The 69,586-nt window shown below is 40.2% G+C and overlaps 6 protein-coding genes across 10 annotated transcripts in view; 5 read left to right on the forward strand and 1 right to left on the reverse strand.

Annotated features, from left to right (window-relative positions):
* Positions 1–3,691: 3,691 nt before the first annotated feature.
* Positions 3,692–11,940, forward strand: pls1 (plastin 1 (I isoform)). Its single transcript, XM_084914890.1, has 15 exons — positions 3,692–3,761; positions 4,501–4,661; positions 4,747–4,876; positions 5,725–5,857; positions 6,284–6,365; positions 7,094–7,259; positions 9,313–9,455; positions 9,534–9,629; positions 9,800–9,995; positions 10,426–10,504; positions 10,881–10,995; positions 11,106–11,239; positions 11,372–11,495; positions 11,574–11,707; positions 11,801–11,940. Exons 1-15 carry the CDS (start codon positions 3,692–3,694, stop codon positions 11,937–11,939), a joined length of 1,902 nt encoding a protein of 633 aa, XP_084771016.1. The 3' UTR covers position 11,940.
* Positions 11,941–13,243: 1,303 nt separating this feature from the next.
* Positions 13,244–32,451, forward strand: atr (ATR checkpoint kinase). 4 transcript variants are annotated; one of them, XM_084914684.1, is made up of 48 exons: positions 13,244–13,437; positions 13,588–13,679; positions 15,457–15,609; positions 15,734–16,641; positions 16,739–16,881; positions 16,993–17,169; positions 17,360–17,526; positions 17,694–17,846; positions 17,933–18,131; positions 18,245–18,501; positions 18,597–18,793; positions 18,957–19,057; positions 19,319–19,490; positions 19,702–19,857; positions 19,960–20,154; positions 20,266–20,361; positions 20,530–20,619; positions 20,853–20,948; positions 21,053–21,183; positions 21,320–21,463; positions 22,385–22,478; positions 22,592–22,717; positions 23,116–23,322; positions 23,642–23,755; positions 23,865–23,980; positions 24,204–24,324; positions 24,410–24,547; positions 24,886–25,054; positions 25,379–25,545; positions 25,732–25,896; positions 26,142–26,233; positions 26,338–26,429; positions 26,520–26,697; positions 26,778–26,963; positions 27,132–27,291; positions 27,482–27,661; positions 27,840–27,982; positions 28,633–28,730; positions 28,869–29,098; positions 29,703–29,837; positions 29,940–30,140; positions 30,243–30,386; positions 30,736–30,886; positions 30,986–31,142; positions 31,336–31,489; positions 31,633–31,784; positions 31,871–31,976; positions 32,134–32,451. In XM_084914684.1, exons 1-48 carry the CDS (start codon positions 13,385–13,387, stop codon positions 32,305–32,307), a joined length of 7,830 nt encoding a protein of 2,609 aa, XP_084770810.1. In that variant the 5' UTR covers positions 13,244–13,384; the 3' UTR covers positions 32,308–32,451. The 4 variants fall into 4 exon arrangements, with proteins under 4 accessions (XP_084770810.1, XP_084770811.1, XP_084770808.1 ...); XM_084914685.1 differs by having other exon boundaries at positions 17,363–17,526; XM_084914682.1 differs by having other exon boundaries at positions 29,703–30,140.
* Positions 32,452–39,355: 6,904 nt separating this feature from the next.
* On the forward strand, positions 39,356–41,819 carry LOC146365788 (serine/threonine-protein kinase ATR-like). Its single transcript, XM_084914082.1, has 8 exons — positions 39,356–39,550; positions 39,653–39,796; positions 40,139–40,289; positions 40,389–40,545; positions 40,739–40,892; positions 41,032–41,183; positions 41,270–41,375; positions 41,533–41,819. Exons 1-8 carry the CDS (start codon positions 39,377–39,379, stop codon positions 41,704–41,706), a joined length of 1,212 nt encoding a protein of 403 aa, XP_084770208.1. The 5' UTR covers positions 39,356–39,376; the 3' UTR covers positions 41,707–41,819.
* Positions 41,820–49,548: 7,729 nt separating this feature from the next.
* LOC146365789 (endophilin-B1-like) lies at positions 49,549–55,882 on the forward strand. Of its 2 annotated transcripts, XM_084914080.1 has the most exons (11): positions 49,549–49,648; positions 49,947–50,267; positions 50,427–50,568; positions 51,577–51,705; positions 51,959–52,092; positions 52,241–52,333; positions 52,447–52,530; positions 52,636–52,659; positions 52,930–53,019; positions 53,160–53,260; positions 54,245–55,882. In XM_084914080.1, the coding sequence occupies exons 2-11, from the start codon at positions 50,211–50,213 to the stop codon at positions 54,813–54,815; spliced, it is 1,425 nt and encodes a 474-aa protein (XP_084770206.1). In that variant the 5' UTR covers positions 49,549–49,648; positions 49,947–50,210; the 3' UTR covers positions 54,816–55,882. The 2 variants fall into 2 exon arrangements, with proteins under 2 accessions (XP_084770206.1, XP_084770205.1); XM_084914079.1 differs by lacking the exon at positions 49,549–49,648 and having other exon boundaries at positions 49,655–50,267.
* A 4,618-nt stretch (positions 55,883–60,500) lies between these two features.
* On the forward strand, positions 60,501–63,447 carry LOC146365790 (uncharacterized). The gene is made up of 2 exons (XM_084914083.1): positions 60,501–61,706; positions 62,630–63,447. Exons 1-2 carry the CDS (start codon positions 61,517–61,519, stop codon positions 63,232–63,234), a joined length of 795 nt encoding a protein of 264 aa, XP_084770209.1. The 5' UTR covers positions 60,501–61,516; the 3' UTR covers positions 63,235–63,447.
* A 1,971-nt stretch (positions 63,448–65,418) lies between these two features.
* Positions 65,419–69,586, reverse strand: part of slc35g2a (solute carrier family 35 member G2a) — a 5,312-nt gene continuing 1,144 nt past the window's right edge. The window contains exon 2 of the mRNA XM_084914081.1: positions 65,419–67,010. Within this exon, the coding sequence (XP_084770207.1) occupies positions 65,627–66,988 (1,362 nt within the window). The 5' untranslated portion in view covers positions 66,989–67,010 and the 3' untranslated portion in view covers positions 65,419–65,626. The remainder of the gene's footprint in view (positions 67,011–69,586) is intronic.

Genomic DNA, 69,586 nt, shown 5'->3' on the forward strand with positions numbered 1-69,586 from the left:
AAAAAAGTGGTGTGGAAAGGAGAACACGGAAGAAAGGAGTGCAGAACTGACCCTCAGCAAGCTGATTTTCAACTCTGGCTTTGCTCAGGATCTTAAGCCCTTCAGCCTGCATGGGACTGGGAGTAAGCTCATTATTTTTGTTCTTTTCTCACATTATAGTTACAATATGCGACAACATTCTCAAGTAGTAGTCTCAAGTGAATTTTACTGTTAAAGAAGTGCAATTATCTCCAACACTAGGCTCATTTGAAATGTGAAGCGAGGAACATGTTTTTAAAAATTTGCAACTGACTGAAAACTTTTGTAAAGCTAAAAAAGCACCTAGTTGAACATGATCATTAAGACTGTTCGAGTCTCACTGTTTGAGAATCTTAAAACGCTTCCCTGTATAAGTTGTGGACATCACTGCAAGGGATCTGAATCCTTTGTCAGTGAAAACAGTTTGGGGCTAAATCAAAAGTGATCCAGAATCAGTGCAGCCTTCACTGAGCTGGGTCGTTTGACCTCTGACTAAATATTGGTGCTTCTTGAGGTCAAAGACACTATTAATCCTGAATGATATTTGGAGCAACATCTGCTGTTATCCAGTTATCTTGGTCAGACAATCATTTTTTAGCGCAGTAAGAGTCAGGGTGCTAAACTGGCCTACATGTATAGTCCAGACTGATAAACCAGTGGAAATATGGGGTAAGCTCAGAAAAACAGAAAAAATGAGCCCAGCTGAAATCATGAAGCAAGTAACAGTGGGAAGATTTGGCTTTCAGAACGCTTACAGTGTTGGTAGCACGATAAACACCTGTCCCAACTTTTTTGAAATCTCCTTTGACAAGACAATCAATTTTCTCAGTTTTAATGTAATATATTTTGCAAATTATTTCATTCTTTTTTTTAAATGTCAGTTTTCCACAATGTCTCGGGATGAAAAAACATTGACTGGACTATAGCAGGTCAAATTTCACAAATTCAGCAGCAATTTATTAATATAAAAAAAAAGGAAGCAGAGATCTACAAAGATAAAGATAACGATAAAGGTGGAATAAAGTTGGAATGAGGAGGAAGTAGCAGTGTTGTTGTGACGTGGACTATTTTAATCTAGGTGATGCAGTTGGCTCCGTGCCTCAGGTTACAAGGCATTGTGTGGCAATGAAGCAAGCTGTGCAAGCCTCATGTTTTAAACATGTCTAACTTAAATGCTAAATGTGATCCTGCCTCCTTAAAAAACAGCTGCAAATACAAAATTCACTCAAGATGATGCACACATGTTTCACATGTTTTACTTTTTAAACATGTGAGTCAGTATAAGTGTATCACAGTTATACTGACTAAAGTTACAATTCAGTTCACTGTGTGGCTTCATGCTTGGTGGCTTTGTAAAATAGCCTTTGGTAATAAATATGCTGATTTGTGCAGCTGTTTCAATGTGACTAAATTAAATGTAATTAACTAAAAATTATATACTATCCTACAACTAATGGCCACTTATTAACCAAAGCATTCAAAAGTTAAATGTTTATTTTTAGTGATGTGAGCCACAATGGTAGCAGTCATAGTTTAGGCATAGCTGCTAAAAAAAAGGCCAGCCAGCAATGTGTGAAAGATAAAATAAAACAGAGCTTCCAAGTTATTAAAAGTACTTGATATCACTCTAATCTGATCAATAAACTGAAGATGAAAAGTCCAAAGTATAAAAGCAACAAGTCATGGTTTTGCAAGGTGTGCGCCACATTATCTCTGTACTAGGATGAGCTGAAATGCTGGGCAACTGCGCCTGCATAAAGCCAAGCTAACTGTTTGCCCAAGCGTCCTTTCTTCGTGCTTCATGCTACATTAAAAGTCTTGTGAATTGAGACTGGTATTCAATTTTATTCAGGTAATTTAAGCATGCTTATCTATCACTAAGCAAACGTCAGAGATGGGCAGTAACGCGTAATCCGATTACTTTTTTCAAGTAACGAGTAAAATAAGGGATTACTATTGCAAAAACGGTAATTAGATTACCGTTACTTTCCCGTAGGAACGCTGTGTTACTGCGTTACTAAAACCGTGATTTTTTTGCGAGAATGTCTCATGACAGTGACGTAAGCAAGTGCGACGTTTGTGACAACAGCTGTGTGCAGATCAACAATGGATCATATATCGAGTGCGGGAGAGAGTATGAGCATGCAGCGTTTAAAGCGTGGAAGTACTGACCTTACTTTGAGTTTGTTTCCATAAAAAGTGACAAAAACATTAGCGTCCGCTGTTCACTGCGTGGGAAGAAAACTTACAACAAAAAACCCCTAAACTTCCAAGCAAGCACCGAGTGCGCAATGACGTAATGGGAAATTCACAGAGAAACTCGCGGATTCTTCCACTGACCGCCGCGGCACACCTGCACCAGGGTAAACCTCCGCCTACCCAACTCCTGCTTTACAGGTGAAAATAGAGCAAAAGGACCGCTAGTCTTTGATTTTATTTATTTTCTGCTGTGTTTTACTTGCATCTATTTGAAAGAGTGAGTGTAAACACACACACACAAAAAAAATTATGTGCTGGAATGTGCAGAAAATAGGTTTAAATATTAAACAAATTTCTTCCAGTCAGAGAATGTTGCATATAATTAAATTTTTGCTTGATGCATAAAGTTAAAAGATTAAAACTAACAAAACAAGTTTTAAAAAGGGACTTTTCCATTTGATTACATTTTATATGATGAATTATGCAGAAAAAGTAGAATTGGGCTGACAGATCTATCGCTTTATCACCTATTCAGGTTGTAAATCGTGTTTTTAAAAAGTAACTAAGTAACTAAGTAATTAATTACTTTTGAAAATAAGTAATCAGTAAAGTAACGGGATTACTTTTTTGGGGAGGTAATCAGTAATTAGTTACTGATTACTTTTTTCAAGTAACTTGACCAACACTGGCAAACGTCAGCTCTAACAGAGCAGTCAGGGTAAAAAATAAAGTAATATTTCTATTGTCAAACTGCAGGCTGTGCATTTGGAAAACATTTATTTATATATGCATGTGTTTACCGTTTTTTCAGCTCCCACTACTCTGGGATGCGTTGTAAGACAGGTGTGCTTTGACTGCAAATCAATGGCCCAGAAGGGGCAAACATTTGAGCTTCCACGACAGAGAATAACAGGATGAGGTGTTAAATGTTAACTGTCAGAAGACGCTTGTCTCAGGGTCCAGGCAGGCCAAAGGTCCATCGTGTGCCTCCACCCATTGACTCCTCCTAAAAGACATAATCAGCTCTCCAGTGCCTCTACGATCCAGCTTCCTCTCTGCTCCGGTTTGAAACCTTGTAGAGCTCTGGAAGACTAGAGAGGCTTACTGCTCGAGACTCGACTGAGAGGGGAAACACAGGTAATGTGAAGGTAATTGTCCTTGACTTGTCTCACTTTGACTTTTTAGTCCCTTAAGCAAAGACTCAGAGATTAATGAGGAATCTTTAACGTATTTTGGATGCTGATATAGTTGTAGTTTGGACAAAGAGAGATGTTAGTTCAAATGAAACCTACTTTTTTAAAATTTAGATTTAAAGTGTATAGTAATTATATGTCTTTGCAGTAATAAAGTGTTACAACTCTCGTGTTAAGTTGTCAGGTTGATCAGACTTTGTGTCCGTTGCTGAAAACTGCCCTTGTTGTGTGTGTTTTGGGGTGGTGGGCGTGTATTTCAGGTGCACAAAGCTGCAGCTACTATGGACAGTCACGTTATACAGATTTCCCGAGATGACTTGGAAGATCTAAAAGAAGCCTTCAACAAAATCGGTCAGTTTCGCACAGAGCCACGAACATGCATACACAAACACACAAACACAACACACACGCAAACTCTAACATGACCCTATAAAGGTACTGACGGTAATTCTGAACAAAGTAAGAGTTTTACTACCATCATAAAATAAAAGACTCTTATGTAAGCCAGTTTTACTGCTTGTATTGTACTTGTTGTTTCACGTGTAATAAACGGTACCAAATTCTATCAGTAACAATCACAGCTGCAGAGTTGCAAAGATCTTAATAATAATGAGTGGTGTAACAAAACAAATATTATCTTCCCATTTCTGCATGGCATAAAAATATCAAGCACAAAGGACAACAGGTCAAAGGCATCAAACAGCAATTTGGAGCAATTTAAAAATTATTTTTAACACCGTTCATCCTGGTCAAAGTTCATCTCCGACACTCATGTTTCTTGGAACCTTGAATGTCTGAACAAAACGCGAGCGAAATCCATCCAGTAGCTCCTTAGTTTTGACATCATCAGTGAAAACAACAAGCACCCATAAAGTGCCACAAATAGTTTTTGCCTCATTTTAGTAACAAACCAGAAGCCCAGGGGCCACTGACATGCAGCCCCAGTGCAATGAAGTTTGTCCACATGAAACAATAAAGTTTAGAATCTATAGAAAAGAAAGTTTACAATAATAAACTTGTAATATGAATCTTTATTCTTAATGAAGGAAATGATTTGCCGTTTTTGTATTTTCTGTGTCTCTGTGTCCAGATATTGATAACAGCGGCTATGTGAGTGAATGGGAGCTTCAGGAGCTGTTCAAAGAGGCAAGCTTCTCCCTTCCAGGCTACAAGGTGCGAGAGATCGTCGAGACCTTCATTGCTGGAGATACAAACAAAGATGGAAAGATCAGCTTTGAGGAATTTGTCTCTGTAAGTTTTGGTACAGCCTGGGAGTAAATACACAAGTTTACACACCCGATTAGACATGAAGTAATGCATCATGTTTTGCTTTCAGATCTACCAAGACCTGAAGAGTAGACAGATCAGCGAGACATTTAAAAAAATTGTGTCACGGAGGGATGGGATTCGTTCTTTTGGAGGAACATCAGGAATCTCTAGCGAGGGAACCCAGCATTCCTACGCTGGTGAGGGACAGCAAGCTGTGTGTGTGTGTGTGCGTGCGTGCGTGCGTGTGTGTGTCCGTGTGTGTTAGTGATGAATTTTATCGCACCGGTGAACGATTTTTGTGTGCATGAGTAGCTCCAGCTTGTAAAGCAAAGATGTTACTAAAAGCAAATACCTCAAATCTTAAATGACACTAACTGCTCTTCTGAAGAATATATTTTATTTTATTTTATTTTATTACTGATGAAATCTCATTTTAGGGCTGTGTGAGCAGGTCTTTAAATCCACTTATAAGATATTCTTAATTGATCCTTAATTTAAAAGAATTTTATAAAACATAATATATCAGTTATTACTGGATAAAAGGGTTTATAAATGTTAGCAACTGGACCTAATTTACTAGGAATTTATTTTCACTATATGGATTATTTAATTTTTATTTATAGCTATTCTGTATCTCAAACCCTTGGTTAGTTAGTTAAATACAGCATATCAAAAAAAAAATAAACAAAAGAGGAAGTCCTTGAAAAAAATTGAATTTTTGGCTGTAATGTAGATTATTAAATGAATTATAATTTAATGTAACAGCATGCTAATGTTTATTTGAGGTGGCACAAAACAACTGTAGGCTTCCCTTCGATTTTCCTAGCTGTTTAATTATTATTTTTTTGTCTATTAAAAATCAGATAATAGTGGAAAAGGCTTCCCTGAGGCCTGTAGAGAGTTAATAGTCCATCTTTGTGATTTAACTGTTCAATCCAACACCATAATTTATTATAATAAACATCATAAACAGTCTACTAATCAGCTGAGCAGCTAATTGTTTACGCTCCTACATTACTTACTGCAGAAATTTATATGTGTTTAGATGAGGAGAAGGTGGCTTTTGTAAATTGGATCAACAAATCTTTGGCAAAAGATCCAGACTGCCAACATCTGCTGCCCATGGACCCCGATGATGAAAGCCTCTTCACCTCTGTCCGTGATGGCATCCTCTTATGGTATTAACACAAGCTCATGCACACAGGCAACCAAGAATAAGCGCCTCTATAAACATTTTTATTTTGCACTTTTATGTTGTAGCAAAGGTTAAAAGAGAAACGGTGTAATCTTGTTTTACTATTGTTTTATAGTGTTTCAGAGCGCCTTCCTGCTCACATTTTCTCATTGGGTTTCTCTTTATTTTACACTTGTCTGCACAAGTATTTTACACTTTCACAAACGAAAGATAGCAAGTAAACTATCAGATGGCAGTCATAAACAGTAAATGCTGGATATAAAAAGGGGGAACTGGGAGCACTAAAGGGTCAGGAATCAAACTTGTGACTACCCAGTGCCCAAATCTGACCCTAAGTTACACTTATCTTAGACTAGATTCAGAATCAATTCACTCTTTTACTTGTTTAAAAAAAAAAAATCTCTTTCAGCAAGATGATCAACCATTCTCAGCCAGACACGATTGATGAAAGAGTCATCAACACTAGGAAACCCTCTACCTTTCATATGAGAGTAAGTAGCAGTTCTGAGTGAGTGGGTAAATACATATGTTCATATCACCAATCCATGTTATTTGCAAAGAAAAAAATAGCTGCACAATTTCTGCCAAATTTTAGCTGAGAGCATCTGTAAAACTATATCATCAGCTTGTTAACTAAATGCGGAATCAGGTTGCCAGATTCTGTGCAGACTAAAAGAGTCTGCTGTTGTTTTTTTATAAGAGGCCAGCTTATGACCTTTGCTGCACCTAAAAAGTAAAAAGAAAGAAGAAGGTAGTAAAGGGAAATTCTCATTTAAGACACGACTACTTTAAAAGACCTGAATGTATTCGGTTAGATTTACTGTAGCTGGCACATGATAAGTCCTCTACTGAACATATGGATGTCAACTGAGATGACGATAGGTAGTAAATGTGTTAATGTGTTATTCTGAATATACTGATTCTCCCGGAATGTTGGACTTTGCAAAAAAGCCTGTAATATATTAACTTTTTACTGCATCGTCCTCTTCTTTTTCTTCTGCTGTGTTATATCTCATGAACACTTCTTCCTGGATGATATTTGTCCATCAGCAGTTCCATTTTCAGCTTCTGCTGATTTCTGCTTAGTTTCTTATTATTTGCAGGGTTCAATCTGTAGTCTTTATTTTCGCTGAGCTTTTAAAACAACAGAAACACTGCTGTATGACATGAGAGTGCTTCAGACTTTGAATTAAAATCTTGATGCAACGTGTGTTTGTAGGAGAATCTGGTCTTGGCCCTGAATTCAGCCTCAGCTATCGGGTGCACGGTGGTGAGCATGGATGCCCATGACTTGATGGCTGGAAAGCCCCACCTGGTTCTGGGATTGCTCTGGCAGGTTATCAAGATTGGCCTCTTCGCTGACATAGAAATCAGCAGGAACGAAGGTCAGCGCACACCTGCATGCAAACACACAACTTCACATTTACAGCGCTCACCCATATGTGATGCAGTTCATGCAGGAGAGGTTTGAAATGTAAATTTAAAAGCCCGAACCATGAAATAATTGCCAGAAAACTTTTTTATTGGAGTGTTTATTGAACCTTTGTTGAAAATAATTTGGGAGTGTTCATGATTACAGGGAGTGCAGAATTATTAGGCAAATGAGTATTTTGTCCACATCATCCTCTTCATGCATGTTGTCTTACTCCAAGCTGTATAGGCTTGAAAGCCTACTACCAATTAAGCATATTAGGTGATGTGCATCTCTGTAATGAGAAGGGGTGTGGTCTAATGACATCAACACCCTATATCAGGTGTGCATAATTATTAGGCAACTTCCTTTCCTTTGGCAAAATGGGTCAAAAGAAGGACTTGACAGGCTCAGAAAAGTCAAAAATAGTGAGATATCTTGCAGAGAGATGCAGCAGTCTCAAAATTGCAAAGCTTCTGAAGCATGATCATCGAACAATCAAGTGTTTCATTCAAAATAGTCAACAGGGTCGCAAGAAGCGTGTGGAAAAACCAAGGCGCAAAATAACTGCCCATGAACTGAGAAAAGTCAAGCGTGCAGCTGCCAAGATGCCACTTGCCACCAGTTTGGCCATATTTCAGAGCTGCAACATCACTGGAGTGCCCAAAAGCACAAGGTGTGCAATACTCAGAGACATGGCCAAGGTAAGAAAGGCTGAAAGACGACCACCACTGAACAAGACACACAAGCTGAAACGTCAAGACTGGGCCAAGAAATATCTCAAGACTGGTTTTTCTAAGGTTTTATGGACTGATGAAATGAGAGTGAGTCTTGATGGGCCAGATGGATGGGCCCGTGGCTGGATTGGTAAAGGGCAGAGAGCTCCAGTCGGCAGCAAGGTGGAGGTGGAGTACTGGTTTGGGCTGGTATCATCAAAGATGAGCTTGTGGGGCCTTTTCGGGTTGAGGATGGAGTCAAGCTCAACTCCCAGTCCTACTGCCAGTTTCTGGAAGACACCTTCTTCAAGCAGTGGTACAGGAAGAAGTCTGCATCCTTCAAGAAAAACATGATTTTCATGCAGGACAATGCTCCATCACACGTGTCCAAGTACTCCACAGCGTGGCTGGCAAGAAAGGGTATAAAAGAAGGAAAACTAATGACATGGCCTCCTTGTTCACCTGAGCTGAACCCCATTGAGAACCTGTGGTCCATCATCAAATGTGAGATTTACAAGGAGGGACAACAGTACACCTCTCTGAACAGTGTCTGGGAGGCTGTGGTTGCTGCTGCACGCAATGTTGATGGTGAACAGATCAAAACACTGACAGAATCCATGGATGGCAGGCTTTTGAGTGTCCTTGCAAAGAAAGGTGGCTATATTGGTCGCTGATTTGTTTTTTTGTTTTGTTTTTGAATGTCAGAAATGTATATTTGTGAATGTGGAGATGTTATATTGGTTTCACTGGTAAAAATAAATAATTGAAATGGGTATATATTTGTTTTTTGTTAAGTTGCCTAATAATTATGCACAGTAATAGTCACCTGCACACACAGATATCCCCCTAAAATAGCTAAAACTAAAAACAAACTAAAAACTACTTCCAAAAACATTCAGCTTTGATATTAATGAGTTTTTTGGGTTCATTGAGAACATGGTTGTTGTTCAATAATAAAATTATTCCTCAAAAATACAACTTGCCTAATAATTCTGCACTCCCTGTATGTTTCTTTTCTCTAAGCATTCTGTAAGCATTTGGTGCTTTATTTTATTTAATTTTTATATGTTATATTATATTATCTGTAATCATACAGCTTCTAGGTACAAAAATATGTTACAAATTTTAGATTTTTTTTTTGTGTTTTTTTTTTCATGACAAATTAGTGAATTCTTTGCTTTGACCAGCATAACCACAACTGTATTACTTTTAATTGAGAGTATCTTGCTGCTTCTAGGTAAAAATGCAGTTTTTGATTAATTTCCTCTTTCTTGCTTTAACAGTTGATTAACTGCTGTTATGTGTTTTCAGGTCTGATTGCCCTTCTAGCAGATGGAGAATCACTGGAGCACCTAATGTCTCTCTCCCCTGACGAGCTGCTGCTCCGCTGGGTCAACTATCATCTACGCAACGCAGGAACGGAAACAATCAGCAACTTCAGCGAAGACATCAAGGTACCGTGCAGAATAAATACACACACACGTGAATACAGAGTCATCAGTGTAACCTCATCTTATACTCTCCCACCGAAGGACTCGCGGGCCTATTTCCACCTGATGGATCAGATCACTTCCTCTGAAGAGGATGAATTCCAAATGAGGATAAAAATTGACATGAGCGGTCTCAATGTGAGCCACAAATTTTTCACATAACAGTGAGAAACTAATAAATAAAGCTAAATGTAAAGATTAACATTTCTGTTTGTCATTTTAACCTGTTTTCTTCACATTCTCATATTTACATAGAGACTATACCATTCTTCTATGCATACATGTCTATGTGTGTGTTTGTTGTGAAGGAGTGGGATTTGGAGAAAAGGGCGGAGCTGATGCTGCAGCAGGCAGCCAGACTGGAATGCAGGCAGTTTGTTACTCCTCATGATGTCACATCTGGAAACAGCAAACTGAACACGGCCTTTGTGGCCAACCTGTTCAACATGCACCCCGGTCTGCAGAAGCTTCTGATGAACGGAGGCGATTTAGAGCACATAGAGAGTGAGATACATCCACCACTACATCTTGGCCTTACAATTACACGACAGAGTCATAAAATGCTGAAATGTACAGTACATAGAGGCATATTAGCCATAAAATGAGCATGGAGAAAACAGACGTAATGCTATGCTAGTTATACATGCCATAGACCAATAATAAGCCAGAGATGATAATAGGTGCTTGAGTTTGTGGCAGATGTCCAGACTATAGATGAAGTCAACTTACAGAGAAAGACAATTTAGAAGCATAGTCCGTATGACCTGCATGTTTATAGGAGGCGGCACGATTGAATCATTCAAAGCCACGCAGGTGATGGTGTCAGTGGTGTGCAGTTGTGGTTAGTTAGCCTGATACATCTGGTGTATGTGCCATAAATCTTATTTAAATGATCTAACATGATAACATGTATGATGTCTTCATATTATTCTAGGGGAGACCAGAGAAGAAAAAACATTTCGCAACTGGATGAACTCTTTGGGTGTTTCTCCACATGTGCACCATCTTTACCAGTATGTCATCAGTTATACATAATCATGTTGACCATATCAGTTATTTAGGGTGAATGGAGCTGTAAATCAAGATTACGGGGCATGTGTCCTCATTTAACATTCTACTGAAGACTCCACAAGAGTAAGATATGGGCTTAGATATCCTAAATTTGAACCCTTTCCTCATGCAGACAGCATTGAAAATAATAAATCCCTTATTTAATTATAAGTGTAATTATTATTATTTATTAGCTTTAAAGCACAGTAAAACATGAACTCCCCCTAAGACTGCTAAAACTAGAGATGAGATGGCATGCTCTAAGTGTTCTCAGAGGTGGTCTTTTTTTTTCTTCTTCTTCTATTGAAATCCATTATCTGTGTCATTGTTTTTATCCAGTGACCTGTGTGACGGCTTGGTGATTCTGCAGCTTTATGATAAGGTCAATGTGTTTGTGAACTGGAAGAAAGTCAACCGCCCTCCTTATCCTGCTCTGGGGGCCAATATGAAGAAGGTACTAGATGCTAACAAGCAGAGCTGTCACAATGACAATGACAGGAAAAGCACAGAAGTGGGAAATATGAGAGATGTAATGTTGTTTTGTTTTTTTTCCCTGTATCCCAGCTGGAAAACTGTAACTATGCTGTGGAGCTGGGCAGGGATGTCGCCCGCTTCTCCCTGGTTGGAATTGGAGGAGTAAATCTAAACGAGGGGAGTCGTGTACACACCTTAGGGCTGGTCTGGCAGCTGATGAGGAGGTATGTGCACGCAGAGCTGCAGCATGTTTTGCTTTCTGTAGTATATTGTTTGGTGAAAACAGACAGTCCATGCTTTGGCGACTGCTGCTCCTTGTATAGTTTCAGTTACCTGTACTTCTTACAATCCCCCAGGTACACAATTCAAGTTTTGTCTGATTTGGGTGATGGAGAGAGGGTGGTAGATCAAATCATCCTGGACTGGGTCAACAAGATGCTGAGCCAGAATAGAAAGGACACACAAATCACCAGCTTCAAGGTGTGTATCTTTGTTTGTGAAATGGTATGCTATCAAAAGACTGTGTGCTTTAAACCCCTTTTTGCCTGTTTTCTGCAGGACAAGCTGATCAGCACCAGCCTGCCAGTGATTGACCTGATTGATGTAATTGCTCCGGGGATGGTCAAGTTCCCCGTGGTGGCAAGAGGAGAAAATGGAGTGCTGAAGAAAGATGATAAAATCAACAATGCCAAGTAAGAAAAAAAACTTTTTAAACTCCCAACCTCTTTGGATTTTTCACTCTTTTCTAATTTCCTTACCACTCTCTCCTTTTGTGCTGCTCCTAGGTATGCAATTTCATTGGCTCGTAAGATTGGCGCTCGTGTCTACGCTCTGCCTGACGATTTGGTGGAGGTCAACCCCAAGATGGTCATGACTGTGTTTGCCTGCCTCATGGGGCATGGTATGAAGAAAGCCAAAAACTGAAGTAGGCACAAACAACACTGAATGAAGATGGAAAAATATATTTGTATTTTACTTTTAAAAAATAATTTTTATTCATTTTCTTTAAGTTTTAACCTCGCCGTGCGTACAAAACAAAAACAGTCTAGCATTCTCTATTATTCGTTTGCAAGAAAAGAAAGCTGTAAATCTTTTTCCATCAATAAAGATGATTTTTTTAATACTTGATTTTATGGAAGATTGTTCTTTAATACTTAACCCATTCTATTTACTTCTTCTGCAATATGAGCCAGAGATCCGGCAGAAGAAAAAGCAGAATTATACACACATCTGTTCTGTCAAATACATTTTATGTCTGTAAATGTTGTGCATTGAATATTGCTATTTAATTAATAAAGAGAATCTATCAAATGTACAAAGTACCTGTGAATGTTTTGTGTATCAAAACACAAGTAAAGAGCAAATTGATTATAACATGTATATTAGTTCAGAAGTGCATGAAATATAATTGAATCAAAAGCCATTAAAAGCAAAAATCTGGCTTTTCTACATAGCTTCTAAAATGAGCATAACTAAAAACTTTAAGGTTAAAAATGCTTGAAATATGGGAGGTGGCAAGATATTTATTTATTTATTACCCATTTTCAAATATGTTTCAGTCTCCCCTTTAGAAAGGGGGAAGCATCTTATACATCTTAAGTGTTTCAAAAAAAGCTGCATGGTGAATAAAGGGACAGAAACACTTGTGTTTCTCTTGTTCTGTTGTAAGTTCTTTACCTTACAATATAAAGTGTTTTGATGTGTCTTTTGTTGTGACTTTGTACTATATAAATGCCATTTAACTGAGTTAAGGAATTCTACTGTAATTTTGAATTTAGCAACTTAATTAAGATATACATTAAATTCTAATCACAAAATACATACAAATGCCTCATGAATAGTAAAGTAACACATTTGTAGGTAGGCGTACACAGTTTCACAAATATATTTTTTACCTTATACTATTTTCTATTATACCCTCTTGTTACATATTATTTACGCACAGTCTCAATTAGATTTTTTATTTCACCTTTTCTCCTTTTTAAAAAAAAAAAAAAAAAAAATCACTGTTGTGTATATTTTTACCCTACCTACATTGTAAGACCTTTATTATGGGCTTGTGCTGCTTTCACTATTAACAATTTTTTTTAAAAACAATTTTTAAATGTTTTTTTTTCTGCCGTAAAACACATACTTTAACGTTACTTTAACGACCAGAGGGAGCATTTACTAGTTTGCGTTTTGTTTGAGCTTATAGACCCTCGCTGCCTTCCGTATCAAAACAGAAACGTCATTTTGGAGCGAAAGTTTTGGAAAGACTTGACAGGCAGAAGGAGACGTGGAGATGTGTACTGGTTAAAATGATTAGACAGAGCCATATATTAATGTATTAAAGAGTTTTATCGAACAGCGACACAAAAAGTTTAAAAATGGAAGGTCTGGAAATGTCTGCGATGATACCGGCTCTTCAGGAGCTAGCTAGGTGAGTACACGGCTAAAGTTGGCTAAGAGCTAAGTAGTTAACAGTACCACTCATTTGGGCTAAAGTGAGTCCTCGTCTTTACTTATTGAAGTCGATAAAAACCTTTGCTTCGTCATGTCTCTGTGAATAACATCGTGCTGATATTTGCAGTGCGAGCGCTGCAGAGTACGACCAGGTGGTACAGAAACCTCGACAGATTCTCTGCCAGTTCATCGACAGGATACTGACAGATGTGGATGTCGGTAAGCCGGGAATATCGACACATACTAGGGGTGGTCACCATAATAAAAGCCTCTGAAAGGACATCAGTAAAAAACAAACAAACAGCTTTTTGGTGCACACTGTCAGACTTATCTGCTGAAACATTCCCTGAAGTTGTTGCTTACCATGACTACTATTCCCTCTTGTTAATATACTTTGCTGATTTCTTTTTCCCTTTTTTTGTATATTTGTCAAACGTGCATGTTTCAGATCATCAGACAAATTTTAAAAATAGACAGAGATGGCCTAAGTAAATGTAACATGCAAATTATAAATTCCTGAAAAAATCCTGTTAAAAATAAATAAATAAATAAAGATTAATGATGATGATGATAAAAATAGGAAAAAAAACGATCTAAACCTGTGTGAAAAAGTAACTGCCCCCTAAACCTAATAACTGGTTGTGCCAACCTTAAAAGGAAGAACTGCAATCAAGTGTTGGTGATAAGTTGCAACAAGTCTTTCACATAACATCAGCCATAATGGAAGTTTTTCAAGCATGAGCGGTCTGTTTAAGGTCATGCCAAAGCATTTAAATTCGATTTAAGCCTGTACTTTGACTAGGCCACTGCAGAACTTTCATTTTGATTTTTATGGGGAGTTTTTATGCACTGAAGACTTCCTGGTGGGTGTGGGATCACTGATCATTATTCGTGGTTCTTTTGTGACTTACTGGATGAGTTGTTGATGCATTCTCTGAGCAATTTTGGTTGGCTGTCCACTTCTGGGAAAGTTTTCCACTGTTAAAAGCGTTCTCCAATTTTGGCTCATGGCTCTCGCTGTGGATCACTGGAGTCTCAAAGCCTTAGAAATGGTTTTGTAACCCTTTCAATACCGATAGATGTCAATGACTTTGTTTCTCAGCAGATTCTTTAGATCTTGACATGATGTGTTGCTTTTTGAGTTCTTTTAACCTTCTTCACCTCAGATAGGTTCTATTTAAGGTGTTTCTTGTTCAAGAAGCCATTATGGCAGTAATAAGGTCTGGGTGTTACTTGTGAAATTAAACTGAGCTTTCAACCAATGTGGTAAATCACAATTAATTCATCATTTAAAAAGGAAGGAATTACTGTTTCAGTGAGTGCAAGGTAGGTTTGGGTAGTTTTTCTTTCTCTTATTAAATGAAATCAAAATTTAAAAACTACACTTTGAATTTACTTGAGTTATCTTTGTCTAATATTAAAATGTTTTTGACGATATGAAATATGAAAATGTCACAAAAAAGTAAGCAGGTGTAAACACTAACAAGCTCATGTGTGCACATCAGACATTATTCCTTCATTCCCTTAATTCCTTTATCTTTACCTTTGTTACATCTAGTACGCAGAGTTTATGATAAACCATATTAGTTTTTTGTCTTCCCCCCACTTGCATGAATCTTGCCCCTTACTCTACACCTGCACCTGTAACTTCCCCTGGAATATGAAGGTGATATAACAGCAGTTCACATTGCTGGCAGGTGTTTGTTCGGCAAACAGAAACCCAAAGAGGGCACATCGGGTGTGACTAGAGATAGGAAAAGTACAACTAATATAAACCTGTGTCTGCTTCTGTGTTCTTGCTGCTGTTGTATAAATTTATGATGGCTCGGCTTCTCAGATTCTTTTGAATAAATCTTGTACCTGGAGTTTAAATCAGAGTGTTTCTTTAAGCTTTTTTATCATTTAGTGACTTTTCAAGTTAATATTGCAAGAATATTTGACTTATCCTCTGTATGTGTACCAGCTCTTTTAACAAAGCAGTTGTCTTTTCTTCCAGTTGCTTTAGGGCTAAGTAAGAAGTCCACCTCAGAGCCAGCCTGTGTGATGCTGCTGGACTTTGTGCAGCACATAGTTAAATCTTCATCTCTGATGTTTGCCAACCCTGCCTGTCAGCCTGCTGAATACCCAGAAACAACACAGAGCTGCACTGGTAGGAAATTCTTCTCAAAATGCTGCCATAAGTGATTTCAGAAATTAGAGAAAATAAAGCTGAACATGTTTTTCCTTTTTAGTTTTGTCCTTTAATATCTTCTCATTCCTTGTCTTGATTTTAGACTTCAGTAAGTGGGTGGCGGTGCGTTTCCTTCGTGTGGCAGCAGCTCCAGGCTGTGATATCATCCATGGACGGGTCTCTGCTGTGTTGTGCTCTTTATTTCACACTCTGAGAGTCCGGGCACCATTTATCTTTAATTGCCTTATTCAGGAACTCATATTTCTGTCCCAGGAACTCAGCCATAACCTGTATGCACATATTTGCACACTTGCAGGACAGGGACATGTTTTGGACATTCACACAAAGAACCAGTGGCCTGTAAACCTCAAGTGCTTCAGTTTATCCCCCCTCTGTGCCTCCTCATACCTCACCCCCTCTGCCCTTGTGCTCTCCTCACCTGCTGCCTTGGAGTCGCTGACTGCCGTAACGATCAACATCATAACTGAGTCTCTGAGGGGAGTCATCTCCCGTCGTGACCTGAGTGTAGCCTGGGAAGCTGCATGCTTCATCCTGTCCAACGGGAACACCAGACTGAGGAAGGCCTCCATGGTGATGCTGAGAACACTGGTGGAGCTCAGAGGATTTCCTGAGATGCAGGGCCACGAATTCTTTGCAGCCTACTTCCAGTTGCTGGAAACACACTCCTACTCTGCCACAGCAAACATAAATGAGAAGCAAGCTTACGAAGGAGAGCTGTTAAGCCTGACCCGCTGTGTGTTTCAGCAATCGTATGTTTCTCACTCACACTTTGAGCCCATCTACCTCTCACAGATGTTCGAGTGTGTTTGCACTCTTGCTGGAGCTGGCGTCAAGTTAGGTGTAGAAGTGACCGAGTCACTTTGCCTGCTGTTTAGCTTCTCGCTATCTGTAGCACCAGTTTATGAGAGCGCCGCGTTGCTTAGGAGGCAGCGGGTCACCGAAGTCTGCGGGACACTAGCATGCACCGTGGGGACAGCAAATCAAGCTGAAGTACAACTCTGTTCTTTGTGTTTCCTTTTAAATTATCCTTTTGATATCCATACAGTGTTTCCGTCTTTACAATATGTGCTATGCTTGTTGTTCGCAGTGTGCAGAAGGGTTTCTCCGAGCTGCCCTGAAGGCTGAGACAGCTTTAGTGCTGCAGGAGTGTAAAGATGGAGCAACACCTGCCAAGAAGTCTTGCAAATCTGCCACCAGTTCAGTCAGTAAAACTCCTAAAACATCCTCAAGGTGAGTGCATCAACATTTACTACTTGGCAATAACCATGAAAATCTCAAACAATTTTTTTTTTAAATGTCTCATATGTCGTATTGAAGTAATGTCTGTGTCTCTATCTTAAGCAAAGTGGACATGCATGTTCGCAGTAAGGTTTGGGCTGCGTTAAACAGTCGGCTGGAGGAGCTGCTGATGCTTTTGGACTCCAGTTCTGCTAAGCCTGAGACCACCCAGAGTCTTTCTGCTCTGCAGGGACTGGCCCTCATTCTTCATCAGGCAGCCCTCTGCTCCTCACCCGTTAGGTAATTCCCAAACATACGCCCATGCTCTTACACAAGCCCTTTTTCTGCCTCTCAGAAAAACTTTTTCTCTAGTTTTTTATTTTAATAGTGTTTAATATTAGAGATTGCTTACTTTCCTGGCTCCAGTTTGACATATGTCATTCACAGTGATTAATAGCATATTATTCACTTCAACATCTCTTTGTTATAGCAGCTTGTCACCTCTCCTTTGGGTTCCCACTGAGACGCTGAGCAGGGCCCTGAAGAGCTGTCAGTCAGTGTTAGAAGGAGGATCTCAGCCTGTGTCAAATCGGAGCTACTTTCAGTCTGCTGTCCAGATCACTGTCAGGGTCCTCGACTCTATACTTTACCTGACAAGTAAGGATCTAAATACAAAAATACCAGATGTTTTTGGTTTAGTTTGTTGTCAAAATAAAAGTTGATGTATTTTCCATATTTGTTTGTGTTTAATTTGAAGATAGAAATCAAGCCAGTTACACATCCTTTATTATAATCATAATCTTCTTCTTTTTCTTTTTTTTTAGTGAGCAGCCAGAATGATGACAGGCTCCAACAACATGTGTGTGCTCTGTTGTCTCTTCCTTGGGTGTGTGAGAACAAGTCTGTCTCAGCCTATAAGACTTCAGGCTTCCCTTCCTGGCTGCTAGCCTTGGCGCAGAGACTCTGTTTCTGCTACTGTGAGTGTTCCTGTCTGCTTCTTTTTCTTTTAATGAAAACCTAAATGACTGCTTTAAAAGTCATTTAAAGACGTCTTTCTTTCCAGCACCTGAGGTCCAGGCCGACTGCGTGTCGCTGCTGGCCTTTTTACATGGCGGTGTATGCGAGGCGTGGCGCGTGTGTGTGTTTTCAAAGGCGCTGCAGAGTCAGGAGGAGGTGGTGAGAGTAGCAGCAGTCAAGGCTTTCCCTCTTCTTCTCCACCATCTGGGAAACATGCACTACAACCTCATTGGCACTACTTTGCTGTATGGAAACTCATACATTACTTAGTACTTGACCACTGATATTTTCTGTCTTTCTTTCATTGATATCATCAGTTACTTTGTTATATTTCATGGCGTATGTTTGATAATTGTAGTTCCAAGCTGGAGGACAGTTCGGAGCAGGTGAAGAAGGAACTTGCCAGGATCATTGGTCAGCTGAGCTGCCTCCAATCAGAGCTCTCCAGCCTTAGTGACATCCACACAGACTCCACTTGTCTTCCCAAAATCCTTTGCCTCTCTTGTAGTCTTGAAACAGATCATGCTGGGAAAGCAGTGCCATCCCTCAAGGCATCTGTTGTTAGACCCTTCCTATCATTGCTCAGACCACAAGCTCCAAGCACCGTGAAACAAGGTACCTTTTTACCATAAGTTTTTCACAACAGCTGATTCTTTCAAGTCAGTTCACAGCTGCTGTTTTCTTAAACATTTTATACATTTCACTGCCAGCTTTCCTAGAAGCTCTTCCCCACCTGTGCCAGCATGTGAATCTCACTGGTGCAGACAGCGATTCCCGAGCCGTACTCTGTACCCTGATTGGTCTAATGGAGGATTCCGATCCTGTGGTTAGAACACGCTTCAGCCAATCAGTGCGTTTCCTGCTAGCAGAGACCACTAGAAACTCTGAGCAGGGCTCTTTGAATGAGGTGAGCAATTCTGGTGTTAAGACTCCAGTTTTTCTAATTTATTATTATAACATAATTATATTTTTGTCAGGGCAAATTTTCACCATATTCCCTCTCAATCAATATAGTTTAATGTTGCATGTTTACTTGTTGTTTTTTGATGTGGTGTGTGTCACCATCACAGCTCCTGGTTGCACGTCTTAAAGAGGCATTCAGCACTGCTAAACTTCACAGAGATGATGACCTGCGTAACACTCTGATCCTCACCACTGGAGAGATCGGCAGGTATATAGACAGCTTTTTTTTTTTATTCCACAAGCTGTATGAGTTATAGTAATTGTTTTTAATGAATAATATGTTATAAGATGGGAGATGAAATTATTGACCTTATATACAGAAATAAAATGTTGTGTTGCTAGTTGTTATTAGTTTGTATTATTTTCATATCCACTTAGATGTAGAAAACAGATGATTCCTTTTGTTAACACAATTAAAAAGACTACTTAATGAAGGAAATTTCTTCATTCCCCTTTCCTCTTCTGTCAGAGCCACTCAGGGTAGTTTGGTGTCGTTCTCTCTGCTGCGTCTGCTCCACTGTCTCCTGTCCAAGTCGTCCCAGGTGTCTGTAGCTGCTTACACTCAAATTCGAGCCCTGGCCACCACTAAAGGCTTGAAACTGCAGACACTCTTCAGTCAGTACAAGAACCCTATCTGCCAGGTATCTAGTCTTTTGTTTAAATTGGACCAAAACCCATCCTATTCACCTGCTTATTATGAGTTGGATGACTTGCTCTATAATACTGTTATTCATAGTATATATGTGGATTTAATGTTTGAAAATTGCATTGGTTTAGTTTTCATTTGGTCTGTTTTAGATACTGTTTTTGTGGAAAATCTACAGTCCATTACTATATCTTCTTTGCCTTTAGTTCCTGGTGGAGTCACTACATTCGCGCCATGCGTCAGCCCTGCGGAGCACACCAGATCAAGGAACCGAGTCAGCCAATCAGAGGGAGCTGGCTCTGGATATTCTTGCTCAAATCGCGCATGCTTTTGACTTTCCAGACCTCCACCGCTTCCTCACCGTATGTACAGTCATGCACACACATCCACACACAGATTACACAGATAGTAAGCATTCTTTATGTGATGTACATTGGTGCTTTCTTGCATGTTTGTTTATGCAGCGGACCCTCCAGGTGTTGCTGCCTTACCTGGCAGCAAAAGCAAGCTCTACAGGCTCTGCTCTCATTCGAACTTTGGCCATTGAGTTGAAGGCAAACAGGAGAGAGATCCTGATCAACAACTTTAAGTACATCTTCAGCCATCTGGTCTGTTCTTGCACAAAGGAGGAGCTGGAGAGGGCCTTTCACTACCTACAAGTATGAACAACTTTACTTGCATTTTACAGCTGAAACATGATTTAGAGTCATGTACCTGAAGAGGTCATCTTAAAAACAAGTTTATTTTTCTTCTCCTTCATGTTCTTTCAGAGTGAGACAGAAATTGAACTGGGATCTCTGCTACGCCAAGACTTCCAGGGTCTTCATAATGAGCTGCTGCTGCGTCTTGGAGAGCACTACCAACAGGTTGACACACATATGTGGAAACAGATTTTCTAAACATTAAATCTATTTCAAAATATGTGGCTTTGAGGAAATTATTCTGCACAAGGCCTCCTCTTGAATAAAACTCTCACAAATGATCTAAAACACAGATTCTAGTTTCTGTTCTCGTAAGTGTTTATTTCTTTGCAGGTATTCAATGGCTTGGCGATCCTGGCCTCCTTTGCATCCAGTGATGATCCGTACCAGGGACCCCGAGACATCACCACCTCAGAACTTATGGTACTTGGCATCCTCTGCATTTCATGTCAGTGTTTTAGTTTCTTGACTTTTGACATTTGACTAGACAAAAATACTTTATGAAACAATTTAGGCTTCAGAATCTGTGAGATATGTTTTATGTAATTAATTTAAAACAAAAATGTAATTTTTCTATGCAAAAAAAATTTAAGAGATAATAAGCAACTAATCATCTGCTAATTATCCATTAATGAATGTCTTGTTTTTATCTTTAGGCTGACTACTTACAGCCAAAGCTGCTGGGGATTCTTGCCTTTTTCAACATGCAGCTGCTTAGCTCCAGTGCAGGAGAAAAAGACCGCAAGAAACTGGTAATTGATCCTCTAAAATACCAGAATTTTAAATCTGATTGGTTAATTGTCCAATAAAGATCTGCTTGGCTCAAAGTGAACATGTCTGCCTGTTCTTCGTGCAGGTTTTGACAAGTGTGATGGCTCTGATGCGACTGATGGGCTCCAAACACATCAGCTCTGTCAGAGTGAAGATGATGACGACATTACGCACTGGCCTGCGATACAGAGAGGACTTCCCTCTCCTCTGCTGCCAGTCAGTACTTGTATACTTGCACATAAAGTCACATATTGTGATGCATTTATCTTTATTATTTGTTGGTATTTGCTCAGACATCTGTTTCTAATTCGTTTTTTGTTTTTTTTTATACACTCCCTTTTCCTCTGGGTAGGACGTGGGATTGTTTTGTGAGGAGTGTGGAGCCTGCACACCTGGGCCCCCTACTGAGTCACGTTATTGTTGCTTTGCTCCCCTTGATACCACTGCAGCCCAAAGAAACTGCCACCATCATCCGCTTCCTCATCCTGGACAACAGGTAGCAAACATAAGCACAAATGTGCACATTTGATCAGCGTGCAAACACAAAAACACATCTTTCGGTTACGGTTTTAACTTCCCTCATTAGTTAAACCAAATTAAATCACCCCCATAATGGAAGATTATTATTACAGATAGTCACTGCACACTTTGATCCCTGATCCTGGTTTTGTGATTGTATTCTCAGAATTGTTTCAAGGTAATGTAAAAGAGACAAATAGAGCAGGAGAAGTAGGGTCTTTGTTTCTTCTTCTTAAGATTTCAAGGATTCCAGTGGAAGGTTTTCTTGCCCACTTAAAAACAAAAATGACAAACTAGAATATGGCTGGACAAGGACCCACCGACGGTTGGAGAATGGTCGTAGTAAAAGATATTTGTGAAATGAAAAAGATGACCTTTTCTGTAAGGCTCTATAAAGAAAAATTTCAAACATATTGGTCAAAATGGTTTTAGAGTATGCAAAAGGATTGCGAATAATGTGGGAAAAGGATCTTATTCATTCCCATCTCATCCTCTTTTCAATCAACCTGATTTTTCTTGTGCACAACTCGTCTTATTTCCTTTTTGTGTTGAATGGACACTTGTGTAGACATACACAACAATGTGTAAAAGGGTACACATGGATGAGTATGTATGTATGCGTATGTAGGTACTTGAAAGTGTGTGTGTGTATATGTACATAGGTGTGGGTGTATGTGCACAGCTTCGTGGATGTATGCGCATGCACTGTGTGTTTCGAAGTGGAAACGTTTTGCCAAGTTTACATAGCCCTGGGTGAACCCTGCCCTTTTTTCTTCTTCTTTTTCTTTTCTTTTTCTTCATGTCTGTGTTTAGGTCCATGATGTAATGTTCTTGTTCCTGAAAAAAGATTAAATATCATATCTCTTTTAGATGCCTCACTTCTGTCATTTAATTACAGGGAAGAAGTCAGTGACTACCTCCATGAGATTTACTTTCTACCAGACCATCCAGAGCTAAAAGACATCCACACAGTAATGCAGGATTATAAAAAGGTCTGTATGAAGGGCACAACAGAAAGTAAAATGAATGTGAAACAAAAGGTTGGTTGACAGTGATCATACGTACAACACATTGTTGTGTTTTATTTTATCTTTTCTTCTTCCAGCTGGCGGCCAGCAGCAGTGACTTGGCTGCCGCACTGCAGCTCTCCATGAGAGCCGTCCAGCATGAGAACGTGGACGTGAGGATCCACGCGCTGACCAGCCTCAGGGACATGATGCACAGCAACCAGGTACACACTCAATGAAGTGCTACAGTGAAGTAACAGCTCCATGTTTGCAAAGAGAACTCAGAAAAGAATGCAAAATATATATAATGAAACCATTAGACTGCATTATTCCAAAATCACCGGCTGTGTTTATCTTTTTGAAACGATTTGTCGTTGTAAAAGGTGTAAGCCTGAAAGTTGGGTCATTAGCATTAAGGATTATGTACAATGGATGTGTCCAGAAATTAACATACTATAATACATCTTAGCACCTAAATTGGTGTTTCAGTTCTTAATTCTAATTCTTAGTTCAGTTCTTACTACACTTCTAGCATAGCCCATGTTAAATCCTCACCGTTACCCACAAATTTACTTTAACTTAACACATCTATACATATGTTCCTCTGTTTTCTGGAGTGCAGGAGTGGCTGCTGCGGCAGGTTTGTGCGAGTGAAGCAGTGGAGCCGGTCATCTCCAACCTGGTATCAGTGCTGCTGAAAGGCTGCCAGGATTCATCCCCAGAGGCCAGGCTCCTCTGTGGGGAGTGTCTGGGGGAGCTGGGCGCCGTGGATCCGGGACGCTTGGATCTGTCGCAAACACACACCCACGGCAACCGCAACATCTTTGTGGTAAATAACTAACATAGATTGCAAATGTAATTTTATATATATATATATGTATATATATATATATATATATATATATATATATGTGTGTGTGTGTGTGTGTGTGTGTGTGTGTGTGTGTGTGTATATATATATATATATATATATATATATATATATATATATATATATATATATATATATATATATATATATATATATATATATATATATATATATATATATATATATATATATATATGCATTATATATATATGTGTGTGTGTGTGATACTGTGTGTGAAGCAAAGATAACTGAACTGCATGTTTTTTCTCTGTGGCAGAGCGGAGTGGATGATCCTAACTTTGCCTATGATTTGCTGACTGAACTGACCAGAACATTTCTGGCGTACGCTGATGATGTGAGAGCCCAGGACTCCGCTGCTTATGCAATTCAGGTACGCAACAGCTTTAATTATTTGTGTTTGTTCCTCTATTGTATTTATTTATTTTTGGGGGGTTATGTTGAAATGTTTGTTTGTATTGGTGATTTTATATCCACTGTAGGAACTGCTTTCCATATTTGAGTGTCGCGAAGGTCGAACTGACTCAGCGGGCCGACGTCTGTGGAGAAGATTCCCCGAGCAAATTCAAGAAATACTGGAGCCTCACCTCAACAGCAGGTCTAAGTTTACACCTTCGTACACACATAGTCTCGTTTGTAATGTTCTCAGAATTCAGGACTTAAAAATCCCTCAGATGAAAGTTATTTTTCCTCTTCTCTCCTCCCTTCTCCAACATTTTATCTTTTATCTTTATCTTCACTAAGGACTTCACTAAGTCTTTCCATTTTTTTAACTTTTCTTCTTGTAAATCTATTATTTTCTACTCTGCCTCTACCTGCAGATATAAGAGCAGTCAGAAGGAGGTGAACTGGTCTAAGCTGAAGAAACCTGTGTACCTCAGCAACAGAGGCAGCAAATTCTCTGACTGGTCAGCCACCTGGGCTGGATACCTCATCAGCAAGGTTAACCCATCTCTTTTTGAAGTTTTTCCCCAGCTTTATCTTGTTTTCCAAGCCAGAAGTTAAGGGAAGTTTCTTTGCTCTCCAGGTGAGACACGAGTTGGCCAGCAAAGTGTTCAGATGCTGTAGTTTCATCATCAAACACGACTACAAGGTCACAATCTACCTGCTGCCTCATATTCTGCTCTACATGCTGCTGGGCTGCACTCCTGCAGAGCAACAAGAGGTGAGGACACATCTGAACCACCACAGTAGATCAGTTGCCTCCATCTCACCTGATCCCTACCATCCTCCTCTGTCACACCAGCCCCTCTGCATGGCCTCATTCACTGCATCCATGAATCCTCTAATTTACTTCTTTCCTCCTGCCTGGCAGCTTCATATTCAGCATCCTTTGTCCAGTATATCCACTATCCCTCCTCTGCATATGTCCAAAACCACCTTAGCCTTGCTTGTCTAACTTTGTCTTCAAACTGTTCAACCTGAGCTGTCCCTCTGATGTCTTCAGTTCTAATCTCGTTCCAATTCTCATTCCTTGTTGTTTCATTCTTGTTTCTGTCGAAGGTTACAGAGGAAATGCTGGCTGTGCTGACAGAGGGAGATGGACAAGCCGAGGGGCTTGCCCAGAAGACGGCCTCCAGCCTGTCACAGCTGAGCACTCAGACTGTGTTCAGCATGCTTTCACACCTTACACAGTGGAGTCGCCACATCCTCTACTCCAAACCCAAACATGGTAAGAATTCAGTTCAGTTCAATTCAGTTTTATTTATCCATAAAAACAGTTGCTTCAAGGCACTTTATATTGTAAGGTAGACCCTACAATAATCTAGGGACTAATGAAAAGATGCATAGCTTCAGTCACTGTTGAAAAAGATGCATTTACTCAGTCAACTCTATAGCAATTTATATTGCTATTATTTACATGATAATATTGAGGCTTTTATGCATTATTTGCATTGAGCTGTATAAGAAAATAACTAAATAAAATTCAGTTCTCCTCATTGTTCACTCACCCTATTGCTTTAATAAAGTAAAGAATTATAACATGATATTGCAGAGAGTGGGGATTATCAGCGCGTGGTGGCCTTCCTGAAAGATATCCCGCAGGATGTCCTGGCCAAGGCCTCTCTACGATCCAAAGCGTACACTCGTGCCCTCATGCACTTTGAAGCTTACATCCTGGAAAATAAAGAGAACATACAAGACCATCTCTCATTCCTGCAGGTCAGAAAACAATTTGGTTGTTAACCATTAAATAAAAGATTGACTCAGGACTTTTGACTGCATTATAAAAGTTATCTTGACAGCAACGAGTCCAATAGTACAAGTGCACTTGTCTTTTAACCACTCATCCAATTAATCTCTGTGGTGAACTGTAAGCTCTGTGATGTACGTGATTGCTTGCCACAGACGCTGTACGCTGCAATGCACGAGCCGGATGGAGTGAGAGGTGTCAACGCTCTGAGGAGGGAGGAACCATCACTCCAGGAACAGATACTTGAGCATGAGAGCATCGGCCTGCTCCGTGACGCCACCGCATGCTATGACAGAGCCATACAGCTGGAGTCAGACCAGGTACCCAAACACATGCAGTCCATAAACATGTACCTGTCTAAATGCATTGAGCTGCTCCCATGTGATCGACTGATTAGTTATTTGCATTTAAAAGAACTGACATGCTTAATAAACCGGTAAGTGTACATATACTATACCAGTTTTATATGTTTTCTTACAATATGTTATTTATGATATCGACATAAAAGATAATTAACTTACTGTTTTTTCTTTCTTGATCATTTCAATTATCGCTTTGTATAAAGATCGCTCACTATCATGGAGTGATGACCTCCATGCTCGGCCTGGGACAGCTGTCCACAGTCATCACGCAAGTCAATGGAGTACTGGCCAACAAGTAAGAAAAATACATATCAGTGTACATCTATTTCTTATTAAATGTAATTTTTAAAATTTAGGTTAATATAGGTTTGCCTAATGTAGCATTGTATGTCCATTTAGGCACCAGTGGAAGTCAGAACTCAACACCTACAGAGTAGAGGCAGCCTGGAAGCTTGGAAAATGGGACCTGCTGGAAGATTATTTGAGTTCAGGTTGTGCAGAAACACAGCATGTATTTGCAACATCTGAAAACATGCTGCATGGATCTGCTTAAAGCATAGTTTTCTATTCTGTGTCTCCAGACCAGCAGTCCAGCACATGGGGTGTGCGGCTCGGCCAGTTGCTGCTCTCAGCTAAGAAGCAGGATGCTGAAAATTTCTATGAGAAGCTGAAGCTGGTGAGGAAAGAACAGGTCGTCCCTCTGTCTGCTGCCAGTTATGAGTGTGGAACCTACCAGAGAGGATACGAGTATATTGTCAGGTCTGTGGATGTCAGCTCAGTTTGGAGTCAAGTGTGTTGTGTTTTAATAACTTTCTAAAAAAGCTTTTACGTGTGTTTAGACTCCACATGCTCAGTGAGTTGGAGCACACCTTCACTGAGCTGCTGAAACGGAGACAGGGATCCGGGTCCAACCTCAGCCAACTGCCTCCTCATTGGTCAGATCGGCTGGAGATGACGCAAAACTCTTTCAGGGCCAAGGAGCCAGTCCTGGCTCTCCGCCGTGCCCTGCTCAGTCTGGGAATGCAGTAAGGAAACATCACTTTTTAGTTGCACAGATTTTAACATGCTGTTTTTCTGAAACACACACATTAGAGAAATCGGTTTAAAATTTCTTCTTAATACAACAGGATCTCTATATTTTCAAATCTTTCTGAACTCACATCTGCATGTATCATCTCACTCTTGCGCTGCAGACCTGTATGTCAGGAGCTGGTTGGGGAGTGCTGGTTACAAAGTGCCCGGGTTGCCAGGAAAGCAGGACACCATCAGACCGCCTTTAACGCCCTTCTCAATGCAGAAAATACAAATCTTGCTGAACTGGTCACAGAGAAGGCAAAGTGGCTTTGGTCTAAGGTATAACCAGGCTACAAATAAAACCAGCATTCATTATATGATGCAAAACTGTATGCAAATTATTCACATTTGTACAGGACCAGAAAACATATTTTCTTTAGTGTCTTCCTATCTGCAAATTAGATTTTCATACATGTGCATAATCAAATTAAACTAATATAGCCTAATTTGTCTGCCTGAATGTCATCAGGGCGATGTCCACCAAGCCCTGATTGTCCTGCAGAAGGGTGTGGCTCAGTGTTTCCCTGAAGATCAGCCTCTGACAGATCCTCGCAGTCTCCAGACTAAAGGCAAAGCCATGCTGCTGGTGGGGCGCTTCATGGAGGAGACGGCCAACTTCGAGTCTAATGCCATCATGAAGACATACAGGGTTGATATATCTACACACTTTCAAACTAGATTCTGAAAATGTTTCATAAAAAGACAAAAAAGTGAAAAATGCAATGATGCAAATGTCAGAGATCACCCTCACAGTGATGTGGCACCAAAGCAGATTTCTGCATCACTTGTCTTTACCTTATGTGTTTTTTGTTTTGTTTTGTTTTTAGGATGTGACTAACCTCCTACCAGAGTGGGAGGATGGTAACTTCTACTTAGCCAAATACTATGACAAAGTGATGCCAATGGTGACAGATAACAAGCTGGAGAAACAGGGTAATCTGATCCGTTACATCGTCACATTCTTCGGGAAGTAAGTTCTTGTTCTTTGTGCTGATTTGCAGCCCTGTAGACCCAGAGTCTCCAACTCCAGTCCTCGGTCCTGCAGCTTTAATATGCATCTCTACTCAAACACAGCTGAATCAAATGGTTGGATTAATTCTTCAGCATGCCATCAAGTTTGCCAAAGGCCTGATAACAAGCCATTCATTGATTCAGGTGTGCCGGAACAAAGATGCATCTAAAAGCTGCAGGATACAGCATTTATTTATGTCTGCTTTTCTTTTCTTTCCAGTCATCCTACTCCATGCGCATAAATCGCTGTAATCAGATCCTTAAGAAAGCCGACAGTCTTAAACAGTCCCTGGAAAAATTCATTGGAGATGCCAACAGACTGACAGACAAGCTTTTGGAGCTTTGTAATAAACCGGTATACACGCCCATGCACAAATACGCTTCAATAGTCTATGACTTCTCAAACTTGACGGCATGCTGAAGAATTAATCCAACCATTTGATTCAGCTGTGTTGGAGTAGAGATGCATATTAAAGCTGCAGGACAGTAGCTCTCGAGGACTGGAGTTGCACACCCCTGCTGTAGACTACAATCAGAGCTTCTATTAGCTACTTCACAGCTGTTAATTTCTTCATCAAACAACACACTTATCAACTTTCTCCCTCCTAGTGCTCTGCAGTTTGGAAACCAGTATATCTACCAGGCCATGCCTCGCATGCTGTCTCTTTGGCTGGACTTTGGAGCTAAAGTGTGTGAATGTGAGAAAGGTGGGCAAATCACACAGGGCATGGAGATATTTCTAGTTTCAGTCTAATTAATTTGCAAACTGCTTTCTAGCTATTTATTTTTAGCATTTCATTGGCTTTTCATTAACACTTGATATTATACCTATTCCTTCACCTCAGCTGGGCGAGCAGACAGACAGATGCGACAGGAGCTGAGTAAAATCAACACAGTAGTGAGCGAGCACTGTGCTAAGCTGGCGCCGTACCAGTTTCTGACCGCATTTTCCCAGCTGATCTCCAGGGTGTGTCACTCCAGCGATGAGGTCTTCAATGTCCTCATGACCATTGTGGCCAAAGTGTTCCTCACATACCCCCAGCAAGCTATGTGGCTAATGACTGCGGTGTCCAAGGTGAGAGAAATGAGCCACCCCTCATTTAAGGTTGATGGTGATTTCTATAAACATGGAAATATAGCCTTTGTAATTCTAATGAGCTTGAAAGTCAGTATTTGATATGACCACTTTTATTCTTCAACACAGCCTGAACTCTCTTAGGCAAGTTGTTTTGTCATTTCATTAGGTAGGATTAGGAATATTCAGGAATAGTTCTCCAGGCTTCTTGGAGGACATTCAAAGCTTTTCCTCGGATGTTGGCTGCCTTCCATAACAGATAATAAATGCATCTCTTCTTTTGTCATCCACTTATGTAGTAGCCACTGTCCAAACAAGCCCTTTGAAATCCCTCCAGAAAGCCTGGGAACTATTGCTCAAGACCACTTTAAGAAATTACTAGAAGGTCTGGGTCTTTGGAAGCAAAATATAAACAAATGAGGGCTGACTATAAAGTTTAACATTTGCAAGTCTGTTTATGTGGCGTTGTTTTTTTTAAATTTGAAATGTTATTTAGCAGATCAGTTCAAATCAAAATTACAATTTCTCTGTTAGTTTTCGTAATCAACTGCTTCTGCGTCCAAAATACAGCATTTATTTATGTCTGCTTTTCTTTTCTTTCCAGTCATCCTACCCCATGCGCATGAATCGCTGTAATCAGATCCTTAAGAAAGCCGTCAGTCTTAAACAGTCCCTGGAAAAATTCATTGGAGATGCCAACAGACTGACAGACAAGCTTTTGGAGCTTTGTAATAAACCGGTATACACGCCCATGCACAAATACACTTCAATAGTCTATGACTTCTCAATCCTTAAATCATCTTTAGGCAGGAGTAGAGATGTTTCTATATGTGTCTTACAGGTGAATGGTAACAGCACCACCCTCAGTATGAGCATTCACTTCAAGCAGCTAAAACGTTTGGTGGAGGAGCCGACATTCAGTCAGATCCTGATCCCTCTGCAGTCTGTCCTCATCCCAACGCTGCCCTCCACAGGCGGGGAAAACACACAGCATGATGCTTTTCCTGGACACTGGGCATACCTGGATGGTTTTGAAGACAGTGTAAGAGAAAGAGGGTGTTAACTATTCTGACCGGCCGCCACCGTATGTTTAACATTCAGCAGGAGTTGATGACAGTTACAGAAAATAATCTTGTTTGTGTAGGTGGAGATCCTGGCCTCTTTGCAGAAGCCAAAGAAGATAAGCCTGAAGGGTTCGGATGGTCGGGGTTACACCATGATGTGTAAACCTAAAGATGACCTGAGGAAGGACTGCAGACTCATGGAGTTCAACTGTCTCATCAATAAGGTATCTGGGAGATTTCATTCAAACTAAATGGATATATAGTGAGTTCTGGCCATAGAGGGACTTGCATGTTAGGTCAGAATAAACAAACTTACTAACTTTTAGAGGTTCAATCTTATTTTATGTGTTGTTCTGGCCTCAAAGTTAAAATGAAATATTAGCCTCTTCTCATAATGTGAATAAAAACTAAACCTTTTTTTTTTTTTTTTTTTTTTTTTGCAGTATAGGAGCTCATTATGTAGCAGAGCTGTACTAAATCAATCAATATGTGTGCAACTTACATGACAATACTTGAGAAAATGTGAGAAGAACAGCATTTATATGTGCTTGTTTGTACTGTGTGTTTGTGTAGTGCCTCCGTAAAGATGCTGAGTCCAGACGGAGGGAGCTACACATCCGGACTTATGCTGTGATTCCCCTCAATGAGGAGTGTGGCATCATCGAATGGGTTAACAACACTGCCGGGCTGCGGCACATTCTCACAAAGCTGTACAAAGAGAGAGGTATCCCTTCTTATAACACCTACAATCAAAAACCTTTTCTTTTTTTTTAAGTAAATGTTGGGAAGTAATTAAGTTGTTCACCTTTTCTGTGTTTTTAAGGTATCTACCTATCAGGTAAAGAGCTCAGGAAGCTTATTCTTCCCAAGACAGCTCCCTTTGAGGAAAAACTGCGAATCCACAAGGAGGTGCTGTGTGCTCGACACCCCCCTGTCTTCTATGAATGGTTCCTCCGGACTTTTCCTGACCCCACGTCATGGTATGACTTTCACTACAACACTGCTATAATTATACTCCTGGAAGTCACTGCTTTACCAGAAATGTTAGTCATTTTCATTTAACATCTTGACCACATTTGAAAGAAGTTATTTCAATTCAGAATTTTTCAAAAATCTGCTTTAAGTTTAACTTAAATCCAAGAATAAATCTTTGGAGTATTTGTGTGTTTACAGGTACAGCAGTCGTTCAGCATACTGCCGCTCCACTGCTGTGATGTCCATGGTGGGCTACATCCTGGGTCTGGGAGATCGCCACGGAGAAAACATCCTCTTTGATTCCTTCACTGGAGAATGTGTTCATGTAGACTTCAACTGCCTCTTTAACAAGGTTTTTTTTTTTTTTGCCTTAGATTCAATAAAAAATATTACTTAGGAATATTCATATATTTATTATTTATTATATGTATCCTTAACACCAGTGCATGTTGTTGCTTTTAAGTTTGCCTGTGCTTTTCTCTCCTTTTCCACTAGGGGGAGACATTTGACGTGCCAGAGGTTGTTCCCTTTCGTCTGACGCGAAACATGGTGCATGCTATGGGGCCCATGGGCATCGAGGGCCTCTTTAGGCAAGCCTGTGAGGTTACGATAAGACTAATGAGAGACCAGAGAGAGCCACTCATGAGGTACATTCACATAAAAAGTATTAATGTCAAATTCAACCATTCATAAATATTAAAAATGTGTTTTTGTTTTTAATTTTTCCTGCAAGCGTGCTGAAGACCTTCCTTCATGACCCACTGGTGGAGTGGAGCAAACAAGCCAAAGGACTATCAAAAGCTCAGGCCAATGAGACAGGAGAGATTGTTAATGAAAAGGTGGGCATGTTTCTTGAATTTTTACCTCTTAAATTATATTTACTTGCAAATCTAAACCAGAGAGACTTTATTAATCCCAGAGGAAAACTGGGCTAAATACAGCACATTCAGGTTCAATAAAACCTAATAATGTTTGTTCTTTACATTTCTCTGCTAGGCTAAAACCCACGTGTGTGACATTGAGCAGCGCCTGCAGGGAGTGATTAAGAGCAGGAATAAAGTGCTGGGTCTTCCTCTGTCAATTGAGGGCCACGTCCATTACCTCATACAAGAAGCCACGGATGATAAACTACTGTGTCAGATGTATTTAGGCTGGGGTCCTTACTTGTAGAAAGAAAAAGCACTCAATTCAGAAGATTATAATGCAATCCAAGCACTTTTGACTGTTTGTTCCTGAGCCTTTTTCCGTTTTGAAAACATTGAAAATGCAGCACTGTTGTACATTCCCTTGTAATAAACTATTTTGTTGGTTAAATGTGCTGTAGTGTGTATCTTCTAATCTCTTAACCCTCAAACTCTCAGAGCTAGACAGGCTTGTCAGCTGATTGTTTTAATCCCCTGTCTCCTGCTGCTTCTTCACTCCTGATTACAGCCAACTGGCCCAACTTTTTACATAAAAGCACCACTTAGAATTAAATGTCTGCTTAAAAAGCTGAAAGTGGACTGGGTGAAGGTGTGAGTAAGAAGTAGGTAGTAGTTTGTTTTTGGCTAGCAATATTTTTCTTATCTAGTAATGAGTTCAGGTAGTCAGAAAATCACTGTATTTGTAATTATTACTTTTCTTCTTTTTTGTTAATGCTTGGTTGTTGTTGCAGCTGGCTTTGGGATAGATCAGGATGAGCTTGGTTGTATTTATGTATTTGCATATTTTTAGTGGGAAAACACTTTCCAAGATAATTGCATGAGAATATACTTTTATTCTGAATAATCTGAAATGGAAGTGTATTTGTGATAATATTTATTATCACTTGTAATCTGTTGCTGTTGTCAGAGACGACCGGTTTAGCTCGACGATGCTGTTATTTTCCACGGTTCTGGAAACTCATATTAAAGACACCCAGCTCGACAGAAGAAGCGCTCGGGATTGTGAGGAGGATAAACTGCCAACAGACTCTAACCCTATATCAAATTCTACTCTAATACATTAAAATACCAGTACTGATGACCAGAGTACACACATGCAACACTTTTTTCTTTCGTGGTTAACATCAAGAACAGACAACAAAAGTCAACGTGTTTTTAATTTGGATTTTTTTTTTTTTTATTTCATTGTAATGCCAATTAACTACAAAGTCTCCTGGAGGTGTTTTGAAATTTAAGGTGGAGGGCCTGCAGGACCTCTATCTTAAAGTTCAAAACACCAGTTTTAGAAAATTCCAGCAATCAAATGATCCCTTATGAGCAAGCACAAGGCGACAGTGGGGAGGAAAAACTGCCATAAAAAGCAGAAACCTCCAGCAGAACCAGGCTCATGTAGGGGCAGCCATCTGCTGCGGCCGGCTGGACTCGATGGAAAACAAAAAGGAGACACAATGAAAATATAATAGTTTTTTAGGAAAACTATAAAGGAATTTGATTTGACACTATGATTGACCGTTTTTGGATCATTTCTGCTTCAAGATTTTGCGAGAAGCAAGGCAGTGGAAAAGTCAAGGTCTTTAGTCATCGCTGCCCATAAAACAGCATCTGAAGGGTTTCATTAAAGCTTTCTTCAATGCTGAAAAGAACCTGGCAACTCTGGACTTTTGTCGATAACTTGTGGGGACACGCAAATGGATTTTCAAGAGCCTCAAAATAGCCTCGTCAAATGAACTATCACATGCCAAAGCAGCATCCATGATCTTTTCTGGGGAGCCAAACTCCTTGATGAGTCCTTTAACCAGTTTTTTGGTCAATCCTCTCACGTCATTTTCCAGACGTGTTGTAGACTCCGCGCTGCTGATTTCTGGTTGCACCAAGTTTTTGAGACGCTCAATGATGTCAGCTAGTGTTACGCCATCTGGAGGAGTGAGACGGCCTTTTCGCCTGCTTTTGGACTTCTCGAGAAGTCCAATTAAAACAAAGTAAACAAGGTTTTGGGATACTTCCTCCACTTGAGCAGATGACACTGACGCTTCTGAGAGCTTTTCCTCTACGTTTTCTGAGGGTTTGTCCTCAGAAACTCTGTCCTCTGACTTTTCAGACAGTTTCTCATCTGTGGAGGGTTTCTCCTCAGACTTCTCAGAGGGTATGTCCTCATGTTCTTTGGAGAATCTGTCCTCTGACTTGTCAGACAGTTCCTCCTCATCCTTTTTGGAGAATTTGGCCTCTGATTTTTCAGGCAGTTCTTCCTCCCTCCTCTCGGGAACAGGTGTTGAACTTAAACGAGAGGATGTTGAGCATTTCTCTGGAGACTTGGCCTGTCTTTCTGGAGATGCTGGTCTAGAATGACAGGGTGTTCTAGATTCTCTGCCACTTTTTTGAGAAGAGTCTGACTCTGTATCTTTTGCCCGTGTCTGTGCTGTTGCAAGGAAGTTTTGGATATCTTTAATAGCATCGGACACTTTTTCGCTCTGAATAATTACATCAATTGCTTCATCATCAACCAAGAGCAGAATCTTTTGCAAAAACTTTGCAACTGCGTCTTCTATGATTACATAGAGGACTTCGGGAGAAAAGGAAACTCTTGATTCAGCTACTGTCTGTGGTGTACTGGAGATAACAGAGTCTGATAGACTTCTACCCATACAAGTATTGGGAATTTGGTATATACGACTTGTCATTAAATGGTCGTACAGTTTCTCTGTTAATTCCCTTGAGAAATTTTTGATGTTCTCGCTTATTCTAATGTTCTCAAGGATTTTTTGGATAATATAATGTTCTTCCTGTTTTGTTAACTTGTTGTATATGTCAATAATTTCAGATCTGATGACATTAAAGTTAGCTGGAGTAGAACATTTTACCATGGTTTCCAGAGTAAATGAGCTTCTTGAAGGGGAACTCATTCCCTCAGTTTCAGGGGAGTGGCTTAGGTTTAACAGACTAATCAAATGTTTTTTGCTCTCCTCCACTGTGTTTTTCAGCCCCTCTTTCATCTTTTCATAATGTTTTTGTGCGAACTTGAAAAAATGGTGTTTGCGGGATTTTTCTGGTGCGCAAGGAGCACGTGAGTTGAAAAACTCTCTCACTTTATCGAAGATGGCTCCCATAAATCCAGATTTGGGTGAGATACATTTCTCACTGTGGGAAGAAGAATCAGTGTCAGAAGAAGGGAGATTGTCAAATATAATATTGACAATGTCAGCTGCAAATTTTTCTACTGCGGCATCAGGTTCCAAACGTTCTGCCTGCCTTTCAGCTTCTGCACATTCCCCACTTTCTGAACTTTCTTTCTTTTCTGAAAGTTGCTCTGTTTTAGCAGGTGACTCAGTTTCTATATCTTCGTCGTCATCTGATAATTCATCATCTGCAGAATATGATTCTCGACTATATCTGGTCAGAATATCCCTAACCTCCCTGATGGCCAATTCGCGTGAGATGCCGGACTCACTGCTGTCTGTGCCGGACTCACTGCTGTCTGTGCTGGATTCACTGCTGTCTGTGCTGGATTCAGATTGACTTGAATCGCTTACCGTTCTAATGCGTGAGCTTCGCCGTTTTATTGCGTATAATTTCAAGCATGAGAGAGCAAGATGAACCATGACATGGAGTCTTCCAATATTGGGAATTCTTCCGCTGATGTAAACAGCAGGGTTTAGCGGTAAATTGCTCTGCCTGACCACGGTGGCAATCGACTTTACCTTATCTGAAATCTCCCTCTCAATCATCTTTGTCAGCTGTGTAGCACTCACACAGTCCTGCTCAGGGATGCTGAGCGCTTTAGCAAAAGTGACTAAGATGGAGTCACCAAGAAATGGATTTTTTTCTAAATCCGTAGATGCACCACGCTGAATGGCGGGAAGCGCAAGTCTCAAGATTTTGGCTGTGGCGATCTGTATGATTTCAGAAATCATATCGGCCAAAACTGCTTGAACATCAGAATCCAAAAGTCCATTTTCTATTAAGATCCACTGTTCGTCAGAGAGCTTGTTGAAGGCATTATTGATAGTCGGTAACAGCTCATCTGGTGATAGGACCGGAGGAATTTGAAAATTATAAGACATTGTTGTTCCACAAGGATTCCCTCTGTTAAAATCTTCCTGAAATGCTAAACTTTCTGATTTGAAAGAGTGGGGAACGTTTCACGTGTATAAACTCTGGAAGCTTGGGTCATATTTGAGGACTATCCCGGATCAAAGGCAGATCAAAGACTTCTTCTGTAACGGCACTTGTTCGAATGCACGAATATTCACGCATGCGCAAAAGCACCCGAGTTCCAGGCACGTCATAAAGGGTGCGCATGGCGTCACGAACCGTTCCACAACCAAGAGGTCATAATCTCGGCAGATCATCGCGCAAATAAATCTACAACTGACAATGAAGTCCATTTTCTGAGAATGAGAAACTATGGTGCAGTTAGCTCTCGAGTGCAGCCGCGGTCAAGCCAGCCGCACTTTGAATTTTGTTGATCTTTTTTTTTTTTTGCCTTAATACGGTACGCGAGTTACTCTGAAACTACGGAGCTCCGCAGGGGACATGGGAGAAAAAAATTAAGACGGACTTTTGCGAGATCTCGCAAAAGCCCGTCTTAATTTTTTTTCTTCTCCCATGTCCCCTGCGGGGCTCCGTATGAAACACAGCAGAGGTCGTTTTTTTTTTAAAGTAAAACATCATCTCATTAAGAGTAATGGAGATGGTTTCCCTCTTCCAAGGAAGGTATTCTATGGAGTATTTTTAAAGACATTTACAATGAAGATGAGAAACATTTAGATGAACTGTAAATATTTATGAAGAAAATGCATCTAAGATGATATCAAGCAATTTCCAGCTGCCAACATACAGATAAAAGCAGAGTCATCAAATCCCATCAACTTACTGTTGTGGTCCTGAGTTAGCTGAGAGTCTTTACCTCTGGGACCAATCGTTTCAGCTCTCTTTGCCCTCCCACAGTACATGCATACATCTTCCTTGATGTCTCTTGTTTACTTTGGTAGCAATTGGCCTGTTCGGATGAATAGAGATGCTTATTCTTTAGCCTGTTTGAATCCAATTACGTTTTCTAATGGAGTTATGAGTGGATGTGGTCTGCAATCTATCAAATAAAAGGTACATTCAGCTGCCAGATGCATCCAGGATACATTTTCAGGTCATGTCTCGCTGAATTTATCTTCCAAGGGTTTATAGTCTTCTTGTAAAATCATTTTTACAATGATATTTATTATATGAAACAATATTTTAGGACCTTCTCCTTGTGGAAGAAAGTATGAAACCAATGCATTACACTTTAAATCTAGCACAGGGATGAACTATGTTTTGAGAGGTGTTGTGTGTGTATTGTTTATTACCATTTTTAATTAATTGTATTGTCGCAGGTGCATCCTTTAACAAATGTACATGATAAAAATTGTCACATGGTGTATAGAAAATGTAGCCACTGAATTTTGATATGACCTTTGACCTCTGATACACAGGAGTGCGGTTAGAGGACCGGCTGTATCAGCATCTGGAGTGGAGCGTCCCACCCCGGCCTCGTGCCGTTGAGTTACTGGGAGATCAGATGACTCAGGCCGGGCTGGAGATTGGATCAAACACACCTTATGGTGAGTACACACTCACCAGCCATTTTATTAGGTACATGCAGTTTGCCAGTACAGGGTTGGTTACCAAGCAGTTGAGCAGGAATACCTAATAAAGTGGCTAATGAGTACGTGCATTTTATTGATCTGCGAGAAGGATCTCAACTATTTTCACATGTTCATTTCTTTGCTTATTCTTGTCTTTTTTGTGTTATGAGTATATGTTGAATATATACTGAAAAGTCACTGTGTTGTATTTTTATGTTTCTCTGCTCAGGTACTGCATTGATAAGGTGTGGAGAGGCTCAGAAGCAGCTCGACGGGGCAGAGAGGAATCAGAGCTTTTATTAGCTACTTCACAGCTGTTAATTTCTTCATCAAACAACACACTTATCAACTTTCTCCCTCCTAGTGCTCTGCAGTTTGGAAACCAGTATATCTACCAGGCCATGCCTCGCATGCTGTCTCTTTGGCTGGACTTTGGAGCTAAAGTGTGTGAATGTGAGAAAGGTGGGCAAATCACACAGGGCATGGAGATATTTCTAGTTTCAGTCTAATTAATTTGCAAACTGCTTTCTAGCTATTTATTTTTAGCATTTCATTGGCTTTTCATTAACACTTGATATTATACCTATTCCTTCACCTCAGCTGGGCGAGCAGACAGACAGATGCGACAGGAGCTGAGTAAAATCAACACAGTAGTGAGCGAGCACTGTGCTAAGCTGGCGCCGTACCAGTTTCTGACCGCATTTTCCCAGCTGATCTCCAGGGTGTGTCACTCCAGCGATGAGGTCTTCAATGTCCTCATGACCATTGTGGCCAAAGTGTTCCTCACATACCCCCAGCAAGCTATGTGGCTAATGACTGCGGTGTCCAAGGTGAGAGAAATGAGCCACCCCTCATTTAAGGTTGATGGTGATTTCTATAAACATGGAAATATAGCCTTTGTAATTCTAATGAGCTTGAAAGTCAGTATTTGATATGACCACTTTTATTCTTCAACACAGCCTGAACTCTCTTAGGCAAGTTGTTTTGTCATTTCATTAGGTAGGATTAGGAATATTCAGGAATAGTTCTCCAGGCTTCTTGGAGGACATTCAAAGCTTTTCCTCGGATGTTGGCTGCCTTCCATAACAGATAATAAATGCATCTCTTCTTTTGTCATCCACTTATGTAGTAGCCACTGTCCAAACAAGCCCTTTGAAATCCCTCCAGAAAGCCTGGGAACTATTGCTCAAGACCACTTTAAGAAATTACTAGAAGGTCTGGGTCTTTGGAAGCAAAATATAAACAAATGAGGGGTGACTATAAAGTTTAACATTTGCAAGTCTGTTTATGTGGCGTTGTTTTTTTTAAATTTGAAATGTTATTTAGCAGATCAGTTCAAATCAAAATTACAATTTCTCTGTTAGTTTTCGTAATCAACTGCTTCTGCGTCCAAAATACAGCATTTATTTATGTCTGCTTTTCTTTTCTTTCCAGTCATCCTACCCCATGCGCATGAATCGCTGTAATCAGATCCTTAAGAAAGCCGTCAGTCTTAAACAGTCCCTGGAAAAATTCATTGGAGATGCCAACAGACTGACAGACAAGCTTTTGGAGCTTTGTAATAAACCGGTATACACGCCCATGCACAAATACACTTCAATAGTCTATGACTTCTCAATCCTTAAATCATCTTTAGGCAGGAGTAGAGATGTTTCTATATGTGTCTTACACGTGAATGGTAACAGCACCACCCTCAGTATGAGCATTCACTTCAAGCAGCTAAAACGTTTGGTGGAGGAGCCGACATTCAGTCAGATCCTGATCCCTCTGCAGTCTGTCCTCATCCCAACGCTGCCCTCCACAGGCGGGGAAAACACACAGCATGATGCTTTTCCTGGACACTGGGCATACCTGGATGGTTTTGAAGACAGTGTAAGAGAAAGAGGGTGTTAACTATTCTGACCAGCCGCCACCGTATGTTTAACATTCAGCAGGAGTTGATGACAGTTACAGAAAATAATCTTGTTTGTGTAGGTGGAGATCCTGGCCTCTTTGCAGAAGCCAAAGAAGATAAGCCTGAAGGGTTCGGATGGTCGGGGTTACACCATGATGTGTAAACCTAAAGATGACCTGAGGAAGGACTGCAGACTCATGGAGTTCAACTGTCTCATCAATAAGGTATCTGGGAGATTTCATTCAAACTAAATGGATATATAGTGAGTTCTGGCCATAGAGGGACTTGCATGTTAGGTCAGAATAAACAAACTTACTAACTTTTAGAGGTTCAATCTTATTTTATGTGTTGTTCTGGCCTCAAAGTTAAAATGAAATATTAGCCTCTTCTCATAATGTGAATAAAAACTGAACCTTTTTTTTTTTTTTTTTTGCAGTATAGGAGCTCATTATGTAGCAGAGCTGTACTAAATCAATCAATATGTGTGCAACTTACATGACAATACTTGAGAAAATGTGAGAAGAACAGCATTTATATGTGCTTGTTTGTACTGTGTGTTTGTGTAGTGCCTCCGTAAAGATGCTGAGTCCAGACGGAGGGAGCTACACATCCGGACTTATGCTGTGATTCCCCTCAATGAGGAGTGTGGCATCATCGAATGGGTTAACAACACTGCCGGGCTGCGGCACATTCTCACAAAGCTGTACAAAGAGAGAGGTATCCCTTCTTATAACACCTACAATCAAAAACCTTTTCTTTTTTTTTAAGTAAATGTTGGGAAGTAATTAAGTTGTTCACCTTTTCTGTGTTTTTAAGGTATCTACCTATCAGGTAAAGAGCTCAGGAAGCTTATTCTTCCCAAGACAGCTCCCTTTGAGGAAAAACTGCGCATCCACAAGGAGGTGCTGTGTGCTCGACACCCCCCTGTCTTCTATGAATGGTTCCTCCGGACCTTTCCTGACCCCACATCATGGTATGACTTTCACTACAACACTGCTATAATTATACTCCTGGAAGTCACTGCTTTACCAGAAATGTTAGTCATTTTCATTTAACATCTTGACCACATTTGAAAGAAGTTATTTCAATTCAGAATTTTTCAAAAATCTGCTTTAAGTTTAACTTAAATCCAAGAATAAATCTTTGGAGTATTTGTGTGTTTACAGGTACAGCAGTCGTTCAGCATACTGCCGCTCCACTGCTGTGATGTCCATGGTGGGCTACATCCTGGGTCTGGGAGATCGCCACGGAGAAAACATCCTCTTTGATTCCTTCACTGGAGAATGTGTTCATGTAGACTTCAACTGCCTCTTTAACAAGGTTTTTTTTTTGCCTTAGATTCAATAAAAAATATTACTTAGGAATATTCATATATTTATTATTTATTATATGTATCCTTAACACCAGTGCATGTTGTTGCTTTTAAGTTTGCCTGTGCTTTTCTCTCCTTTTCCACTAGGGGGAGACATTTGACGTGCCAGAGGTTGTTCCCTTTCGTCTGACGCGAAACATGGTGCATGCTATGGGGCCCATGGGCATCGAGGGCCTCTTTAGGCAAGCCTGTGAGGTTACGATAAGACTAATGAGAGACCAGAGAGAGCCACTCATGAGGTACATTCACATAAAAAGTATTAATGTCAAATTCAACCATTCATAAATATTAGAAATGTGTCTCTGTTTTTAATTTTTCCTGCAAGCGTGCTTAAGACCTTCCTTCATGACCCACTGGTGGAGTGGAGCAAACAAGCCAAAGGACTATCAAAAGCTCAGGCCAATGAGACAGGAGAGATTGTTAATGAAAAGGTGGGCATGTTTCTTGAATTTTTACCTCTTAAATTATATTTACTTGCAAATCTAAACCAGAGAGACTTTATTAATCCCAGAGGAAAACTGGGCTAAATACAGCACATTCAGGTTCAATAAAACCTAATAATGTTTGTTCTTTACATTTCTCTGCTAGGCTAAAACCCACGTGTGTGACATTGAGCAGCGCCTGCAGGGAGTGATTAAGAGCAGGAATAAAGTGCTGGGTCTTCCTCTGTCAATTGAGGGCCACGTCCATTACCTCATACAAGAAGCCACGGATGATAAACTACTGTGTCAGATGTATTTAGGCTGGGGTCCTTACTTGTAGAAAGAAAAAGCACTCAATTCAGAAGATTATAATGCAATCCAAGCACTTTTGACTGTTTGTTCCTGAGCCTTTTTCCGTTTTGAAAACATTGAAAATGCAGCACTGTTGTACATTCCCTTATAATAAACTATTTTGTTGGTTAAATGTGCTGTAGTGTGTATCTTCTAATCTCTTAACCCTCAAACTCTCAGAGCTAGACAGGCTTGTCAGCTGATTGTTTTAATCCCCTGTCTCCTGCTGCTTCTTCACTCCTGATTACAGCCAACTGGCCCAACTTTTTACATAAAAGCACCACTTAGAATTAAATGTCTGCTTAAAAAGCTGAAAGTGGACTGGGTGAAGGTGTGAGTAAGAAGTAGGTAGTAGTTTGTTTTTGGCTAGCAATATTTTTCTTATCTAGTAATGAGTTCAGGTAGTCAGAAAATCACTGTATTTGTAATTATTACTTTTCTTCTTTTTTGTTAATGCTTGGTTGTTGTTGCAGCTGGCTTTGGGATAGATCAGGATGAACTTGGTTGTATTTATGTATTTGCATATTTTTAGTGGGAAAACACTTTCCAAGATAATTGCATGAGAATATACTTTTATTCTGAATAATCTGAAATGGAAGTGTATTTGTGATAATATTTATTATCACTTGTAATCTGTTGCTGTTGTCAGAGACGACCGGTTTAGCTCGACGATGCTGTTATTTTCCACGGTTCTGGAAACTCCTATTAAAGACACCCAGCTCGACAGAAGAAGCGCTCGGGATTGTGAGGAGGATAAACTGTCAACAGACTCTAACCCTATATCAAATTCTACTCTAATACATTAAAATACCAGTACTGATGACCAGAGTACACACATGCAACACTTTTTTCTTTCGTGGTTAACATCAAGAACAGACAACAAAAGTCAACGTGTTTTTAATTTGGATTTTTTTTTTTATTTCATTGTAATGCCAATTAACTACAAAGTCTCCTGGAGGTGTTTTGAAATTTAAGGTGGAGGGCCTGCAGGACCTCTATCTTAAAGTTCAAAACACCAGTTTTAGAAAATTCCAGCAATCAAATGATCCCTTATGAGCAAGCACAAGGCGACAGTGGGGAGGAAAAACTGCCATAAAAAGCAGAAACCTCCAGCAGAACCAGGCTCATGTAGGGGCAGCCATCTGCTGCGGCCGGCTGGACTCGATGGAAAACAAAAAGGAGACACAATGAAAATATAATAGTTTTTTAGGAAAACTATAAAGGAATTTGATTTGACACTATGATTGACCGTTTTTGGATCATTTCTGCTTCAAGATTTTGCGAGAAGCAAGGCAGTGGAAAAGTCAAGGTCTTTAGTCATCGCTGCCCATAAAACAGCATCTGAAGGGTTTCATTAAAGCTTTCTTCAATGCTGAAAAGAACCTGGCAACTCTGGACTTTTGTCGATAACTTGTGGGGACACGCAAATGGATTTTCAAGAGCCTCAAAATAGCCTCGTCAAATGAACTATCACATGCCAAAGCAGCATCCATGATCTTTTCTGGGGAGCCAAACTCCTTGATGAGTCCTTTAACCAGTTTTTTGGTCAATCCTCTCACGTCATTTTCCAGACGTGTTGTAGACTCCGCGCTGCTGATTTCTGGTTGCACCAAGTTTTTGAGACGCTCAATGATGTCAGCTAGTGTTACGCCATCTGGAGGAGTGAGACGGCCTTTTCGCCTGCTTTTGGACTTCTCGAGAAGTCCAATTAAAACAAAGTAAACAAGGTTTTGGGATACTTCCTCCACTTGAGCAGATGACACTGACGCTTCTGAGAGCTTTTCCTCTACGTTTTCTGAGGGTTTGTCCTCAGAAACTCTGTCCTCTGACTTTTCAGACAGTTCCTCCTCATCCTTTTTGGAGAATTTGGCCTCTGATTTTTCAGGCAGTTCTTCCTCCCTCCTCTCGGGAACAGGTGTTGAACTTAAACGAGAGGATGTTGAGCATTTCTCTGGAGACTTGGCCTGTCTTTCTGGAGATGCTGGTCTAGAATGACAGGGTGTTCTAGATTCTCTGCCACTTTTTTGAGAAGAGTCTGACTCTGTATCTTTTGCCCGTGTCTGTGCTGTTGCAAGGAAGTTTTGGATATCTTTAATAGCATCGGACACTTTTTCGCTCTGAATAATTACATCAATTGCTTCATCATCAACCAAGAGCAGAATCTTTTGCAAAAACTTTGCAACTGCGTCTTCTATGATTACATAGAGGACTTCGGGAGAAAAGGAAACTCTTGATTCAGCTACTGTCTGTGGTGTACTGGAGATAACAGAGTCTGATAGACTTCTACCCATACAAGTATTGGGAATTTGGTATATACGACTTGTCATTAAATGGTCGTACAGTTTCTCTGTTAATTCCCTTGAGAAATTTTTGATGTTCTCGCTTATTCTAATGTTCTCAAGGATTTTTTGGATAATATAATGTTCTTCCTGTTTTGTTAACTTGTTGTATATGTCAATAATTTCAGATCTGATGACATTAAAGTTAGCTGGAGTAGAACATTTTACCATGGTTTCCAGAGTAAATGAGCTTCTTGAAAGGGAACCCATTCCCTCAGTTTCAGGGGAGTGGCTTAGGTTTAACAGACTAATCAAATGTTTTTTGCTCTCCTCCACTGTGTTTTTCAGCCCCTCTTTCATCTTTTCATAATGTTTTTGTGCGAACTTGAAAAAATGGTGTTTGCGGGATTTTTCTGGTGCGCAAGGAGCACGTGAGTTGAAAAACTCTCTCACTTTATCGAAGATGGCTCCCATAAATCCAGATTTGGGTGAGATACATTTCTCACTGTGGGAAGAAGAATCAGTGTCAGAAGAAGGGAGATTGTCAAATATAATATTGACAATGTCAGCTGCAAATTTTTCTACTGCGGCATCAGGTTCCAAACGTTCTGCCTGCCTTTCAGCTTCTGCACATTCCCCACTTTCTGAACTTTCTTTCTTTTCTGAAAGTTGCTCTATTTTAGCAGGTGACTCAGTTTCTATATCTTCCTCGTCATCTGATAATTCATCATCTGCAGAATATGATTCTCGACTATATCTGGTCAGAATATCCCTAACCTCCCTGATGGCCAATTCGCGTGAGATGCCGGACTCACTGCTGTCTGTGCCGGACTCACTGCTGTCTGTGCTGGATTCACTGCTGTCTGTGCTGGATTCAGATTGACTTGAATCGCTTACCGTTCTAATGCGTGAGCTTCGCCGTTTTATTGCGTATAATTTCAAGCATGAGAGAGCAAGATGAACCATGACATGGAGTCTTCCAATATTGGGAATTCTTCCGCTGATGTAAACAGCAGGGTTTAGCGGTAAATTGCTCTGCCTGACCACGGTGGCAATCAACTTTACCTTATCTGAAATCTCCCTCTCAATCATCTTTGTCAGCTGTGTAGCACTCACACAGTCCTGCTCAGGGATGCTGAGCGCTTTAGCAAAAGTGACTAAGATGGAGTCACCAAGAAATGGATTTTTTTCTAAATCCGTAGATGCACCACGCTGAATGGCGGGAAGCGCAAGTCTCAAGATTTTGGCTGTGGCGATCTGTATGATTTCAGAAATCATATCGGCCAAAACTGCTTGAACATCAGAATCCAAAAGTCCATTTTCTATTAAGATCCACTGTTCGTCAGAGAGCTTGTTGAAGGCATTATTGATAGTCGGTAACAGCTCATCTGGTGATAGGACCGGAGGAATTTGAAAATTATAAGACATTGTTGTTCCACAAGGATTCCCTCTGTTAAAATCTTCCTGAAATGCTAAACTTTCTGATTTGAAAGAGTGGGGAACGTTTCACGTGTATAAACTCTGGAAGCTTGGGTCATATTTGAGGACTATCCCGGATCAAAGGCAGATCAAAGACTTCTTCTGTAACGGCACTTGTTCGAATGCACGAATATTCACGCATGCGCAAAAGCACCCGAGTTCCAGACACGTCATAAAGGGTGCGTCACGAACCGTTCCACAACCAAGAGGTCATAATCTCGGCAGATCATCGCGCAAATAAATCTACAACTGACAATGAAGTCCATTTTCTGAGAATGAGAAACTATGGTGCAGTGAGCTCTCGAGTGCAGCCGCGGTCAAGCCAGCCGCACTTTGAATTTTGTTGATCTTTTTTTTTTTTGCCTTAATACGGTACGCGAGTTACTCTGAAACTACGGAGCTCCGCAGGGGACATGGGAGAAAAAAATTAAGACGGACTTTTGCGAGATCCCGAGTTAGTTTTGCGAGATCTCGCAAAAGCCCGTCTTAATTTTTTTTTTCTTCTCCCATGTGCCCTGCGGGGCTCCGTATGAAACACAGCAGAGGTCGTCTTTTTTTTTTTTATCCTGCAAGTTTTTTCCTTATTTACTCCGGAGTGCAGCAGATGTTTTGCTGTTTTAACAAACACAATAGACTATAATCCTTACTTTAAATATTATATATATTAAAAAAACTATGTTAAAAATTCTTTAAGAGGTGACACAAATTTCACATTTTTGTAACGTGGCAATATGCTGAGTGGCAGCTTTTTCCTTCATCACTTCCACAGTTTTTCTTAATAAGTTAGGACTGTAACAACTTCCAGAATAACCACTGCCAATTTTATCTATAAAAAAAGTAATGTCACATAAATCAATCTTTATTAATCTTTTTTAGCTTTAGTGGTTTGCTGTGGAAATTAAAACATTTTTGTGACTGTATACAGAAAACCAAACAAAAAGCAGTCCTTTGCTCAAATTACTGCAGCAGTTCAGTACCGCAGCTGTACATGTGTTGAGTTTGTCGAGTATGCCTTTGTGCTTGTCCTTTTCTTTCCATCAAGTTTGCCAATACGAACACACACACACTTGATTTAAGATGGTGTGTGCTCAGTCTTCTAGCAGTATGTCCAGTTCTTCTAAAGGCAGTCGCACACTCACTTCTTTCTCTGTCAACAGGTCTACAAACCCCTCAGCTGATCGGGGAACAGCTGAATTGTATGTACCAGTATACATACATACTGATTTAGTTTGCAGAAGAGGTAACTACAGCAGGGTGATAAGTGTAATTGGTTAATTTGGTAAATATGTGCTGAGCAAGGCAGGATATTGATCAAGTGGCACCATCTTTATTTTTTATTTATTTTATTTAACCAGGAAGATTCCAATGAGATTAAAAACCTCTTTTTCAAGGGAGACATTTAATGAAATCATCTAACAAATAGTGTCTCCTACTGTGTGATTATTTGTTCTAATGTACCATCAAAGAAGTGTGTTTCAGTAAAAGTTTAAACCCTGTCTCATCCATAGTCTGTTCATCTTTTATATACAGGTTATCTTTTTACTGAATTGTAACCAAAAAAAGATAAGGAGCAGTGGCTATCAGCTACTGATTCTTGTTATGCTCCTGTTTTCTCTTCACCTCTCTCAGTTGTCCGTCCCTGAGCTTAGTCCTTTCACAGGTTTCTTCCTCTCAACAGTAAAATCATAGTCCTCAAAACACTAATGTTAAGGTTTCAACGCCATTTCCTCTTTTTTACAAATCTGAGCACCCCTGTATAAAGTCAGTTGGTTGGTAAAACGAGCTGTTGTTCGTTATTAATTAGCTCAGTTTCTCTCGTATAACCGCACCTGATGAGTCTGCAGGGACTCAGCACAAAACTATAAATCGAGTTTTGGGAAATATCACTTTCACAGTATGTGTGTGCCTCACCAGGGGACCAGGGGATATTCTGTAAGGCCTTGTAGAAGATTACTGTGGCTTTATCCACTTTTCCTTCAGACACCTACAAATTCAAACTTACACACTTTACATATACAATGTAATCACTGTGATATTTGTGTATCCACAGCCACAGAAGCTGTTCTACACTTCTGTCTCCATGTTCAATATTTGTAAACTGCGGACATTTTAGTCGTTATTCCTGAAATGCACATATTAATATTCTCCTTCTTCTTTTTTAATGATACTGACGCTTTCAGAGGCATCATTTCTTTTTCTTATTTAAGCAAGATCAGGTCTCTACTTTCTTCCTAACAGGTTTAGTGCTCCAGGGCAGAAAACAGCATCAACGTGAGTTTGTATGACCGGTCTCAACTAGAAGGTGGATGTACATCCTCCAAAGTAAAGGGCAACGAGCCCCGGTTTCTGTTGCTATGGCATTTTCAAAAAGTCCACGGAAGCGGTTGCTGAGGCCATTCTCCGGCCGGACAGATAAGGGATCGCGATCTATAAATATTGCAGACATGTACAGTAAGTGCTAAGTATCGTTTGATAATGTGCAACCCTGTTTCTATGAAAGCTGTATTAAGTAAAACTAAAAGCAAGACTGCAAATCACTTAAATCTGCATTTAAACAACATTAAACACTGGGACTTTTTGAGATGCTCATCTTTCATCATGCTACTAAATCTTATTTGTGTTGTGATGTTCCATCAGATGTATTTATTTAATGCTTTTGAGCATTAAACAACTTTTATAGTTTTTGTTGTCCCTCACTGGACTTTTCTGAAAATGTAGTTTTTTTGTAAATACAAGGTTTCCCCAAAAATGTAAATTATGTGAATTTTGATGTGATCCTACTATCTGATGCTTGTGATCATCATCTGTTACCTTACCTCTGAGCTGCATCTACCAGCTGCTTCCTTTGCTGTTCAGCAACTATGGCAAAGAGGCGTGGCACCAACTGCTGCAGTCTCTGGTTACAGAGTGAAAAAAAACAGCGAGCCCAGCGAGCAGTATGGCAACGGTACTCCACCTGAAGCACACATCACATGGAGGTCAGTCAGACCAAAATAAACAAATAAGGTTAGGGCTGAAAAAGCTGAGAAACACATCTAGAGAAGAATGGGGGAAAAGAGCTTTTATTAACCTGGCCTGTACATAAATGCTTCAAAGAAGGGCGCTGGTGGTCCAGACTGAGAGGGCCGATGTCAGCGTTTGTCTCACTGTCACCAGAGGAAACACAGCATTGCTGTTGCAGTACTAACACCTCACACTGTGCCAATGAGACAGGAGAGATTGTTAATAAAAAAGTGGGCATGTTTCTTGAATTTTTAGCTCTTAAACTGTATTTACTTGCGAATCTGAATTAGAGAGACTTTATTAATCCCAGAGGAAAACTGAGTTAACTACAGCACATTCAGGTCCAATAAAACCTAATGTTTGTTTTTTACGTTTCTCTGTCAGGCTAAAACCCATGTGTTTGACATCGAGCAGAACCTGCAGGAATAAGGTGTTGGGTCTTCCTCTGTCAATTGAGGGGCACGTCCATTACCTCATACAAGAAGCCATGGATGGTAAACTACTGTGTCAGGTGTATTTAGGATGGGGTCCTTACTTGTAGAAAGAAAATGCACTCAATTCAGAAGATTACAATGCAATCCAAGCCCTTTTGACTGGAGCCTTTTTCTGTTTCGAGTTATCTAGAAAAACATTGAAAAACGCAGCACTGTTGTACATTCCCTTGTAATAAAGCCATTTAGTTGGTAAACGTGCCGTAGTGTGTCTTCTAATCTCTTAACCCTCCTTAAACTCACAGAGCTAGATTGTCAGCTGATTGTTTTAATCCCCGTCTCCCGCTGCTTCTTCACTCCTGATTACAGCCAACATGTTCTTTTTACATAAAAAGAAATCACCACTTAGAAATGTCTGCTTAAAAGGCTGGGTGAAGGCGTGAGTATAGCAGTAGTTTCCTTTTAAGCTAGCAATATTTTTCTTATCTACTAATGAGTTCAGGCAGTCAGAAAATCACTGTATTTGTAATTATTACTTTTCTTATTTTTGTTAATGCTTGGCTGTTGTTTCAGCTGGCTTTGGGATAGAAACCTTTAATCTATTTTTAGATCAGGATGAGCTTGGTTGTATTTATTTATTTACATATTTATAGTGGGAAAGCAAGATAAATACATAAGAATATGCTTTTATTTTGAATGATCTGAACCGGAAGTGTGGATTAAGGCGCTCTCTTATCAGGTAAATCTTTTCTTTTTTTAATATTCTAATAATTTTACTGAATTTTCGACACCTATAAATGTCCAGTTTAATTTATGTAAAAGCTTAATATTATTTAAACCTGTCGGTATTCAAAATAATCCGAAATTTAAAATTTATCGTTGTAGTGAAGCTTTGAAAAAAAGCAAAAACGCTAGCTAATATTTAATATCGCTAGTAATCTGTTGCTGTTGTCAAAGCCGACCGTTTTGGATAGCCGATGCGATGCTGTTATTTTCCACGGTTCTGAAACACATGTTAAAGACATCCAACTCGACAGAAGACGCGCTCAGGATGCGGAGGAGGATAAACGGTCAACATACACAGGTGCCTGCACTTGCTTCGTCCTCTTGGGCTCGGCTGCTCGGTGTTAACGGACCGTAATCTTGCCAGCAGAAAGTGGGGCGGTTAGCCGGGAGGCTATGGCGAGGTCATCCTCTTGTTGTTGGTTAGCTGTCTTTTCATAGCGTGGTTACCTCGGTCCTGCTTGGCCGCTGATTGTCAGTTGGTCCACCGGAGACGACGCGACCTTGGGGACGCTGTCATGGATTTGACTCGGTTGGCCGTGGATGCTGGTCAGTTCATCAACCGCGCTGTTCAGGTAATAATAATAATAATAATAATAATAATAATAATAATAATAAAGGAAACTATTATGTGTTTTTCCTGGGCTTTAATCTCAACCCTGAATCAGTGACTGCCCTTACTAAAAGAAAAGTGCGCAGTTTGTTAATCAATGTTACCCTGAAATTCGCTCCAGTACACTGGAGAGAGTCTAGGACAGGCCGAGAGGACTGAGTTGGACCCCGGACTGGAGGAGCTTTTATCACGGGCGGACGCCACCAAGACGTGGACGGACCAGATAATCTCCCAGACTGAGGCTTTACTGCAGCCAAGCCTCGGTAGGAGAACATGAATTGATTTAATGAAGCTGCCCTGATTCATTGAGCAGTTACAGATGTATACATACCCACTTCACTAACAGTTGGTCCTGTTTTTGCCACAATTAGCCCTGTTTTTATGATCCTGAACTCTAACCTGTTCACTGTATCCAAATATATAAAAGGTGAGAAAAAAGATCTGAGCATTTACTCTTTTAAAGTAAAACATCATCTCATTAAGAGTAATGGAGATGGTTTCCCTCTTCCAAGGAAGGTATTCTATGGAGTATTTTTAAAGACATTTACAATGAAGATGAGAAACATTTAGATGAACTGTAAATATTTATGAAGAAAATGCATCTGGGATGATATCAAGCAATTTCCAGCTGCCAACATACAGATAAAAGCAGAGTCATCAAATCCCATCAACTTACTGTTGTGGTCCTGAGTTAGCTGAGAGTCTTTACCTCTGGGACCAATCGTTTCAGCTCTCTTTGCCCTCCCACAGTACATGCATACATCTTCCTTGATGTCTCTTGTTTACTTTGGTAGCAATTGGCCTGTTCGGATGAATAGAGATGCTTATTCTTTAGCCTGTTTGAATCCAATTACGTTTTCTAATGGAGTTATGAGTGGATGTGGTCTGCAATCTATCAAATAAAAGGTACATTCAGCTGCCAGATGCATCCAGGATACATTTTCAGGTCATGTCTCGCTGAATTTATCTTCCAAGGGTTCATAGTCTTCTTATAAAATCATTTTTACAATGATATTTATTATATGAAACAATATTTTAGGACCTTCTCCTTGTGGAAGAAAGTATGAAACCAATGCATTACAGTTCAAATCTAGCACAGGGATGAACTATGTTTTGAGAGGTGTTGTGTGTGTATTGTTTATTACCATTTTTAATTAATTGTATTGTCGCAGGTGCATCCTTTAACAAATGTACATGATAAAAATTGTCACATGGTGTATAGAAAATGTAGCCACTGAATTTTGATATGACCTTTGACCTCTGATACACAGGAGTGCGGTTAGAGGACCGGCTGTATCAGCATCTGGAGTGGAGCGTCCCACCCCGGCCTCGTGCCGTTGAGTTACTGGGAGATCAGATGACTCAGGCCGGGCTGGAGATTGGATCAAACACACCTTATGGTGAGTACACACTCACCAGCCATTTTATTAGGTACATGCAGTTTGCCAGTACAGGGTTGGTTACCAAGCAGTTGAGCAGGAATACCTAATAAAGTGGCTAATGAGTACGTGCATTTTATTGATCTGCGAGAAGGATCTCAACTATTTTCACATGTTCATTTCTTTGCTTATTCTTGTCTTTTTTGTGTTATGAGTATATGTTGAATATATACTGAAAAGTCACTGTGTTGTATTTTTATGTTTCTCTGCTCAGGTACTGCATTGATAAGGTGTGGAGAGGCTCAGAAGCAGCTTGGCGAGGCAGAGAGGAAGTTTGTCCAAAGCACTAACATTCACTTTCTCACTCCCCTGCGGAGTTTCACTGAGGGGGAATACAAAACCATACAGGTAAACACATGCCTCTGTATCACATACACACAAACTCGCACCTTTATTGTGATTATCACAGCAGTGATTAGGTTATTTTACGCTGTCAGCCGAAATAATATTTAGTTTCTAGGTTATTTGTAAAGTAAACAAGATTGCTTGTTCCTAGAATGAACACAAGATGTTGGTGAATAAACGTTTGGACTTGGATATCACTAAGGCCAGGCTGAGAAAAGCCCACGAGGCTGAGCAAGAGGCCAGAGTGAGTTACACTTTTACATTATTACATACTTTTCAGTTAGTCAAACTCTGACTAAAAGCTAAACATGTTGATATTTGACATTACAGTTCTTGTATCTTGTGTCTTTTTGTCAGAACCTGAATGCCAACCCACTGGAAGATGACTACTTGTCTCATGTCTCCTACATGTTCAGCTTCCTGCGTGTTAAATGGCTAAAGGTCAGCAGTTCTGTGTAGGACGTACATATTAACAGACGCAGATGAAATTGGTGTTCGATCTTCAAATAAGGCATTTTTCTTCTTATGTCTCTTTCATGCAAACAGATCTGGGCTCAGGAAATCTCACAGGTGAGTTCCTCATCAGTTTAAAGAACACAGGATCTGAAATGGTCTTCATACAGTATATCAGTGAGGCTGTCAGCAGTAATTGATATGAATATGGAGCTGCTGTTAGCACAGACAATATTTCTTTTCTGTAGTTTTCTGTTTGTTTAGACTTGAGCTCATTTTAAATGTTGTATTATTTCGGCAGCCATTTTTAGAAAAATAAGAGAAAAACCATACAGATGTGTGTGTGGGGGTGTGTGTTTGTGTGTGTGTGTGGGTTTGTATGTGTAGGCAGAGATGGAGCTGAGGATTTGTCAGAGTCTTTTCAATCGACAGTCAGAAATCACAAGAGCTGTTGTGGAAGGACTCAGCAACACACATGTACGTACACTTAACGAGTTCAAATTTGTGTTTATTTTTATTTTTACTATCTGTTTCTTAAAGGAACTGTTGCTTTTTATATTTAATGCTTGTGGCTCTTTACCTTGTTGGATATGTTTTCCTGCCATCTACCTCTACAGACCAACCATATGCGGAGCCTCACTGACTTTGTGGATGCTCAGGCTAGCTACTTTGCTCAATGCAACCAACATGCTCAGGAGTTGCAAAAACAGCTGGCCAGGTCTGTGTAGTCTCATTTCCATCTTCAGAAGAGGAAGAAGAATAGCTTCATTTGTATAGCGCTTTTTAACACACAGTTTCAAAGTACTTCACAGTTCGAATTAAACCATACATGTAAATGTTCCAGCATACAGACACACAGTCGGGCATACAGTCTTAGATTCATTCCAACATACACTCCTCCACATATTATATGCAAGCTATGGCCAAAAATAATGGGACAAAGCTTAAGAAAAAGCAGTTTTTTAAAACAAATGACTCTTTTGCCTGACCTGACAGGGCGAGGAAGACTGTTCCAAAATTTAGGCTCTCCAACATCAGAAGTGTGGTCCCCTCTGGATTTAAAATAAGAGCAAGGAGCAGTTAAGATACATTGATAAGATGATTAGAGAGGCCAACTAAGGTTATAAGTTCTTGGTAGCTGAGCTGTATATACAGGAGCCTGGCCACGTAGGGCTCTGTATGTTATTTATTTCACTAGAAGCCAGTGAAGGAAAGCAGAAAGGTTGCATAAAAGGTTTCAAGATTTCATTTTTGCAGTGTTTCCTAGAAAAAAGATAGGATGAGCCTACTGGTGTGAGATTAAATTTCTGTTTTTATTATATTTATACCTTGAACTGTTTAGGTTTGTAATTTTTCATACAGCACAATGAATCTCCAAATCATGGCTGTCTAAGAAAACATTTATTTTCAGTTTTGGTGTTTAAGAGTTATTTTATAACTACAGTGTGACTAAAACAGGTTATTTGCAAAATTTCTTAAAAAAAGTTTGTAGTGAGATTTGGGTCAAATCCATTATATTTTTGTATCGTTTTTCTTTTAATTGAAACTTAATAAATTAGAAGTTTTAACAAGCAGATTAATAACTTCAGTACAAAGTAGAAAATATTCAGGACATTTGGTCTTCTAAAGAAACCAGGACTGCAAAGAATACTTTATGATTTGAACATGAGTGGATTATATTTATGGTTTTATTTCTCTGCAGCATTCCAGCTGTCTTCTGTTCCAATAACTGGCAGTCTGCAATTAGTAATCCCGTTAGTCAGCCATCAGCAAGCAACCACGAGGCGAATGAACCCATCAGTGTAAATCACGTCACTCCGTTACCTGTGCTCGTCCACCAGCTTCCAGATTTCAACCAGGACTCGTGGACTTTAAACTCACCACCCCAAACTGTGAAAACCACAGCAGATTCATCTTTCGGTGAACTGCTGACTCACCAGACAAATAACAACAATAACAACATCATCATCTCCACCACCAGACAGACACCCAGCAACCATTCACCAATCTACAGCCAGTCAACTACTGTTCGAGCGATTGATCGTGTCTCTACACCAAACCAAACGGATCAGCTCCAAGCACCCGGCAGGACGGCCAGGATGTCTGATGCTTCTCCTGCTTCTACCCAGGTACTAACATTCAATACAACAGCTTCAATAAGCAATGGTGCAGCAACAGCAGCCTCCCCGCCTTTACAACCCAGTGCAACCTGTAGCATCAATGAAGGAGATGTCCAGGAGTCTTCGTCAGGCCATCAGGATGTGGGCCAGTAGAGACGGCAGGTTGGGAACATGGCATCAGCCCAGAGTATTTCAGCTTTGACTTTAGGAATATACACAGTGATTATATCATGTTCCAGTTTAATTAATCCCTTAGGGATTATAATGTGAAGTTGTTGAAGTTGCTTATTTTTTAAAAGCATAATATAGTGCCACAATCATTTTAGACTTGAGCTTTATCCATGTATTATTCATGCTGTGTGAACATGATGATGGTAGATGTAAAGTCTGTTCTGTGTGTAACATTTCCTGGTTTCAGGCTGGAAGACGAAGCTAACAGACTGTTATCATTTGTTGTTTTCAGTTAGTGTCTGTGAAACTGATCTTTTCTTCTTTTCTTTTTTTTACGTTCTGGTCAGTGAGAACTAATCAAGCTCTGTGCCAAGTGTATGTGTTGGTGTGAATACATGAATTTTACTGTGTCTCAGTGACCGTGTGAACTTGTGGTAATACTTTGGCCCAAACATGTGACACCTTTAGAAAGAAGTGTATGTGCATATATGTGACTGCCACCTCCTGACTCTTGTTTGTTAAACATGAGGTCATTTTCCATACGAAACACAGTTTCACTTCTGTCTGTGCGCATTTGCATTGGGGAACCCAGAGGTGACTGGACCTTTGTGCTTCTTCATACGCGCACTGGGTGTTTTCCCATGCATACACTCATTTTTCACCCTTTACCTTCTTAAAGCCCCCATTTGGTCAAATGGGTGGAAATTTCCACGTCCAGATGTTGTTAATTTTCTTCATGAGGGCAGACCTGCCTAACGTGGGTCTACTCTGGAGGGACTCTGGATGGAAACAAATATTATTGTAGCACTGGCTGTACTGAAATAATTGCCTACAAGCTCAAAGCTTTTGTCCCAGTATGTAAAGATGTGTGTGGGTTTGTGTAGTCTGAGTGTTCATATCAGAGCTGCTGCCAGTTTCAAACTACACGCACGCAGTCATGATTCAGCCACGAGTCGTTGAGCTGACGTCAGTGCGGGTCTGAGTTTGCGCTTGATTCATGTGAAGATGTGGAAATAAATATGCAAACAGTGATGTCATGCCGGTCTAAATCAAGTGTGGCGTCTATCTTTGTTCTCCAGTCAAGGTGTTTCTGTAATTTCCTTGTTAAAACCACAGTTCATATAGCTCACTTTCCCATCATACCAGCCATCTGTCTTAGATTTACACGCAGTGACAATTATTTTCAGACTGAGGTCTTGATCAAGCCTCCAAAAAAATTCTGTTTGTTTCACATCTGACTCACTGCCAAGCTTGCAGTTAAGCTGGATTCGCTTCACTTTTTCTTTTTCTTTTTTACACAAGAGTGAGATCTCCTTTTGTTTTACATGAATCACAGCCTTTCAACACATGCACACAAGCTGTAATAGTTACCCAGAATTGCTGACAAAAGTGTGCATATGTGTGTCTGTTTTTCACTCCCACTTTACCTTTTTTCTGTCTAGAGCTGTCCAAATAGATTAGATCGATTAAGAGCAGTTGGTGTGATACTGATCAAAGCAGAGCCTGCGGTTCATTAACACTATAAACAGTTATATCTTACCTCTCTGTATCAGTTCTGTGTCTTCACAGGGGCTGAGGTGCAGCCATCGCTCAATGCAGATTCAGTCATTGCTATTTTTTTCCCTACAACTCAGCAAGGAAAAATAAATCTGTCCCTAAATGTTCATGAGCGTTCTTCCTCTGCACTGACAAAACAAGTCCCTGTCACAATTCCAGCATATTTTTATATTTCCGGTTCGCACTTTGTCCTTGAGCAGATCTCTCATTAGTCTTGGTATGAATCTTTTGTTTGATACAGGAAGGAAAGGGACGCTTTGTTCACGATGAGTGAGTTGGGAAAACGGATAAAGGAAATTTTGATTTTATTTTATTTATTTTTTTTACCTAATTTGGTTTCTTCTGATGCACTACCTGAGGGGCACATGTTACAGATGGGTGCAAACCTTCATAGTTTAGTCTGTAAAGGCCTCATGCTAATGCATTGTTGTTCAAAAATATAATTGAAATTCACTAAAGATAAAGGTAAGAAAGGCCAGATTTTCCTACCCAAGCTTAATAAAATAATAATAAAAAGAAAACAATCTGCATAATACATTTATTATCTTGTTATTTCTATCACATGATTTGTCTTCCCTTAAAAATACAAATGTCCCCAGTGTCTGTAAGAGCCCTCCTTATCTACATTCACCACGAGTTTGATTGCGAGACCAAGCAGAGAAAAATAATGAAGGTGGACTGATGTTTATTAGATGTACTGATATTCAAAGCATCATGCCATCTGTGCAGTAAGAAAATCTAAGTGGACTGAGCTCATAACCTGGAACCACTCACCCAAGTACAGTAAGGTGCTCTAATTACTTTGATACTTTTATCTATCTATCTTAGCTATAACTATCTTAACTATAAAGAAGATTGTTAGATAACCTATACATTAAAAAAAACTTCTAAAGAAATTCTAATGAAACCCCATCTACCTTGTTTTACATTTAGATAACTACACCTTTATGTGAACTACAAAACATGACATATTGTTCAGCCATCGTTTATCTAAAAAAAAATAAGCCAAAATGCAGAAGCAGTGTGTGGAGAAACTAAGTACAGCCTTACAGCTTACATAGCAATTAAGACCGTAAACAGCAGCCAGGTGCTGTTAATAAAATGCACTTGATTATTGATCATTAGCTGCTCTAGAAAAGCAGACGTTTTGGCAGCTTGCATGTCTGAAACATTAAGGTCTGTGTCAACACGGTACCCTGAGGAAAGACATGAGCAGTGATCTTAGACATGTTTTGCCCGTTATTCTGGAAGAGTTATTTGAAGTCCATCATTCTATAGTAACAAAGATTATTCACAAGTGGAAAACATTCAACACAATTACCACCATTCCTAGGAGTGGACCTCAGAGCAAATTCACCCTGAAGCCAGACCATGTAATGCTCAAAGAAATAAAAAAAAAATGAAATAAGAGTGACATCTCAGACTCTACTGGCCTCGGGTAGCATGTTAAATATTAAAGTTCATGACAGTACCATTTGATAAAGACCGAACAAGGATGGCTTTTTTTCTTTCTTTTTATTTTTTTGGAAGGGCGGTCAAGAGAAAAACTCTTCTCTTTTTAAAAAGAAGCAGCAGAACATCTGAAGTCTCCAAAGTTGCATCTGAAAAAAACACAAGACTTCTGTAACAATGTTCTTTGGACAGACGGGACCAAAGAGGTCATAATGTACAAAAGCAAACACAGCACATACAAATACTCTATCATGGTAGTGCAGGAAGGAATGCTGAGTGTGCTTAGTAAATATTAACATGGTGTAATATGTCGCATATTTTTGTTCACGCCAGATTGTATTTACCTAATTTTAAAACCCGCTAAGGACCAGATATTTTTTTATTATGTCCTGATATGTAAACCCTTGGGTCTAGTTTATTTTTAGCATCACTGTATCCTGTGCAGTGTTTTATTAAATCATGCAATGATGACTAATGCAATCATTTTAAATGATTAGACATTATTATAAGTCTGCTATATGATTTCAAGGACTCTACTGTTTTTCAGCATGCTCTATTTTAATAATAGCGCCATATTTGCATGTTTTCCTTCCCTCCCTGTCCCACATATTGGTAACAAAAAGCGTATACACCCAATAATAACACTCAGTTCTCATAAAATGGTCTGTGTGATTTTGCACTGTTACCATGTGGTTTGCGCAACAGTGAAGTCCTGTTGCTGTTTTACATTGCCTGTTTAGTGCAAGCTTAGTTGACAACACCCATTGTCCCATTTTCCCTAACAGCCCTGTTTCGTCAGAACGAGCCAAATCACAGGATCTGTTTTCTTCTAATTTCCCTGCTCTGAAAATTAGAGTCAGGAAAATTAGAGTGAGAAAAGCAAAAAAATGGGGAAAAAATGCTTTTGAAATCTAACTCATCACCATCTCTCTCTCACTCTCTCCCTTCCTTTCCATCTTTTCCCACATCTCTGTATTTTTTGTCTTCCCTTCATCTCTCATCACCCCCCCTCCCCCATTGCCAGCTGGGAGTGTTTTACATGACAGCTAAACTGTCAGTGTGGTACGCATGTTGGGGTGGTAAACAGCATCTGGCAGTTGCTGATAAATGTAACTCCTTTCTGATGACTCATGTGATGGCTTACATGGAAAGATGACCTATAAAGAAGAAAAAAGAAGTGGAAATCCTTTAGACGGGATCGAAGAAGGAAGATGAAAATAGCGACACTATCGGTTTCATAAAGCTCAGTTGTTAGTTCTAACATGTAACTCTGCAGGGAGCTTATTCAGTTCTGTTTTACAGAAATGGGCCAAGGAATTGCATACGCTTCCACAAATATTTTTGCCGCAATGACGAAAGACAAACCTGACCTTCTGTACGTTTCCTCGCCCACAACTCAAAGTCTTTCATCTTTTTCTAAATCTTCAATCCATCTTTTCCTGCAGGTTCTCTGTTTTCCTGAGATAAATCTGCCAGCTTCACAGTTGTTGCTCCCACTGCTACAATTATAGCCGTCCAGACAGAGACTATCAGGAATAGAGCCCGGCAGACGTGCTGACATGTGCAGTAAAGCGGTCACTCTGGAGGTCTGCAGGGAGAAGAGTCAGGGTTTTTCCTTTGACCTTGACCTGTCCTACTTCTGCTGTTTAGCCACAACACCTGTTGATCAGAGACCTGAACATGCAGCTGGTTTTACTAAGAATGCAATAATGCTATTTCACAAGCATATAATGAAATCCAGACCATTCAGTGTTGCAACTTTTCCACGTTAAGAGGTCTGATGGTTGTGCAAACTGTACATGGGGACTCAGTCTATCCATAAAAAAGGTACGTTTTACTAAAACACACAGAGAAGCAAGTTTCTAGGAATGCCTTCTTCCACTTGCTCAAGGTCCCTGGGGGGGTTAACTCATTTAACTGTGAGGCACTGAAAAAGGTTAGTCTCTGTGGAGCCTTGTTGGCTAAAATGACCTAAGGTGTTTTGTTCTACAGCCCAGCTGCTGTTGTAGACATGTTGTATATCCTTATCTGGACAGTTGTTATTGTGAGATTAAAATTTAATACATATATTTATGTATTCATTGTTAATAGGATGTCCTTATAGGTCCCTGATGAGCTCCAAAATGCTGCAATGTTGGAATACTGACCGATCGCAAAGAGATCATGTTTGTCCAATAGTAGTGTCTCTTCACCAGCTGCCTGAAAATCAAATAGAATTTGCAATTTGTGGCCTTACATACAAAACTGTTATTGACAAAACTCTGTATTTCAGAAACATCATAGTACATTACCCTGATCTATGAACCTGTTAAAGCACCAAGGGCAATAAGGGAGGCAGAATCCTCTTCAGTGAAATCGGTTTTCAATCTGTGTTCAGAAGATAACTATTCGAGGTAATTTAAGATTAAAACTTTATGCTTATCTTAGTTGACCCTGAATTCCCCCTTAGTCGTGCTGCTATAGAGGTTCAGGCATCTGGATACCTGCGCTGAGCACCTTCCCTCTGCTCTGCTTTGCATTTATGTCTCACTACTGCACACTTTCATCTCTATGCTTTCTCTCTGATTGTACCTGATATTTACCATGCTGTGTGTACTACATTTAAGCCATTTAAATTTTGTTTTGCTAGTTTAGAAATATTTAAAAATATTATGCATGTAATATTTTTATTTCAATTTATACTTATTTGATTTTATTGTATTTATTTTGACTTCAGATGAGTTTTTCCTTATTAGGTAGTTATTATGTCATATGTACACATATGGCATTCTGCTTCTGCTTAACTTGTTATATTTTTGTTGTAAATATAACCATATGACAGCTGCCTAACTCTGGGAGATATAAAATATATCTTCTGCTGAGGCAGATAATTCACCTCTCTGATTTCTGCTTCATTGTTGTCGCTGGGAGTTTGCTCAGTGAGGACCACTGAAGGTCTTTATATAATATGAGCGAAAGTCATGGTGCTACACATATAAAAGTGAATTGAATTAGAAGAGCATACAAATATCTCTTCAAATCAATTTAAATATGGCCGTGATGATGTAATGTCGTTGTTAATGAATAAGAATTTGAAGGCTATGCATTTATCTGGCAATAATTACACTGAACCTGGACATTTATACACTTAGATATTTTATTATACTATTGGTCTGTTATATAGAAAAAAATATGGAAGATATCAGTAAAGATATCTTCCATATCAGACTTTGATTAAACAAATAATATGATATAATAATAATATAATAAATGATAAACTGAGTTGGGAGACAAATTTTAAAATGACACGTCTGCCAAATGGCGTAATTGGAGTTATGTTAAATGTCAAAGCTACTGCAACAGTGTAAACGTGTCATCACGTCAGCAGACTGACTCAGAGTCTAGAGATGGCTTAACTTTAACAAACGTACATAGCCTGTCCATCTCCATCGTGCATGCTTTTTGTCAGCCCCTGTGAATTATGACATATTACCTCCGCTGGAGCATTACTCACTCATTCAACTGCCCCACCCCTCCCCAGCTTGGTCCCCCCCTTCTTCCTTCTCTCAGGGTTTATAACCCAGCAGCTCCAATAGTTGGCTAACTCAGAGGTGCTCTACATATAGTGAAGTAGGTGAATAAGAAAATACAGAGCAGCTGGAGTGTGCAGGAAAACTTGCTGATAGAGGATTCTGATGCTTTCAGATATATGCGCTGCAACCCAACAAATCTTAAGAAAAAACATGCATAAGAACTCCATCATGCATGTGTTTTGGATCTGCCTGGTGCTGTGTACGGGTCCATCGTTGTGTATAAATGACATCGAGTATGAAAGAATCTATGAAGACAGCTATGACAATGAGATCCCCCTGGACCAGCAGGAGGGTGAGTTTTATTTCTTTCTCTTTTTTTTTTCTCTTTTCTGCTCCCTGCTTGTTTGAACAGATTGATATTGTGATGAATTTCTCTTCAGTTTTACTACGCTTTACTAAACCGAGCTAATTAAAATTTTTACTGTGTAATTAATTTTTTAATAACACACTGATTTAGATGTGTCTAAAGGTAAGCAGTTTTGTTTATTAAATTTGGTCTAGAGTATTTCTTGGTCCAGTTTACTATAAGGCACCATATTTAAATATTTGATGTTGTAAAGTACATTTTTACTCAGATGATACCATCTTTGGCTTTCACAGTTTTATCAGGTGAGCATCAGACTTTCTGGTGAAACAGACTTACCAATAACTGGAACACATACCTCATACCGTGAACACAGAGCACAGGCAATAAGCAACCTCTGTGATTTGAGTCCACGTAAAGAATGCAAACTGGTAGCCTCAAATACCTACAGAAGGTGGACATTTCACAGTTTAAGCCCCCTCTGATGTTTGTCAGGTCCCTTTTGCATCGGTTTTCTTCGAGCGTCCAATCTCAAAGACTTTGTTGCTGTACCCCTAAATTAATGAGGTCCCCTGATGTCATTTTGGGATTGTAGCTTCATGACCTTTACATCTGTGTTGAATAACTTCCCAAAGCCATTTTCATACTTCACAGTGTGTTCAAACTCAAACTGGCATCATATCTGTGAAATACATCCAACTCTAATTACTGCTGTATGTTTAGCAGAAGCTCAGTTTTAACACCTTCTTGCCTTCTTTCTGTGTACTCGTTTCACTGATAAAGTCCAGTCAAATTATGACAATAAAGTAAATCTCCTTTTTTGGGGTTATATATGGCATGTATTAATTCTATGTAATGCTTAAATTGCCTTTTGGAATGAATAATCGATGCATCTATGTGGTTGTGTGCAGGTGAGTCTCCAACTGCAGCATGCCAAACAGATTTCTCCCGCTGGGATAAACTTTTTATCGCTCTAGAGGACTCCAACATGAGACAAAACATGCTGCTGGAATCTGTGGAGCAGTGCTGCGGGGGAACGGCGTCTCTTAAGACCCAACTGGAGAAGCTGACGAAGGGGATGTGTCAGCAGTGTGCACCCAGCTTGGAAGCAGCTTGCAGGGTACATGCAGAGCAGGCAAGTCTTAGGCTGCAAAAGAGTTTGGTGGATCTCAGGGATGAGGAGGAAGAGAGGGAAAGAAGATTAAATGCAACCTTGCGGATGCTCCTACATAGTAGGCACCAGGACGATGCTTGGCTGAAGAGGCTAGAAGAAATCATTTCATCTGCATCTGCTGACAGCAGCATGAGAGACCAGCCAACACCAACACCTGACGGTTTGGGAATGAAGATCTTCACATCTGGCCTGAAGGAGCAGGAAGCGACCTCGCCGGTGGACATAGTCACGGTGGAAAGTGCTCTGGCTGCCATAGCAACAGAGCTTCAGAGGATTCATAAGCAGCTGAACAAAGTGATAGAGCAGGTAGGCACGCTGGGAAAGGGCAGAGGAGACACATGAATTGCCCAAAGGAAAAATAAATAGTAAAAGCTTGACTGGAAAACTCCTATTGCAGATGATGATTTTGCACATGTTGTTTGTATTTCTACTGCTCTGCCTTTTTATAAAGCCTCTGTTACACATGAGATCGTTTTTGTCTGGTGACAATGAGTTTCAATGTACCATAAATGTCATGGGTTTGCTATAATGAATAAAAATTAACTAAACAACTGAGTCAGCCTCGTGGAAAGGTTTCCTCCCTCCTCCCACACAGTGTCACTTAATTTTAAACTGTGTATTTATGTTCACGTCCATGCCCACTCTTTCATTAGTCTAGGTTACTACATGTGCTTTATCTACAAGTGCCAAAGTTTGCACCACTTGCCTTGGTGTTTGTGTAGTTGTGGTGTGGTCTGCAAATCCCCAAACCCACAAGAAGGTGTGTCAGTGGTTTGGGATTTTTATTTAATACATAGCAGGTCTCTCCCACTCATTAACTGCTTTAAAAGTGTCTGAATAGAAAGAGGCCACGACTTACGATGCTCGGAGTGTTTATGATTTGTGAAACCCTGCCAGAAGTATTACACTGCCACCAGTGCCTCCTACAGCTTCGTACACACACGTGGATGCGTGCTCATTATTAAAAACCACAAAGACTGACTGTTGTTATGGCTAAAGGGAGTTTCTGTATACTTTACAGTGTCTGTGTATCCGTTTTTGGTCTTAAATCCTATTTTCATTCATTTTTTTAATGTACTTGCACTTCTGTTTGGATGTTTTGTTAAGATGAAAGAGGAAATTAGGCAAAAGGTACATCAGTGCAAATTAAAGTCATACTAACCAAATACGTTTTATTATTAGCTATATTTATATTTAATTTATAGTCGGTGTGGTTCAAAAGCACTCCTAGGTGATAACAGCAGCATTTAAATTTGTAGGTGATCAGTGAGCTTGAAATCCACCATCCATCGATGGATCAGTAGTAGGGCAAAACTAACTTGTTTCACAATCCTCTTAATATGATATTTGTATATAAAATCACAGTCAGTAAAGTAAAAATTAAAGCTAGCAAATAAATTTAGCAGAACATGAAGCACTTTGTTTTTCTCTGGTATTTACTAGTGTAGAATTAAAAGGCAGAAGAAGAAGAAGAAAGTAAACATACCTTAAGTTTGTCCTTTACACAGTGCTTACTTACACTAAAGCACTGGGCAAAGTGCAGCAACAGAGTATTTTAACGAGGCCAACACACTGACATCACAGAAACATTTCACTAGTGAAACACTCACAGTGGCGGCATGAATGTCTTCAGATGCCTACTCCCGTTCCCAAGTGTTTGTGGGCATGAAAGCTTCTTTTTAAATCTACAGCTGCCTCGAGAACTAAATGCAGGATTAGACTGTTTTTGAGGGGCGTTTCCTTGGATACAACTAACAAGATGGAGAGGAGTGTAGAAGTTATATCTCCTATCAATTCTTTTACACCTGTTTCACAGCGGTACCTGGCATACGCACAGAGACACGCTAGTCTGTTCAGTGTGGAGGCACCTGTTTTCATTAAAAGTCTCCATCTGTGCGATGTGTGATGGGGGAGTTTGGTGAATGGAAGTTATATCGAGAGAAAAAGAGCAACAAAGAGGAAAGCAGGAGGTTAATGATGAGGAAAATAGACGAGGAACGACACAGAAATGTAGTGATGGTGCTTATGTGTCATGCAGATCGTTATTAGACATAATAACCGTTCCCCAACACACGAAACAGTGTTTTTATCAGCCAGCTGGCCAGACACGCCACAATAACCAACCACCATCAGCCCTGCTTGCTACCCTGACATCCTCTCATTCTGCTGCTTCCCTTTCATCTCTGCTTTGTCATCGGCCATCACCCCCCCACCGCCCACCCACCCGCTCCTTATCTGTATGCCAATCCCATCATCTTCTCTCCCTCTGTCCCCATTTGTTTTCCTCTGATTGTGTGTCTTGCCCCTCTCCCTAGCCTCCAATCTTCCAGGGTTTTTTTTTCTGTTCTTTTCTCTAAGTCTTGCTGGCAGCCAAGAGGCAAATAGACGGCAGCAGTCCTTGGCCGAATCTCAGTTGGCAGCAAAAAGTGACTGACATCACATTGATTGTTAAATGTACTCAGTACACACACACACACGTGGGGTGGGGGGAAAGAGGGTGATAGTGATTACAAGTGGCTACAGAAATGTGCTGTGTTCATCAGAGATTTTAATATCACATCACTTGGTCACTGTAACAGACAACACCATGTTGGCACTTTTCCAAAAGCAAAGAGGATGATACCAAAAAAAGCTTCAATAAACACTTAGAAGTCTCTCGTGTATACTGGAAACAATCTCATGAAGGAGCAAGTGAACGATAAGAGTGACAGTGCTGCAAGGTGAGAGGAGGTGTCTATTTGATGGGAGAGTCCAGAATCTCCTCATACTCCTCCCTCTGCCGACGCCCACCAACTCGAGAGGGGAGCAGCTTCATTGCTACCAGCCAACCGACACTCAGGATGACCATCACGCTCCCTACGACCTCTGGTGCAGTGGGAGCCAGTGGCAGTACAGCCAGATGCAGGAGCATGGCGATGGGTATCTCCAAGCTCTGAGAGGCGGAAACCAGAGCCGGGTGGAGTCGGGTGAGGGCGTGCGTCATTCCCAGGAAGGCTACGACCGAGCAGGCTGCGAGGCCCACGACCAACAACCAGGCTTCAACACTCATTGGCCAGGACCAGCCCTCTTGTAGCAGGGCCAGAGAGGCTGGGGCAAGTAAGCAGCCTGTCCAGCTTACTGTGAACAAAGCAGTCCCAACTCCCACCCTCTCCTTCAGGGAACGATACCCAACCAACGCTAGTGCCATCCACAGCCCTGCAAGCGCTGAAAGAGACCATCCAAATGCACCCCTCCAGAACACAGCCGGATCAGTTGGCGAATCTGAATTGGTCTCATCTACTGCAGGAAGTAACACAAGCCCCAAGCCACACAGCCCTGCAGCTATGGTGATCCCATCAGCCAATCCCAGCCTCTCTTCTAAGAGCAGGAAGGCAAGGGTCGCTGATAGCGCTGTGGTCGCCAGGCGCCAGGTTGTTGTAGCATTTCCAGGAGAGACGAATGTTAAGGAAGAGTAGGCGCAACAAAGGGAGAGGGAGTAGGCGATGCCGTAACAGAGTAGACGTAGTCGATAGCCCTCTGGCCCAAAAGGGTTCTCCCCCCTGTGCAGTGGTACAGCCAGAGACAGGAGCTGTACGATGGACCGAACCAAGAGTAGAAACAGGGGGCCGAGGCTGAAGCGTTCGGAGGCCACTCGGGTCAGAACAATCAAGCTGCCATGTGCCAGCGCCGCACCGAGCAGGCCCACCCAGGTGAGTCGAGATGCAGACACAGAAGCCTCACCGAAACTGGCTAGCTGTTCCCCAACCCCTTTCCCAGACCCCTTTGCTGCTTTGGCACTACCCTCACTCCCTTCTCCTCCCCCCACGGTTTGAAGTTTGTGGGCTGTATCTTTGTCGTTGTGTCTTGAGCCAAAAAGAGTCAGGGGCCACTTCCTGCTCTCTGTCAGCTGTTTCTTGTCTGACGTCTCCTCCACGAATGAGCCAAAGTCCTCAAAAGATGGAGCATCGTCATAGCCATCATCCCCAGGTTGGGGAAAGTGTGTGTGTACTCCTGGCTGGGGGGCATAGGGTGTGTGGGTGGCATATTTGGCTGTAACAGTGTGAGGGTGGATCTTTACTCTCTTCTTAGAGCCACCCAAGAGGTGAGTGGACTCCATTTTGAAACTTTAGAGAAGACACCTGTAAGGAAAAACAAAACACTTTTAGCTCAGCACATAATATATAATTCACACACGCACAAATCCTCTCTCCTCTTTCCCCTCTCACAACATCCCGCTGTGAGATTCTGCTTGATATCTCATATATCTTTAATATCTGAGATAATAATAGCAGTGACTCACATCTTCCCGTGTGCCTGCGTGTTTGGCAGGGAATGTACGTAAGCTCTACCCACGTGACCAATCATGACTTTATTGTTTTCTGTGTGGTGATACTTTGAATTATATAGAACAATTATGTCCTTCCAGCACTTCTTCATCCTCATGGATAGCTCGACCTTCGTGAGGGCTCAGAGAGTGTTATGGCAATGACAGTTACATAAGCAAGTGCTTCCTGCCTCATTTGTCTTCAGTCTTTCGCTCTCTAATGACTTTTGCCTCATTCTGTCGCTTCCCACTGTCCTCCCTCACTCGCTCTCGTTTGTTAATTTGTGAAAAATATTACGCTGGCATTTAAATAATGTTTGTTTATTTCCTTGTTCATAACATCATTTAACCACCCGCTTCGCCACCTTTTTATTTCTCCCTCTCTCTTTAACTCTCTCTTCAGGCTACACATATGTTTTTAAGTATTCTTTTTCAGGGCTTTTTGGCATTTATTGTGTTAGGACAGTGGAGAGAAGACAGGACTGACAAAAGAAAACAGGGGGCAGATATGCAGTAAATGCCCTCGGGGTGGATTTGAACCCAGGCCTGCCTGAGCGTTATGGCAAGCTCCACAGCCTCTTAAGTGTTGTGATTACTGTGGAACAATATTGCCATGCAAGTGCTATATGGTACAATCCAATGGATGTATTTCCAGTTGTAATAACAAGGAGCAGTCCACTGTTTTTTCTTGGAAGAGGGAGCACTTTCAAATTACATAATTTTATTCATGCAAAAGCATAGAGAGCATATGGCTCAGTTATTTCCCAAGAGATATGAGGCAATTGTCCCCAAGTAAGTTTACAGTAGTAAAATGACTCTTTATTTTGGTGTATTTTATGAATAAAGCATCAGACAAGTATTACTAAGTATTACTGTACCCGCTCATTCAGCCTCAACCAGCTCATCTAACAAAAATGACTTGTGAGCACTGTTGACACAGATTGTAGGAGAATCACATTTCACAAATGATATTTCCCTGCAAACTGCACATAAAATTGAAGTTGGCGCACGATTCACAGGTTTCTACAGCATCTGATTGCTTGGATGTGAAATATTATCAAAACTCTGATTTAAACAGTTGTTTGTTTTGTTATTTTTTTTTTATGGCAAAAAAATAAGCAGTTTCTTTTAAAGAAATGAACTATATATGGACATATATATAGATGATTATTTTTTAAAATGTGATTTATGAGAAAATATTATTATTAGGTGGAAATCTATATAGATAAAACATCAGAAATAGTTGATTTGGATAAAATCTTCATTATGTTAAATGTAATTTTATATCACTATATTACAATAATGATGTGTTGGAATGAAACAAAAAAGGCCATTTATTGATAAATTAACTTAAGATAATTGTGTTTGGTTTTTGGTTATTCTGGTAATTTCTCCCAAATCAAGCCGATTACTACCCTCTGACACTGGCACCAAACAGTCCTGCAGCAGATGACATAATTCACCAGGAGATGTCAAGAGGAAAACTACCATCGGGTAAACCACATGACAAAAAAATCTCTTCAGATCAACACAAACTACATTTCTGCATGTCAAACGTCCTGAGCTCAGACTATAAAAAACAGCATTTCACTATTATTATAATTTCCTACTAGCAGACGGACTCAAAGCCAGTCGTTTTGGCAGCTCGCTGTTGTTTCTCTCATCATCAGTGGTGCAGTCATTTCAATTTGGTAGTAGCAGGGGGGATTTGTTAATTTGTGGTTATGTGCCCTTTGTGCACTCTCACTCTTCATGTATACAGATTATTCCACAGCACCTAACATGAATTGGTGTGTTTTAAAAACAGCTGGGGGGTTAAGTAAGGGCTGTTTTTTTTAGCTGTTTGTATCTCTCTGGTTAATAGCAATTGCCCATAAATAATTGAATATAAAGTGCTTTGCATATATCTTTTTTTTAAAGATGATCTTTGGAGCTTGTATAACATAAGTAAACTATACTTTAGACAAGTCCCAGGAATAGGGCGAGAATATAGACTGAAATGAATGATTTCATGATTTCCCTATGTACTTCACAGTTTGCTGAATCAGGCAAAAAGCCACATATGTAAAGTTGTTCTGCTGATATTTTAAAAGCCCTCTTATCGTGTACGCTAACTAAAGGTTATCGGTAACCTGATCAGCTCCTCTGTGAAAACACAAAAAGCAAAAAGAGATCCAGAAATATTCCTGTCTGCCTTTTCTCTTTTCAGTCAGTTAAATATACTCTGCTGGATGATGCAGCCAGCCACTGCAATGCTGCTGCTGCTCCCGCTGCTGCTACTCCCAAAACCTTGTTTTACACCTTACACAACCATTAAAGTGGTTCGCTGAAAGACCTGCAAAATCTGAGAAAGGAAGCAATTAAGCTTGCATTTCCAGAGAGAGAGAAAGC

This window comes from Perissodus microlepis, chromosome 19 (assembly GCF_051167445.1).
Source record: "Perissodus microlepis isolate ML-2025 ecotype Zambia chromosome 19, ASM5116744v1, whole genome shotgun sequence".
Lineage (NCBI taxonomy): Eukaryota > Metazoa > Chordata > Actinopteri > Cichliformes > Cichlidae > Perissodus > Perissodus microlepis.

Excerpts from the sequence above, each read along its gene's own strand:
- pls1 (XM_084914890.1), top strand. The coding sequence starts at position 3,692 with ATGGACAGTCACGTTATACAGATTTCCCGAGATGACTTGGAAGATCTA. Across the intron at positions 5,858-6,283 it reads CGTGATGGCATCCTCTTATG|CAAGATGATCAACCATTCTC; the intron begins GTATTAACACAA and ends AATCTCTTTCAG. Across the intron at positions 10,505-10,880 it reads CATGTGCACCATCTTTACCA|TGACCTGTGTGACGGCTTGG; the intron begins GTATGTCATCAG and ends GTTTTTATCCAG.
- atr (XM_084914682.1), top strand. The coding sequence starts at position 13,385 with ATGGAAGGTCTGGAAATGTCTGCGATGATACCGGCTCTTCAGGAGCTA. Across the intron at positions 18,132-18,244 it reads CTCATTGGCACTACTTTGCT|TTCCAAGCTGGAGGACAGTT; the intron begins GTATGGAAACTC and ends TGATAATTGTAG. Across the intron at positions 31,143-31,335 it reads TTTCCTGACCCCACGTCATG|GTACAGCAGTCGTTCAGCAT; the intron begins GTATGACTTTCA and ends GTGTGTTTACAG.
- LOC146365788 (XM_084914082.1), top strand. The coding sequence starts at position 39,377 with ATGAGCATTCACTTCAAGCAGCTAAAACGTTTGGTGGAGGAGCCGACA. Across the intron at positions 39,797-40,138 it reads TCAACTGTCTCATCAATAAG|TGCCTCCGTAAAGATGCTGA; the intron begins GTATCTGGGAGA and ends GTGTTTGTGTAG. Across the intron at positions 40,290-40,388 it reads AAAGCTGTACAAAGAGAGAG|GTATCTACCTATCAGGTAAA; the intron begins GTATCCCTTCTT and ends TGTGTTTTTAAG.
- LOC146365789 (XM_084914080.1), top strand. The coding sequence starts at position 50,211 with ATGGATTTGACTCGGTTGGCCGTGGATGCTGGTCAGTTCATCAACCGC. Across the intron at positions 50,268-50,426 it reads TCATCAACCGCGCTGTTCAG|TACACTGGAGAGAGTCTAGG; the intron begins GTAATAATAATA and ends AATTCGCTCCAG. Across the intron at positions 52,531-52,635 it reads TGCGTGTTAAATGGCTAAAG|ATCTGGGCTCAGGAAATCTC; the intron begins GTCAGCAGTTCT and ends TCATGCAAACAG.
- LOC146365790 (XM_084914083.1), top strand. The coding sequence starts at position 61,517 with ATGCTTTCAGATATATGCGCTGCAACCCAACAAATCTTAAGAAAAAAC. Across the intron at positions 61,707-62,629 it reads CCCCCTGGACCAGCAGGAGG|GTGAGTCTCCAACTGCAGCA; the intron begins GTGAGTTTTATT and ends GGTTGTGTGCAG.